Source organism: Emys orbicularis, chromosome 7 (assembly GCF_028017835.1).
Source record: "Emys orbicularis isolate rEmyOrb1 chromosome 7, rEmyOrb1.hap1, whole genome shotgun sequence".
Taxonomy (NCBI): Eukaryota; Metazoa; Chordata; order Testudines; family Emydidae; genus Emys; species Emys orbicularis.
The window spans coordinates 1,404,339-1,469,603 of NC_088689.1; the positions used below are offsets into that span (position 1 = coordinate 1,404,339).

The following is a 65,265-nucleotide window of genomic DNA, read 5'->3' on the forward strand; positions in this document are numbered from 1 at the left end:
CCCTTATTACATGTTAACGGCCACGGACTAGCTCCTCCCGAGGAGCGGGTGGGTCCCTCTGGCGCAGGGTTTGGCTGGGCCGAGCTGGTTGAATTGTTAGTGTGATTAGCCTGTGGGCTCCGTGACATTAGGCTGTGCAGGGTGTGAGGTGACAGCGGATAAATCCTGTCGTGTGTGTGTGGTGGGGGGATAGCGTGGGGGCACCCCGCTCTGCTGCAGATCACCTTCCGGTGTACCTTGCTTTTCTCTCCCTGTGTCCCCAGAGCATGTGCGAGGTGCTGGCCCCAGGCCTGGCCGTGTCCGTGCTCAAAGCCATCTTCCAGGAGGTGCATGTTCAGGTGAGCGGCCAGAGCCTGTCTATCACACCCCTTTGCGGGCCCTTCCCAGCTGCTGTCCGCGCCCCCAGGGGCCAGGGTAACGTGTCACGTGCATGGTCTGGTGAGCCAGGCTGCCTCTTGGCTAGGGGCACAGCTCCTGCTCCTCTGGCCCCCCCGCGTGGTGGTGTGGCTCGAGCCATGCCCGGAGGAGGGCAGCGCTGGTCCCTGGGGACTCCCTGCTGGCGGGCGGCTCGGGAGCCGGCTCCCTTCTGAGGAGTGGTTGGAAAAGTCTCAGAGAGCAGAGCCTTGGGTCCCATGTGGTCTGCGCCCCCGCCCCCTCTGGCCAGGGCGGGATAGGGCCCGTCAGGCTGTTCTGCAGGCCAGGGTCAGACCTCCAAGCAATGGGCATTCCACCTTTTCTGGGAGACGGTCGCCCAGCCTGACCTCCTCACACTCCTCCTGCTCACACCCCCGTCCCTCCCCCGGGGGCGCAGGTCCTTCGTGTCAGCGTCCCTTCACCCGGCAGCACCATGTGGCACGGTCCCTCCAGCCCCCAGCCAGCGCTGCTGGGGTCCCTCTGCCCTGGATGACAGTGGGCGCGATCTGTGAGTCCGTGAGGCCTGCTCTCCTGACTCCTCCGCTCTTCCCCTCCAGTCCCTGCCGCAGCTGGATCGCCACACGGTCTACAGCATCATCACCAACTTCATGCGCACCAGAGAGGAAGGTGAGGCGGGGCGGCGGCCCGCTGGAAGTGGGGAGGGTGGGCGCTGTGGCCTGGCTGGGGGCATGGGGGAGCCTGCTGGCAGTGCCCCGTGGCTTGGCCCAGCGGCTGGGCTGTGGGGACCCTGGGCCATCGCTGTGCGTGCTTCTTCCCTCTGCAGAGCTGAAGGGCCTGGGCGCCGACTTCACTTTCGGCTTCATCCAGGTGATGGATGGGGAGAAGGACCCTCGCAATCTGCTGGTTGCCTTCCAGATCGTCCGCGACCTCATCCTCGAGGGCTATGTGCTGGGTAAGCGCCTGGCAGCCCTGCCGCCCTTGGGGGGGGCCTGTCTCCTGGGCATCCACCACCCTTGGAGGCCCCTGCGATCCTGAGCTGCCTTGGGCTGGCTCCTGGCCTGGGTGACACGCCCATCGGGCGCCTGGCCTGGTCTCCTGTGGGGCTGGCCCTGCAGCTGAGCCATCTCTGTTCTGTCCCCGCAGGTCCCTTCGTGGAGGAGCTCTTTGAAGTGACATCCTGCTACTTCCCCATTGATTTTACTCCTGTGAGTGAGTCTCTCCTCCCCATACCGTCAGCATGTTCCCAGGGGGCCCTGTCCTGTGCAGGGCAGGGGGTAAGAGGGGCAAGGTGAGAACCGAGGCTGGTGAGCATCCCGTTGTGGGTCTCGGTGTCGTAGGCAGAGGACCTTTCTGGGGGCAGGACGGTGTGCGTGAGGCCAGGTTCGTTTGACTGGTATTGCTGGTCTTTGGTCCCTTTGTTTCCAATCTTTTAAACAGTTACCAATCCCTGAGAGGATCATGGATTTTTATCCCATGACAGCTTACTTTACTTAAGGGCCTTTGGTGAGGGACCTTGTCAAAGGCTTTCTGAACGTCCAAGTACACCTTATCCACTGGATCCCCCTTGGCCACATGTTTGTTGACCCCCTCAAAGAATTCTAGTAGATTGGTGAGGCATGATTTCCCTTTACAAAAACCATGTTGACTCTTCCCCAACATATTGTGCTCGTCTGTGTGTGGTAATTCTGTTCTTTACTATAGTTTCAACCAGTTTGCCCGGTACTGAAGTTAGGCTCACTGGCTTGTAATTGCCGGAATCGCCTCTGGAGCCTTTTTAAAAAATTGGTGTCCCATTAGCTATCCACCAGTCAGCTAGTACAGAGGGTGATTTAAGCGATAGGTTACATACCACCATTAATAATTCTGCAGTTTCACATTTGAGTTCCTTCAGAACTCTTGGGGGAATCCCATCTGGTCCTTATTGCTGGTGACTTATTGCTGTTTATCAGTTTGTTCCAAAGCCTCCTCTAATGACACCTCAGTCTGGGACAGGTCCTCAGATTTGTCACCTAAAAAGACTGGCTCAGGTATGGGAATCTCCCTCATCCTCAGCCGTGAAGACCGATGGAAAGAAACTTGCCAGAGTCTACGCCCCTTTCTGTTTTCCTCGGTAGGGTTTGATTTGCAGGGTTTAAAAGACGTCTTTTTCTCTCTCACTGCCTCTTTTACATGGTGGCATGTTTTGCTGCTCGTTCTGTTCTTTGGGGAATCTGTCTGACGGGCTGCCTGCTCTTTGTGCTTCTGTTCCAGCCCCCCAACGACCCTCATTGCATTCAGAGAGAGGACCTGATTGTGAGCCTCCGGGCCGTGCTGGCCTCCACGCCCCAGTTTGCCGAGGTACGACGCCCCTCGGGTGGGCAGCAGCAGCTACAGCGAGGAGCATCGCCCTTCTGAGGTGGAGGGAGGGCGGGCGGGCGGGCTGGTGTTTCCGTGCCCTGGGCTCTGGGTTGTAGTGTGGGAGAGGGATAGCTCAGTGGTTTGAGCATTGGCCTGCTAAACCCAGGGTTGTGAGTTCAATCCTTGAGGGAGCCGCTTGGGAATCTGGGGCAAAATCGGTACTTGGTCCTGCTAGTGAAGGCAGGGGGCTGGACTCGATGACCTTTCAAGGTCCCTTCCAGTTCTAGGAGATGGATATCTCCATTAATTATTATTTTATATAGAGGACCGGACGTGCTGGCCTGGGCACCGGCCCCTCTCCAGAGCAGCGGGTGGCACCTCTGAGCAGAGCCAGCTCCCTGCATGGCACACCGTGGTGGGAGAAGGGAATTCACAGCTCCCAGGGCCATTGTGATTGTCCGGTCTGACCCCCTGTGTGACAGCCTGGAGACCTGCCCTGAAATAATCCTTAGAAAAACATCCCAGCTTGCTTTAAAAATGGCACGTGCTGGGGAATCCACCCGCCCCTTGGGGTATGGTTCCCTTGGTTGGTGACCCTCCCTGTCACAAACATACGCCACTGTTCTGGTGTGAATGGCTGGGCCCCAGAGCTGGGACTGGCCAGGCTGGCTCTGGTCACTGACGCCAAGCACTCTGGGGAAGCAGTGCTAGGTCTCAGCTCTCTGGGGGAAGATGGCAGCTGACGGGCTGGGCCTCCCCTGGAAAGGGCTGCAAGCCCATGTCCCCTGCCCTGCGAGCTCAGGGTGGCTGCTGGCAGCCATGCATTGGGGAAGGCTCTGCACCCACAGTCCTGCCTCTGTCCAGGGACGGGGGAGTTCCAGGTCCTAGGCGGGGAGCTGGCGGTGTGGGCGTGGGTGCGGGACTGGGACCAGGAAGCCAAACCGCCCCTCTCTCTCTCTGCAGTTCCTGCTGCCGCTGCTAATCGAGAAGATGGACTCGGAGATGCAGAGCGCCAAGCTGGACTCCCTGCAGACCCTGGTACGGGGAACGGGTGGAGCAGTAGGGTTTATTGTTTGTGTTTTGTAGAACTTAGGATAATAATGTATGTATTGATTTGATTGTATTCCGCTGGTCACCCTGACTGGCTAGCAGCAGGAAGCAACGACCCTGGGTTGTTGGGAAAATGCATCGCAGCAGAGTACAATCAAATCATATCCTACATCAGTACATTTCATACATGCCACGTTACGATCCTTTCTCCTTCCTTCTAAATCCTACTGCTCCACAGGCTCCCCTCGCTGCTGGCTTGAAGGGAGTGGGAGCCGGCCTCCCCGCAGCAGTGCCCCTGGGGCTGGGCTGGAGCCCGGGTCTCTCCTCCCTGGCCCTAGCGCGGTTGTCCCTGCAGCCCTGCCCACAGCCAGCCTGAGCCCTCAGGGGGGTGTCCCTGCTCTCTGACCCCCTCCCTTGCTGGCTCTTCCCTAACGTCTGTCCTGGCTCCCTCCTGCAGGGCGCTTGCTGCACCATCTACGGGCAGAAGGAGCTGCAGGAATTCCTCCCCAGCCTCTGGTCGTCCCTGCGCAGGGAGGTGAGTGCAGCTGGGCCCCATGGGCGCATCTGGGGGCAGGAGTCTTCCCCCGTCCCCGCAGCAGAGCCCCACAGCACTGCGGTCAGCCCTGGCAGCCCTGCCCAGAACACGAGGGTTGGGGGGAACCTGGGCAAAGCCCAGACCCCATCGGGGCTTTTGGGGAGTGCGTTTGGGGTGGGGCCCTGTGCTCCGTTTCCAGAGCTAGTGGGAGTGGGACCCGACTCCCTCTGGCTGGCGTCTGGGCATGTCTGCCTCCCTCCCGCAGGTGTTCCAGACGGCCAGCGAGAAGGTCGAGGCGGAGGCTCTGGCTGCCCTGCATGGCCTGGCTGCCTGTCTGTCCCGCTCCGTGCTCAGCTCGGACACTGAGGACCTGCTAGACTCCTTCCTGAGCGGCATCCTGCAAGGTACCTCCTGGAGGGGCCCTGCACGGGGCCCACGCCCGGCTCCGGGGACTGTGTGCACGGAGTGTCCCCTCCCGGCTCTCCCCACCGCCACTCCGAATCCTGTTCCCCCCTCGCAGCAGGACATGCCGGGGAGCATGGCCTGGGGAACTGCCAGGCCAACACCTTCCCAGCAGAGGGTTGGCATGGCAGGGCTGGGTGAGCGGAGAGCAGCAGCGTGGCCTGGGGCTCTCGGGGGCGTAGCTGACACCTGCTCTCTCAGACTGCAGGCACCATCTGTGCGAGCCTGATATGAAGCTGGTGTGGCCGAGCGCCAAGCTCCTGCAGGCAGCGGCGGGCGCCTCCTTCCGAGCCGGCCACCGGATCACCAGCAGCGTCGTGCCCCTGCTGCTGGAGCAGTACAACCAACACCCGCAGGTGAGGGGTGCCTGCCAGAGCAGTCTGCACCGGGGGGGGGGGCCCTGGGGCTGGGACACGGCCCGGGACCCCCCCAGCTCCGAGCAGGGGCTCTGACCGGGGCTCTGCCTTTGCTCCCTTGTAGAGCAGCCAGCGGAGGACGATCCTGGAGATGCTTCTGGGCTTCTTGGAGCTGCAGCAGAAGTGGGGGCACGAGGATGAAGGTGAGGCTCTTAACCCCACCCAGCATGGGGGGGGGCCACTACCTGCTTCTGCGGTGCCCCCGACGGTCCGGACTGGTCCTAGGCGCTGCCCGCTGCCCTGAACTCGGCAGGGATGGGCTGGCAGCACATTCAGCATTAGTGACGTGCAGATGAACCAGCTGCTGCGTCCCACCTCAGAGGTGGCTGCACGTCTGTGGTGGGTGAGGTGTGCTGTGTGTGAAATCTGCGCAGCCCTCAGGCCGGACGGTGCCTGCGGGGCGGCCGTGCTGGGACTTGTGCCCACAGGGCCCTGAGGCTGTGTCTGTGTCCCCCAGAGGAGAGCGCCCTGCTGTGTTCCCAAGCCCCGCTGTGCTCCGTGCTGTTCTCGGCACTGACGGACCCCAGCGTGCAGCTGCAGTTGGTGGGGATCCGAGCCCTGACCGTCCTGGGCACACTGCCAGGTTGGTGTCTTCCCGGGGGGAGGGGGGAGGCTGGTGCTGGCAGCTCGGGGGGGCTGTCTGGTTATGGGCCGGTGTCAGTCCCTTGCAGGGTGCTGACCGTAGGGGGCGCTCTGGGGCCCTGTTCCCCCCTGCTGGGCTGTCCTGTGGCCCTGCCAGTGCTGGGCTGTGGCAGCACCTGGGGGCACTAGATGGCGCTGCAGGCTGTGGGGGTGGGGCAGTGCCCTGGGCGCTGGGCCTGACATCGAGCTGCGGGAGCTCAGCCGTGTCTCATTTCAGGGCTCCTGGCTCCCCACAATGTGCAGCTGGTCGTGGATCACCTGACCCGGCTCGTCTTGCATGCGGACGATTCCCAGAGCTGGTGAGTGGCTGCGGGGGTCCTCGGCCTAGAACAAACCCAGTGGGCCAGGGTCCCACGGTGCCCTGCACCCCCAAGAACTACACCGGGGCCTGCCGTGGGAATGGAGGAGTGACCAGGGTTGGGGCGAAGCCACCAGCTCCCCTGTTGAGGGGCTGTGAACCCAGCCTGTCTCCCCGCAGCGCTGTGCTCCAAGCCCTTTGCCCGCTGCGTGTGGCTGGCCCCACCCGGCGGCTCTCACCTCTTCTCTTCCTCCCCCGCAGCATGGCCGCAATGGAGGCCGCAGGATCTCTGGCCCCCATCTACCCAGGGGCCTTCACGGGGCGCATGGTGCAGAGGCTAGCGGAGGAGTTGCAGTCAGGTACGGGGCCTGGCTGGTGTGGGCGGGGGACAACTCTCCACTTGGGGGAAGGTCCCATCACCTCCACCCTGGGAGAGGCTGGGATCTCGCTTCTCCCTCCTCCCACTGCAGTGCCTGTTCCATGCTGTACGAAGCCACGCACCCCTCACTGGCGCCCCGCTTCTCCCTCCCCCGTCACTGCAGTGCCTGTTCCATGCTGTACGGAGCCACGCACCCCTCACTGGCACCCTGCTTCTCCCTCCCCCCACTGCAGTGCCCATGCCACGCTGTACGGAGCCACGCCCCCCTCACTGGCGCCCCGCTTCTCCCTCCCCCCACTGCAGTGCTCCTGCCACGCTGTACGGAGCCGTGCCCCCCTCACTGGCACCCCGCTTCTCCCTCCCCCGTCACTGCAGTGCCTGTTCCATGCTGTACGGAGCCATGCCCCCCTCACTGGCGCCCCGCTTCTCCCTCCCCCCACTGCAGTGCCCGTACCACGCTGTACGGAGCCACGCCCCCCTTACTGGCGCCCCGCTTCTCCCTCCTCCCACTGCAGTGCCCATGCCACGCTGTACGGAGCCGTGCCCCCCTCACTGGCACCCCGCTTCTCCCTCCCCCGTCATTGCAGTGCCTGTTCCATGCTGTACGGAGCCATGCCCCCCTCACTGGCGCCCCGCTTCTCCCTCCCCCCACTGCAGTGCCCGTACCACGCTGTACGGAGCCACGCCCCCCTTACTGGCGCCCCGCTTCTCCCTCCTCCCACTGCAGTGCCCATGCCACGCTGTACGGAGCCGTGCCCCCCTCACTGGCACCCCGCTTCTCCCTCCCCCGTCATTGCAGTGCCTGTTCCATGCTGTACGGAGCCATGCCCCCCTCACTGGCGCCCCGCTTCTCCCTCCCCCCACTGCAGTGCCCGTACCACGCTGTACGGAGCCACGCCCCCCTTACTGGCGCCCCGCTTCTCCCTCCTCCCACTGCAGTGCCCATGCCACGCTGTACGGAGCCACGCCCCCCTCACTGTCACCCCCCCACACACACCTGTCACTGCAGTGCCCATGCTATGCACAGCTCCTAGATGGAGCTACTATAAGGTAGGTGCATAACTGGTTGGAAAATCATTCCAGAGAGTAGTTATCAGTGGTTCGCAGTCACACTGGAAAAGGGCATAACGAGTGGGGTCCCACAGGGATCAGTTCTGGGTCCGGTTCTGTTCAATATCTTCATCAATGATTTAGAGAATGGCATGGAGAGTACACTTATAACATTTGCGGACATTACTAAGCTGGGAGGGGTTGCAAGTGCTTTGTAGGATAAGATCAAAATTCAAAATGATCTGGACAAACTGGAGAAATGGTCTCAAGTAAATAGGATGAAATTCAATAAGGACAAATGCAAAGTACTCCACTTAGGAAGGAACAATCAGTTGCACACATACGAAATGGGAAATGACTGCCTAGAAAGGAGTCCTGTGGAAAGGGATCTGGGGTCATAGTGGATCACAAGCTAAATATGAGTCAACAGGGTAATGCTGTTGCAAAAAAAGCGAACATCATTCTGGGCTGTATTAGCAGGAGTATTGTAAGCAAGACACGAGAAGTAATTCTTCCGCTCTACCCCGTGCTGATTAGGCCTCAGCTGGAGTATTGTGTCCAGTTCTGGGCGCCACATGTCAGGAAAGATGGGGACAAACTGGAGAAAGTCCAGAGAAGAGCAACAAAAATGATGAAAGGTCTAGAAAACATGAGCTATGAGGGAAGATTGAAAGAATTGGGTTTGTTTAGTCTGGAGAAGAGAAGACAGAGGGGACATGAGAACAGTTTTCAAGTACGTAAAAGGTTGTTCCAAGGAGGAGGGAGAAGAATTGTTCTCGTTAACCTCTGAGGATAGGACAAGAAGCAATGGGCTTAAATTGCAGCAAGGGAGGTTTAGGCTGAACATTAGGAAAAACTCCCTAACTCTCAGGGTGGTTAAGCACTGGGATAAATTGCCCAGGGAGGTTGTGGAATCTCCATCCTTGGGGATTTCTAAGAGCAGGTTGGACAAACCCCTGTCAGGGATGGTCTAGATAATACTTAGTCTTGCTGTGAGTGCAGGGGCTGGACTAGCCGACCTCTCGAGGTCCCTTCTAGTCCTTCAATTCTCTGATTCTAAGCTATACGGAGCTGTGCCCCCCCTCGCTGGGACTCCCCTTCTCCCTTCCCTCCTGTCACTGCCGTGTTCGCTGCGGCCTGGCCCTGGTGCTCAGAGCAGAGCTGGCTCCCTGATGGCCGTGCCATGTCAGCATCGCCCAGTTTGGGGAGGGCGTCCCAGCTCCTAGGGCCGGGCTGGGCCCTGGCGGTGCTCCAAGGGGCTGGGCTGAGGGCGGATCCCAGCTAGGGAGGTCAGGCTGTGCCCGGTCTCCATTCTCTCTGCTCCCCCACCACCGCCCTCCCCTGAGACGCCTGCCTGTGCCCTGGGTCTCATCCATGTGCTGCTTCTTTCAGAGCGGGAGGAGGAGGGCAGGCGATCCATGCACTCCCTGCGGGCGCGCTGCCTGCAGGCACTGGCAGCAGTGTCCACACACCCTGGGATAGTGCAAGAGACGGTTCCTGTCCTGCTGCAGTGTCTGCGACAGGTGCCGAAAGGTAAAGCCCCAGGGAATCCTGCTGGAGCCTTCGCGGGTTCCAGAGGGAGCCGGCAGGGGGTGCCAGATGGGGTATCAGCAGAGAGGTGTAGGCTGGAGTCCAGGGCTGGGCTAGCAGGGGGCTGCGGGTCCGGGTTGAGGGGCATCAGCAGAACCCCGGGGGAGGGGAGGTGCCCAGGGCTGGGCTAGCAGGGGGCTGCGGGTCCGGGTTGAGGGGCATTAGCAGAGCTGGTACCTTGCCAGTGCCTCATGGGCTGGAGCTTTGAGCTGGCCCAGGGGCACTTCATAAATTGTCCGTGTGCTGCTTGGCATCTGCCAGCTCCTGAGCCCCTGGGGGGGCGGGGGGGTGTTCATGGGACTCTCTGCCCTGCAGGGAACGTGCCAGCGGGGGCCTGTGATGTGGTGGCCGTGTGCCAGAGCCTGCAGCGGGTGGCGGTCCAGTGCCAGCGGGATGCCGAGAGCTGCTGGTATTACCACCAGACCGTGGTGCCCTGCCTGCTCGCTGTGGCGGTGCAGGCCGCCATGCAAGGTGAGGCCCATGCTCGGGCATGGAAGGGGCAGTCGGGGGCTTGGGGGCTCGTTGGGGTCAGACCAGGGGGTTCTGGCTGGAAAGCAGCCATAGGGCGCCCAGGACAGATGCTGTCCCTGGGCCTAGGCAGCCCACAGGGCTGGGCCCAGCTGCCCTGCCAGGCGTGGCGCCCCCGGGGAGGCGCCGTCACAGCCTGGAGCATCAAAGGGAAGGTCCCATTGGTGGCAGTGCCCGGCCCCCGCCGGTGAGAGGACCTGCAATGGCCACGCCAGCCTTGTAGCCCTTCTCCTAAGCCTGCTGGTGCCCTGGAGCACTCAGGGGGCGCCTGTGGCAGGTCCCCCGGGGTGGGCTGCAGGCAGGCTCTGACCTGGCCCTTTCCTCGCTGCTGGCTGCAGAGAACGCCCATTCGCCACTGGGGAAGCTGCTGCTGGAGGAGGAGGTCTTGACTGCCATGGTGCCCGTCGTCAGCGCGGCCAGCGCCCACCTGTGCCCTGAGTGAGTAACACCAGCACCCCAGGGCAGGGCACTGGGGCTCTGAACCCGGGCCACGTCACGGAGCCACAGGGTCGGTGCTCTGGCCCCAGCTTGGGAGGAGCCAGTCAGTGTGCCAGACCCCCTGGATAAGCCCCGCTGCTTCCCCGGCCCTGCAGCCCCCCTTCTGCCCCCCTGAGCTCCGGGCAGCTGGTCCAGCTGGGACACACCCCGTGGGAGGCTTGTGCATTAGCCCCTCGGCCAGCGGTCGCCACGACTCCCCCAGCGCTCAGACAGTCGGGTTTATTTGGTAACTGGCCACGGCCCAGGCCGGCCATCGGGTCGCCCAGAGAACTGAAGGTCACAGCATGGCCCATTCTGGGGAGCCCCGCGCCTGGCCAGGCTGTAGGGAGCCCCTGTTCCAGCTGTCGGGCTGTGACCTCCTTGGTCCGACTCCTGGTAAGAGCCCCGGCTCCTTCCAGCAGCCCCCTCTGAGCCCCCCCACCCGCCTCCCAGCCCTTCGATCTCCAGCTGGGGGGTGGCTCAGCCTCCCTGCGCAGAGACGGGGAGATCTCTGTCCCCTGGGGCGCTGGGTGTCAGTGTCCTGGGGACTGGATTTGCCATCGGCGTCTCAAATCTCCACTGATCTGGGGCCAGGCCCAGACAGCCAGGTGACACCACCCTTGTCTCTGCCTGCCCTGAGAGAAAACAGTCCTGTCCCACCCACGGGGGAACAGTGCAGGGGAAACTGAGGCACACCAGACTCATAAAATATTAAACATTTTCCACCTTGTCCCATCACATGCCCGTCGTGCTGCTCAGCCCCCAGCTCTGCCTCCTGGGGGGCCGGGGGTTGAGCGAAGAGGGGCTGTTCCCTCACAGTGGGGGGCTCTGTGACTGGGTGGAAGTGCCACTCTCCTGACCTGCCTGGCCACGGCTCTGAGGCTCCTGCTTGTCTCCCCCTCCCTTCCCGCAGGCTGGCTGCCCAGAGCGTCTCCCAGGTGGTGCCACTCTTCCTGGACGGGGAGGTCTCCTTCCTGCCCCAGGACAGCTTCCCCTGCCCCTTCCAGCCGTTCCAGGTGAGTGGGGGGTGCAGGGAGGGGCTGGGGCTGCGGCATGGGCAGTTGGTGACACTGGCGCTGCTCTTCCCTTGCAGGGCGGGCAGCACGTGGCAGCACAGAGACGCCTCGTCGCCCTGCTCATGGCCTTCGTCTGCTCCTTGCCCAGGAACGTAAGTCAGGGGATGGGCCCTCGCCCGGATTCCCGGGGCTGGAGGGGCTGGGTTGAACCAGGGGGCAGTGTGGATGTGGCGTGGGCAGCACCTCGGTGATTGGCAGCTCTGGGGTTTGAGCGCCCAGCATCCGTACTGGGTTCTGATCTATTCCAGGTGCCGATTCCCCAGCAGGACAGGCTGCTGCAGGAGCTGCTGGCTCTGAGCTGCTCCTGCGACTGCCCCTTCACTGCCACCGCGGCTGCCAAGTGCTTCGCGGGGCTGGTGAACAAGTACCCGCAAGGTAAGAGGGTGGGGCAGGCGCTGGGCCAGGCGCTGGGCCAGCCTCAGGGGCGCTCGGCCTGGGCGCTGCAGGACTCCATCAGCCTGTCCCGTCTGTCCCCCCAGGGCAGCAGCTGGACCAGCTCTTGGAGACAGCGGTGAACAGGATGGAGGCCGGCCTTGCCGAGGGCCCGCTCAGAACCCAGGCCCTCGCCCTGCTCCTCTGGGTAAGGACTGGAGCCAGCGCTGGCAGTGCCCGCACGGCTCTCCGGGCCCCCCAGGGCCAGCTGGCAGTGCCCGCACGGCTCTCCGGGCCCCCTGGGGCCAGCTGGCAGTGCCCGCACGGCTCTCCGGGCCTCCTGGGGCCAGCTGACTGTTCTCTCTGCCCCTGCAGGTGACCAAAGCCCTCGTGCTGCGCTACCATCCGCTGAGCTCCCGCCTGACAGACAAGGTGAGCAGCCAGCCACCCCTGTGGAGACAGTGTGCAGGGGAGGCCCTGGGGACCCTGCCCCTGCCCCTCTCCTTGGGCCTGGGAGAGGCCCTGCCAGCCTGGGTCACATGCCCTCACTCAGCCTCCCGGTTCCTCTCTCCCCCCTGCAGTTGCTGGGCCTCCTGGGTGATGCAGAGCTGGGCCCCGCGGTGGCCGACGGCTTCTCCCTGCTCATGGCCGACTCCCCAGATATGCTGCACAAGGGGTGTCACGCTGACGTGCGCATCATGTTCCGCCAGCGTTTCTTCACTGACAACGTGCCCAAGCTGGTCCAGGGCTTCCACGCTGCCGGCCCCGGTGAGCGTGCTGGCCCCCCGCTGCCTGCCCCTCCTGCCCCCTGGGCTGCTCCCGCCCCCTGGGCCCCTCCCAACCCCGGGCTGGCCCCCCGCTGCCTGCCCCGGCCAGCCCCCTGCGGCCTGCCCCTCCCCCCACCTGCCGCTCCCACCCCTGGGTCGCTCCCACCCCCTCAGGCTCCCAGCCCTCTGGGCGTGAATGGTGGGGATCAGCTCCCAGTGTCTACAAGGGCCACCAGCTCCGGGGGGTGCTGCCCCCTTGGTGTGTGCATGGCCCCTCCCAGGAACGGGGCTGTGACCCGCTTCTCTCTGCTCTCCCCAGGCGTGAAGGCGAATTACCTGAAGGGCCTGTCCCATGTGCTGAACCACCTGCCCAGGCCGGTGCTGGTGACGGAGCTGCCCACGGTGAGTGCTGGGCTGGGCAGGGCTGGGCCGGGGGTGCTGAGCCGACAGACCTCTCACTGCCTGTGTCCCCCCAGCTGCTGTCCCTGCTGCTGGAGGCCTTATCCTGCCCGGACCGCGTGGTGCAGCTCTCCACCCTCAGCTGCCTGCAGCCCCTGCTGCTGGAGGCGCCACATGTCATGAGCCTGCACGTCGACACCTTGGTCACCAAGTTCCTGGGCCTGACCTCCAGCCCCGCCATGGTGCGTGCCCCCACCCGCTCCCTTCCCCGCCCCCCTGCCGCCCGCACTCACCCCGGCTCTGTGTCTTTCAGGCCATCCGCATCGCTGCACTGCAGTGTGTCCACGCGCTCACCAGCCTGCCCATCCCCGCGGTAAGTCCCCGCTGCGCGCAGGCCTGGGAGACAGGCTGGGCACCATGTCTGGCCTCGCTGGGGTAAGGCGAGTGCCAGGGACCATGGGTAAGAGGATAGAGCTGGTCCCTGTACAGAGAGGGGGAACCCCAGGGGGTGTCTGCTGGGCACAGCCTGCCTGGAGTGGGCCGAGCCCCACTCCGTACTGCCCCCGGGGGCGTGGAGAGAGGGGACACTCCCCGGGGCAGTTCAGACATCCCTGTCGGGAACATGGGGCTGCCAACCCCCCTGTACAGGCGTGGGCCCCTCACTCCATGGCGTGCAGTGCCCACGCTGACGGGCAGCTCTCTCCCCTCCAGCTTCTCCCTTACAAGCCACGGGTGATCCGGGCCCTGGCCAAACCCTTGGACGACATGAAGAGGCTGGTGCGGAAGGAGGCGGTGGTGGCCCGTGGGGAATGGTGAGTGCAGGGGGGTGCGGCAGGGGGCTCCCGGGACACAGCCTAGAGCCCACCCCTGACTGTGCTGCCTGTTCTGTGTCTGCAGGTTCCTGCTGGGGAGCCCAGGCAGGTGAGGCCCTGCCCGCACTGACTGACAATCTAACCAGGAACCCACTAACCAGCCAAGCCTCCCAGAGTGGGGCGGGAAGGACGGCAGCCCCTGCCCGAGGCCGGCCGGCTCCTAGCACAACATCGGAGCTGCGGGGCGGCCCCGCTCCTGCTGCCTGCAGTGCTGGAGGGAAGGCAGGCGCTGCGCCCCCCGGCCATGCACACTTGTAGGCGGCGCGTGGAATCCATGGGCCAGCCCAATAAACACACGTTTTGCTAATGGCCTGAGTGGGGAAGATGGCTGGGGTGAGGGGCCCGAGGCTGCTGCCTAGCACCCTCTGCTGGGGAGGTGTGAGCCCTGCCCGGCCCTGCGGTCTCTCTGTCTCTCTCCTGAGGGCGAGGGTTTGGCCTGGCCCTGGGTCTCTCCCGGGCTTGGTCCAGTCTGGGGCTGAAGGCCCCAGGGACCACGTCAGCCTGCATATCCCTCCTGCATTCCTCCAGCCGGAGGGGCCTCGTTCCCTGGGGTCCTGTTAACTACCCCACTCCCTGCCCCTTCCAGGGCTTTGCTGTATCCTGCAGGCAGGGGCCCTGTTCTGGGAACAGGAGGGCCCTTCTAACGCTGGCCTTCCCTACTCATGTCTATGCTGGCTCTGTCCAGCAGCCGCACCTGCTCATCCCCTGCTGGCTGTTGGGGTGGGGGGGGGCAGTGCCCCCTCAGGCTGGGTGCCACACGGCCACTCCTTTGCCCAAGGTCAGCCCGCAGCCCAGAACTCAGGTCCCTGGGCTCTCGGCCCTGTGCCTTAAGGGCTGGCCCCCGCTGCTTCGGCCCCGCCGGCTGGTGTGTCCTCTAAGCAGAGCAGCCTGACCAACAGGGGTAGCCCCATGGCTGGCTCCTATGTGCATTCTGCCTCCGTACGGCGTGTGGGCAAAGCTTCCCCCTGCCACTCGGCCCCGACAGCAAGTAACACTTCAGCTCCATTAGTGAAAAAACGTTTTTATTTCTGGCATTTAAAATCCCCTGTGGGGGAGGGGCCCCCAGCAGCCCCCTGCCCCAAGTGCCAGCTGGGGCGTCTCTGCTGTCCTGGGCGGTGCCCCGCAGAGAGCCGCTCCCTTCCCTGCACATGCTGCCCGCCTGTCCCTGTGTCTCCGGACTGCAGCATGTCCCCCCCCAGGCATAGTGCCCCAGTCCCACGGGCTGCCTGCAGCCACGCTGGGGCTTGCTGGAGGGGTCTGGTGAACGGAGCTGGGAGGCTCCAGGCAGCCGGCTGGTGCATTCCCTCACGCTGGACACCCCTGAGGAGGTTCTGCTAGTGCCAGGCTGGAGTGGGTCCAGGATCTGCTGGCCTGTGCTGAGGAGCGGGTCCCACACCCTGCGCCTCTGCCCCCACGCCCGTTAGATGGCCAGGAGAGGTGTGTGTGGCTCTGTCACACAAGGAGGACGGTCCCAGCTCAGGCCCGTTCCATGGGGCAGGTGTGTAGACGGCAGCAGGACACGGGTGAGCCAGTGTCTGGGGGAGGGAATAGAGCCCCGTGGTGAGAAGACAAGCCCTGGCTGCCAGTCCCCACGCGGGGGCCAGGCTGGCTCCAGCCCCTCTGGCCCTGCCCTCCCCCCCAGTTAGCTTCACAGGGACTGGGCTCCAGCACTGCAGCAGGTGGTGCCAGTGTCCACCTCGCCAGGAGCTCCCGTGTTGAGGGGGTAGCCCTACGTCACATGCTGAGACTGGGCCAGGCTCCAAAATCCTCCATGGGTGAGCACGCAGGCCAGGTGCCAGCTACTGGCCCAGTGAGTCTAACGGAGGGGTGGACGGAGCGTTGCAGTGATCTGCCCCAGGCAGCACTGAGTCAGCCGGAGAACCCAGGAGTGACTCCGTCACTGCTGACTGCTGCCGCCCTGGGCACCTGCCAGGCAGAGCCCCAGCCCCCCTCTCCCCCCGCAGCAGGGAGTCTACGTGTGCATGTCCACAGGGCACCTGCCAGGCAGAGCCCCAGCCCCCCCTCCCCCCCGCAGCAGGGAGTCTACGTGTGCATGTCCACTGGGCAGCTGGCGGGCAGAGCCCCAGCCCCCCCTCCCCCCCGCAGCAGGGAGTCTACGTGTGCATGTCCACAGGGCACCTGCCAGGCAGAGCCCCAGCCCCCCCTCCCCCCCGCAGCAGGGAGTCTACGTGTGCATGTCCACTGGGCAGCTGGCGGGCAGAGCCCCAGCCCCCCCCCTCCCCCTCCCGCGGGGAGTCTACCTGCGCGTCTCCACGCCCAGGAACACCTTCCAGTTGCCCCAGGCGCCGTAGCTGTAGGGGTTCCGGAACACCTGTGACGGAGGGAGGGCTGACGTTAGTCCCCACAGCTCAGCCGCCCCCGCCATCCCAGCCGAGAGCACGGGCCCCGCACTCACTCTGCCTTTCTTCTGCAGCCTCTGCCGCTCCTTCTTGTTGATGTGTCTCTCGATGCTGGTCTCCCCTCGGGTGATGAGGGCAGCGTGCCACAGCGTGAGGGCCCCCAGGGCCAGTGCTACCGAGCTGGGGGGAGAGCAGAGGGGGGTGCTGATGGATGGTGGGGGGAGGGGCCAAGCTGAAGCATGCTGGGAACCCCAGCAGAGCCCCAGGGAACCAAGGGAAGCGATTGGGCGCCCAAAGCTTGTTGCTGCAGGGCAAGGCCCAGGCTCGCCTGCCAATTCAGGGGGCACAGGCATGCTCGCCCCGCTGTGCCCTACACCCCTGCACGGGGCTGACTGGACCCAGTAGCCCAGCCCTGGACATGCTCCCAGCCCAGTTACCTGCACAGGACCCACAGGTAGACTATGCTCTTGTGGAAGGCCCTCTGGCGGAAGGAGAAGGCGGGGGGCGGCGTCTGGTAGTACGTCTGAAAGGAAGGGCAGGCGGGCAGGTTAGGCCAGACTAATGCTGGGCCTCCATAGCTGTCGGGGGCTACTCTACCCCCCCCCCCGAGATGTAAATGGCCCCCAGGGCCCAGGCAGCCAGAGCAGATGGATGGAGAGACAGTGCATGGCCGGACAGACACCTTGCAAGAGACAGCAGCAGCGAGAGCACAAAGCATGGGGCGTGTGGCTGGTTCAGGGGAGCGATGGGACAGCCGCCAAGCAGGGCCTGCAGGCATTGCCAAAGCAAACGGCACAGGTGGCACCCGCTGCGCCCCCAGACCAGGAACCCGAGTGGCACATGGGGAAGAGCTGTTCACACACTGCCGAGGTGCTGGGGCAGTGTCCTGGCAGAGTCGCCTGGCCCATCCCAGCTCCCCTGCCCGGCTTCTTCCAGCCCCTGCTCCAGCACAGACCACAGAGTGGCTATGCAGCTGGCTGAGACTCCAGCTCCCAGCATGCAGTGCTCCAGGACAGGGTGGAGCAGTGCATGCTGGGAGCTGTAGGCTCAGGGGGCAGCACCTTTTGGGGGGCTGTGGTGGACCCCTAGACACAACTCTGCCCCATGTTGCCTTCAGCAGCTAGGGGAGCGGGAATATCCCACCTGGTTGGCAGCCACCTGCAGTCTCTCCTTCTCAAGCATTTTCATTCTCTATTGGACGGAAAACATAGGGCGCCAGTTACACGTCTCACAGCAGGGGCGCCAGCACCCTCCCCCACGTGCCCAGCGTCCTTTGGCCCCACTCACCGGGGCGGGGCTGGCCGGCCCCTCTGCCCTGTAAGAGGGGGGACCTCGTTCAGCATGCGGCCAGGCTGCCAGCCCAGGGGCAGGGGTTAAGCCCCAGCGAGAGGGTGATGGGCCCAGGACAAGGTCCTGGGCACAACAGCCACTAACGCCCTTGGCTGGCTCAGCTGAGCCCCCCCCACAGGCCTGGGGGCCCAGTCACCTCAATGGCAGCATAGGCCTCTCGGAACATGTCCCAGCTGCTGATGCCGCAGTAGATGCAGCCCATGGTCATGAAGAGGCAGAAGGAGAAGAAGTAGCGATGGTTGTAGTGTCCCACGCAGTTATTCAGCCATGCTGCGCCTGGGTTAAAGATGTGTAACGGGCCGGCGGGTACAGAACCCCTCTGAGCCAGGCTGGCAAAGCCCCCCTGCCTCCTGCTGGCTGGCCCCACACTTCCCTGCCCAGGAACACCCAGGGAGCTCCTGCAGCAGCTGCTCCTGCCAGGAAGGGGGCAGGAAAGCAGCCCCACAGCTTAAACCAGGAGCCCCAGCATGCACTGCCCCATCTGGCGCTCACGGAGCCTAGCATGCTGGGACCTGGAGTCTCGCAGGGCTGCACTTTTCAACCAGAGGTGCCCAGAGTCCGACAGGACGGGGTCACTGCCCGGCAAGTGCACCGAGACCCACAGAGTGCTCAGGAGGGTGCAAACCCTCCCCTTAATCAGCCCAGCCAGAAGCCTCCCTGTGCCCAACCTGCCAGGTGCTGCCTGTCTGTCCGCCAGCCATTCCAAGGGCAGGTTTCCGTGCATCCCCTTTCGGCAGCGCCAGGCGCTCAGTGAGCATCACGGATCCCCTGCCAGCCTGCTGCACCCCCGGCTCAGCGGCACCACTCGGGCATGAAGAGCTGGCCCCCAGAGTGCCAGGACAGCACAGACTGGCCCCCCACCCTACTGCTCCCCATGCTGGGCAGGGGCTGCAGGGGTTCGCCTTTGCGGAAGGATACGGCAGTGATGGTCCATCTTCAGCACACACCTGGGAGAAGGAGAGCGGCACATGCTGAGTGCCAGACACAGCAAGCCCGCGGCCGGGCTGCAGAGAGGGGCACCAGCTGGGGTCTCCCATCTCAGCACAGCCCACCGGGACTGAGGCAAGAAGCCAGCGGAGCAAAGGGGGAGAGGAGAGGTGCCCAGTGGTGCAGGGGGTGGAGTGCCCCTACCCATTGCAGATGCTGCAGTGGTGGGGGGGGCTAAGTGGGGGGAACCCCTACCTGTTGCAGATGCTGCAGTGGTGCGTGCGGGCAGGCTTGGGGGAGATGCATTTCCTGCAGATGGAGACGGCCACGGTGTTGCTCTTGGCCTGTGGAGGGAAGGGCGGGCAGGGCCGTCACCACTCAGAGCAGCGTCCCGTTGGGTCTCTTGGCCAGCGCACTGCCCAGCCCGCTCAGGGCTGCCCTACCAGGACCCTGCTCGCCCCTTGCCCAGAGCCCAGCGCAGGCTCCTCACCATCCGCCTTCGGCCACGCTGGAAACAGGCCCTGCCCCCAGCGCTGCCTGAGCCCCACGGCTCCGAAAGGCCCGGCCAAACAGCTCTGGAGAGTCCAAGGAAGTGGTGCCAATGGGCCCGGACCAGGGGCGGCTCCAGGCATCAGCGCAGCAAGCGCGTGCCTGGGGCGGCAAGCCGCGGGGGGCGGTCTGCCAGTCACTGTGAGGGCGGCAGTCAGGTGGCGTGCCTGCGAGAGGTCCGCTGGTCCCGCGGTTTCGGCAGCAATTTGGCAGTGGGCAATTCTGCGGGACCGGCAGATCACCAGCAGAAATGCCGCCGAATCCGCGTTACCAGCGGACCTCCCACAGGCACGCCACCGAAGGCCGCCTGACTGCCGTGCTTGGGGCAGCAAAAACCATAGAGCCGCCCCTGGCCCGGCCGTGGCCACTGCTCCCTGAGAGGCACCAAGAACCTGACTAATTGTCCACAGCGCCCCCTGCTGGGAGAGGCTGGAGTAGCCGGGAGCTCCCCCCACAGCCAACTCCTGCCCCGCTCCCCACAGCGCCCCCTGCTGGGGGAGTCTGGGGCTGGAGCAGCCGGGAGCCCCCCCACACACAGCCAGCGCCCCGGGGTGAAGAGGGACAGCCGCAGCTGGTGGCCCAGGCCTGCCCTACCTGCGGGGGGTTCCCTGGCGGGGTGGTGATGGCCATGTAGTAGTGGAAGAGGATCATGAGCAGGTTCCAGTGGCCGTAGGCGAGGTGCCAGCAGATCCAGCCGGGCGGGTAGGTCTGCAGGATGAGGGGCAGCAGGCAGATGTAGACAATGGCCACGATGGAGCTTGTCAGCACGATCACCAGCGCCACAAACACCTGCAGGGAGGAGCAGGAGAGGGCCTGAGCCCACCCCCCTTCTCCGCTCTGAACCCCCAGCCCTCAGTGCACCCCCCAGCCCCAGCACACACCCTTTCCTCAGCCCCAGTGCTCAGCGCGCACCCCCTTCTCCGCTCTGAGCCCCCAGCCCCAGCGCACCCCCTACCCACTCCATCCTAAGCCCCTAGGGATGTGGGGCACACAACTCTTTACACAGCTGATCCAGATTTTGTTGGTTTTCCCTCTCTGGCATGGTGCCCGGAGCTCAGGCAGCAGCACCGCTAAACAGGGTCTAGGAACGGGCAAAGCATGCTGGGAATCCATCCATGCCAGTGAGCACCCTCCTGCCAGCTCCAACTTGGGGGACAGAAGGCTCTGGGGCTGGCACAGAGCTGGATTCCAGAGGGGAGGGGATGAGACCCCATTCCCTCTCCTGGCTCCCCAGCCCTGAGTAGAGGGGCACTCACCACACCTGGCACCCCCCACCCCTGCAGGGCACTCACCACACCTGGTGCCCCCCCCACCCCGCGGGGCACTCACCGCACCTGGCCCCCCCACCCCCGGCCCTCCCGCCCCCGCGGGGCACTCACCACACCTGGCGCCCCCCCGCCCTGCGGGGCACTCACCACACCTGGCCACCCACCCCCGCGGGGCACTCACCACACCTGGCGCCCCCCACCCCCGCAGGGCACTCACCACACCTGGCGCCCCCCACCCCGCGGGGGACTCACTGCACCTGGCCCCCGCAGGGGACTCACTACACCTGGCGCTACCCCGCCCTGCGGGGCACTCACCACACCGAACCAGCGAGTGACGTGATCCACCAGCCAGTAGATGGGCTCGAAGAGGGAGTCCAGCAGCACGTCGCTGTTGGTGAAGGAGTTGTAGAGCAGGGAGCGCAGGCAGAGGTGCCCGTAGCGCCACAGCTGCTGCGCCCGCCAGGCCAGCCTGAACCTGCACCGCCGGCCCACGCGCAGGCACTTCACACAGAGCCGCATCACCGCTGCGAACGCCCGCTGGCGGCTCCTCATCCCTGCCGTACACAGCCTGCGGGAGCAGAGCCCGGCTCAGAGCCCTCGCAGGGAGCACCAGGGACGTTCCTGCCTTTGCCCTGCTGGCAGCGCTCGCTGGCATGCCCAGCCCAGCCCAGCCCCCGGGTAGGGGAAGCAGAGCCCGGGCAAGGGGAGTGAGCCCAGCTCCTGGGTAACTCCTGCAGCTCCCCGCCCCCCATCCCGGCTCAGGTGTTCACTGGCCCCAGCTCGCCTTTCCCACTCCAGACGCAGAAGAAACCAGAGACGGCGCTGAGGGCAGCACTGCTGGGCTGGCTCCAGGCTGCGAGCTCAGACCCTGCCAGCTCCTCCAGAGAGCCCCGCCTGGAACCGGGGAGCCCCCAGAGGGGTTAAAAACCCACACCGCCATCTCCCACCCCAGCAGAGACAGCAGCCTCCCTCCTGGGCCTGAACCTAGCACTGGGGGCTATCTCCCTCTCGCCCAAGTGCTCACAGCCCCCGTCTGGGCGAGCCCCACAAGTTATCCACCCCCCTCAGTCCAATTCATCTCGGGCGAGCCTGAGAAACAAGGCTGGATTGATTTCCCATTGCACAGACCCTGGGCAGAGGCCCCCGGACAAGCTGGCCAGTGGGTGCAGCTGGCATTGGGCGTGGGGTGAATGGGGCCCTGCCAGGCTGGGGTGCTCTGGCCTGGAGAGTCAGCTGGGAATGAGGAGGAACCTGAGCCAGTCCCACACCAGAGCAAACAGATTCACCTCCTTGGGGCATGCCACAGCACATCCAGCATTGACTAGGAGAGGCTGCCCCAGGACCCCCCGCCCCGGGGCTCAGGCACAGAGCAGGGTGCAGCACACTGGGGCTGCCAGGACGGGGCAGCACGAGCCGGGGCCCTGGAGCCTGTCTCCCAGCCTAGCTAGCACCCGTCTCTGGGGAGGAATCATGCCGAGCAGCGCCTCGGGCCAGCCTCTCTCAGACCCGTCTCCTGTCTCTGCCAGCACTTAGCCTCCCCCCGGATTTGTCCCTTCGCCCACTCTGTGCCCATTTCATCCTCGATTCCTCCAGTCCCCACATCATTCTTGTTGCCCTTCTCTGGGCTCCCCCCATTCATCCCCCGTGCTCTGATATGGGGCTGGGGGTTCTCCCTCCGCGTTCTCTTGGCTGTGATGTTCAAGAGACAGGCTGGTCCTCGCCTCTGCCCTGGGCTGGGCCCCATCCCCTACGTGCCCAACCACCAGGGCAGCAGGCCCAGGGAAAGTGCAGGGTGGGGGGGAGGGGAGGGGGGAGGGGCATCTACACCAGGCTGTTCCGACGCGCCCATCACCATGGAACCTGGGCTCCGTGGCTCCCGCCTGGCAGGCGGTTCTGACGGGTGCGGCACCCCAGGGTGCCCACTGCGGTGCTCGACTGAACTGTGTGCTCGGGGCCTCGCCACCCCCGACGGGGCGTGTGTGACACTGACACACAGACTGGGGGAGATCCCCTCCCAGCACCGGTCCTGCGGGGGGGGCGGAGTCGGGGGCCCAACACCCAGGATGGTGACGGGGGGGTACACAGGAGGCGCCACCACGCAGGGGGGCAGGAGAGAGAGACACCCTCAGACACCCTGCCCCTCCCCCTCTGAGACACCCCCAGACATCCCGCCCCTCCCCCTCTGACACCCCACCCCTCCCCCCAGACACCCCCTGCCCAGAGCCCCCGCTGAGACCCCCCCAGCCCCCCGCCCCTCCCCAACTCCCCAGACCCCCGCCCCTCCCCCTCTGACACCCCCCCAGACCCCCCGCCCCACCCCTCTGACACCCCACCCCTCCCCCCAGACACCCCCTGCCCAGAGCCCCCGCCCCTCCCCCGCTGAGACCCCCAACTCCCCAGACACCCCGCCCCTCCCCCTCTGGTACCCCCCCAGACCCCCCGCTGAGACCCCCCAGACCCCCGCCCCTCCCCCTCTGACCCCCCCCAGACCCCCCGCCCCTCACCCTCTGACACCCCCTGCCCAGACCCCCGCCCCTCCCCAACTCCCCAGACACCCCGCCCCTCCCCCTCTGACACCCCCCCAGACCCCCCGCCCCTCACCCTCTGACACCCCCTGCCCAGACCCCCGCCCCTCCCCAACTCCCCAGACACCCCGCCCCTCCCCCTCTGACACCCCCCCAGACCCCCCGCCCCTCACCCTCTGACACCCCCTGCCCAGACCCCCGCCCCTCCCCAACTCCCCAGACACCCCGCCCCTCCCCCTCTGGTACCCCCCCAGACCCCCCGCTGAGACCCCCCCCAGACACCCCGCCCCTCCCCTTCTGACACCCCCCGGCCCACCCTTACCTGCCGCCCGGACCGGCCCGCGCCCCGCCTCCATTTGTCCCGGCCCCAGCCGTCACCGCCACCGCCGGCCAGGCATCTCCCCGGTATCTTGGCCCCACTACGCCTGCGCGGGCCCTACCGCGGTGTACGCTGGGAGCCGTAGTCTCTCCCCTTCAGACTACAACTCCCAGAGGGCGCCGCGCAGGCCGGCGTCCCTCCCCTCACGTGGGTAGAGATCACGTGGGAGAGCCGGCCAATGGCACCGTCGGTTACAAACGCCCCTTCAAGCCGGGGCCAATGGGAAAACGGCTTTTTCAGGGAGAGTCGCCGAGCAGCAGGCATGGCCCCGCCGGTGCGGTACTGCGTCCCAGGTGAGTGGGGGGTCGGCTCCCCCCTCCCCACCCCCTCCGGGGCTGGCTGGGTCCCCCCAGCCCCCCTCCTCTCCCCTCCCCCACTCCCTGACCCCCGGGGCCGGCTGGGTTCCCCCCTCCTGCTCCCCCCCGGGGCCGGCTAGGTCCCCCCTCCTGCCCCCCCCGGGGCCGGCTGGGTTCCCCCCTCCTGCCCCTCCCCGGGGCTGGCTAGGTCCCCCCTTCCCCCTCCCCGGGGCTGGCTGGGGTCCCCCCTCCTGCTCCCCCCCGGGGCCGGCTAGGTCCCCCCTCCTGCCCCTCCCCGGGGCCGGCTGGGGTCCCCCCTCCTGCCCCCCCCGGGGCCGGCTGGGTTCCCCCCTCCTGCCCCTCCCCGGGGCTGGCTAGGTCCCCCCTTCCCCCTCCCCGGGGCTGGCTGGGTTCCCCCCTCCTGCTCCCCCCCGGGGCTGGCTAGGTCCCCCCTCCCGGGGGCCGGCTGGGGTCCCCTCTCCCCCTCCCGGGGCCGGCTGGGTCCCCCCCCCGGCCGGGCCTAACTCGGGCTGTCCCTAGGCGAGCGGCTCTGCAGCCTGGAGGAGGGCGCGGCGGGCAGCGGGACCTACACCCGGCACGGCTACGTGTGCGCGGCGCTGGCCGGCTGCCTGGCGAAGACGAGTGAGGACGAAGCGGTGAGGGGGGCCCGGGGGAGGAATACGCCTCCGGCCCGGGGAGATTCCCCGCTGCTGTCTGGCCCCGCGGGGTCCATCGCGGCTGCACTTGGAGGCTGCCGGTGCCTGGGTTCGGGGCAGGGTGGGGTGTGCCCAGCCCCCCCGACCCCATTCCCCACCCTGGCCCAGGGAACCACAGGGAGTGAAACCCCCAGGAGGCCCCAGCAGGAGTCCCCGCCCCGCCTGGTGGGGCTAGAGCTGCCCTTGGGGGGTGATAGGCATGGCTGGGATATTGGGATAGAAGGGTACAGCTCGCTCAGGAAGGACAGCCAGGGAAAAAAGGGAGGAGGTGTTGCCTTAGATATTAAAAATGTATCCACTTGGACTGAGGTTGGGATAAAAATAGGAGACAGATTTGTTGAAACTCTCTGGGTAAGGATAAAAGGGGTAAAAAACAAGGGTGATGTCATGGTAGGGGTCTACTACAGACCACCTAACCAGAAAGAAGAGGTGGATGAGGCTTTTTTTAAAACAACTAACAAAATCATCCAAAGCGCAAGACTTGGTGGTGATGGGGGACTTCAACTCCCCAGACATCTGTTGGGAAAATAACACAGCAGAGCACAGATTCTCCAACAAATTCTTGGAATGTATTGGAGACAATTTTTTATTTTAGAAGGTGGAGAAAGCTACTGGGGGAGGCTGTTCTAGATCTGATTTTAACAAATAGGGAGGAACTGGTTGAGAATTTGAAAGTGGAAGGTAGGTTGGGTGAAAGTGATCATGAAATGGTCGAGTTCATGATTCTAAGGAATGGTAGGAGGGAGAACTGCGCAATGGATTTCAAGGCGGCAGACGTTAGCAAACTCAGGGAGTTGGTAGGTCATAGAATCATAGAATCATAGAATATCAGGGTTGGAAGGGACCTCAAGAGGTCATCTAGTCCAACCCCCTGCTCAAAGCAGGACCAATTCCCAACTAAATCATCCCAGCCAGGGCTTTGTCAAGCCGGGCCTTAAAAACCTCCAAGGAAGGAGACTCCACCACCTCCCTAGGTAACGCATTCCAGTGCTTCACCACCCTCCTAGTGAAATAGTGTTTCCTAATATCCAACCTGGACCTCCCCCACTGCAACTTGAGACCATTGCTCCTTGTTCTGTCATCTGCCACCACTGAGAACAGCCGAGCTCCATCCTCTTTGGAACCTCCCTTCAGGTAGTTGAAGGCTGCTATCAAATCCCCCCTCATTCTTCTCTTCTGGAGACTAAACAATCCCAGTTCCCTCAGCCTCTCCTCATAAGTCATGTGCTCCAGACCCCTAATCATTTTTGTTGCCCTCCGCTGGACTCTTTCCAATTTTTCCACATCCTTCTTGTAGTGTGGGGCCCAAAATTGGACACAGTATTCCAGATGAGGCCTCACCAATGTCGAATAAAGGGGAACGATCACGTTCCTCGATCTGCTGGCAATGCCCCTACTTATACAGCCCAAAATGCCGTTAGCCTTCTTGGCAACAAGAGCACACTGTTGACTCATATCCAGCTTCTCGTCCACTGTGACCCCTAGGTCCTTTTCTGCAGAACTGCTACCTAGCCATTCGGTCCCTAGTCTGTAGCAGTGCATGGGATTCTTCCGTCCTAAGTGCAGGACTCTGCACTTATCCTTGTTGAACCTCATCAGGTTTTTTTTGGCCCAATCCTCTAATTTGTCTAGGTCCCTCTGTATCCGATCCCTACCCTCTAGTGTATCTACCACGCCTCCTAGTTTAGTGTCATCTGCAAACTTGCTGAGAGTGCAGTCCACACCATCCTCCAGATCATTAATAAAGATATTAAACAAAACCGGCCCCAGGACCGACCCTTGGGGCACTCCGCTTGAAACCGGCTGCCAACTAGACATGGAGCCATTGATCACTACCCGTTGAGCCCGACGATCTAGCCAGCTTTCTATCCACCTTACAGTCCATTCATCCAGCCCATATTTCTTTAACTTGGCGGCAAGAATACTGTGGGAGACTGTATCAAAAGCTTTGCTAAAGTCAAGGAATAACACATCCACTGCTTTCCCCTCATCCACAGAGCCAGTTATCTCATCATAGAAGGCAATTAGGTTAGTCAGGCACGACTTCCCTTTGGTGAATCCATGCTGACTGTTCCTGATCACTTTCCTCTCCTCTAAGTGTTTCATAATTGATTCCTTGAGGACCTGTTCCATGATTTTTCCAGGGACTGAGGTGAGGCTGACTGGCCTGTAGTTCCCCGGATCCTCCTTCTTCCCTTTTTTAAAGATGGGCACTACATTAGCCTTTTTCCAGTCATCCGGGACCTCCCCCGTTCGCCATGAGTTTTCAAAAATAATGGCTAATGGCTCTGCAATCTCATCCGCCAACTCCTTTAGCACCCTCGGATGCAGCGCATCCGGCCCCATGGACTTGTGCACATCCAGTTTTTCTAAATAGTCCCGAACCACTTCTTTCTCCACATAGGGCTGGTCACCTTCTCCCCATATTGTGCTGCCCAGTGCAGCAGTCTGGGAGCTGACCTTGTTTGTGAAGACAGAGGCAAAAAAATCATTGAGTACATTAGCTTTTTCCACATCCTCGGTCACTAGGTTGCCTCCCACATTCAGTAAGGGGCCCACACTTTCCTTGACTTTCTTCTTGTTGCTAACATACCTGAAGAAACCTTTCTTGTTACTCTTAACATCTCTTGCTAGCTGCAACTCCAAGTGTGATTTGGCCTTCCTGATTTCATTCCTGCATGCCTGAGCAATAGTTTTATACTCCTCCCTGGTCATTTGTCCAATCTTCCACTTCTTGTAAGCTTCTTTTTTGCGTTTAAGTTCAGCAAGGATTTCACTGTTTAGCCAAGCTGGTCGCCTGCCATATTTACTATTCTTTCTACACATCGGGATGTTTTTTTCCTGCAACCGCAATAAGGATTCTTTAAAATACAGCCAGCTCTCCTGGACCCCTTTGCCCTTCATGTTATTCTCCCAGGGGATCCTGCCCATCTGTTCCCTGAGGGAGTCAAAGTCTGCTTTTCTGAAGTCCAGGGTCCGTATTCTGCTGCTCTCCTTTCTTCCTTGTGTCAGGATCCTGAACTCGACCATCTCATGGTCACTGCCTCCCAGGTTCCCATCCACTTTTGCTTCCCCTACTAATTCTTCCCTGTTTGTGAGCAGCAGGTCAAGAAAAGCTCTGCCCCTAGTTGGTTCCTCCAGCACTTGCACCAGGAAATTGTCCCCTACACTTTCCAAAAACTTCGTCAGATCCCATGGGAAGCAAGTCTAAGGGAAAAACAATAGAAGACAGTTGGCAGCTTTTCAGAGAGACATTATTAAGGGCACAAGAGCAAACTATCCCACTGCGTAGGAAAGATAGGAAGTATGGCAAGAGACCACCCTGGCTTAACCAGGAGATCTTCAATGATCTAAAACTCAAAAAAGAGTCCTACAAAAAGTGGAATCTAGGTCAAATTACAAAGGATGAATATAAACAAACAACACAAGTACACAGGGACAAAATTAAAAAAGCCCAGGCACAAAATGAGATCAAACTAGCTAGAGACATAGAAGGAAACAAGAAAACATTCTACAAGTACATTAGAAGCAAGAGGAAGACCAAGGACAGAGTAGGCCCGTTACTCAATGAGGGGCAGTTGAGTGGAGACTAGATCAGATTACAAAGGATGAATATAAACATGGGCTAGCCCCCAGCTCCGCTGACCCCCTCCCCAGGGCTGGAGCCACGAGCCCAGACCCCGCAACGGCAGCGCCAGAGGAGGCAGAGCCTCCCCTGGCCTATTATACCCACCGCCCATGAATAGAAAGAAATAACTCCAGTATGTGGGGACAAAACTAGTGTTCAGCGCTGCGTGGGGCTGTGGGGGCTGACGGTCTGGACTGACTAAGTCCCTTGGCCGAGCTGGCCTGGTGGACGTGGCACGTGCCAGTTGCTGTCTCTGTAGGAGGTGGGAGATACTTGTGCCAGGCGCTGGGCTAACCAGAGGCTCTTCTCTCTGCGCCTGTGCAGCTGCCAGTGGTGTCTGTGGTGAGAGACGCCGAGTCCCAGCTCCTGCCCGATGTAGGGGCCATTGTGACGTGCAAGGTAAAAGCAGCCGAACCCGCCAGGCCTGCAGGGTCTGTCTCACCACAGGGGCACCGCGTCTGGGGTGACATGGAGAGTGCTTTGGGGGAGAGGGGGAAGGGCAGGAGTCCTCTGCAATAGATGCCCGAGTAACGACCGGAAAGTTTTACAAACCTTCCCCTCTGCTGCACAGCCTGTGGACGATGCCCTCTCTGCCCTTGTGCCAGCTTCTCCCGAGGGGCTGGCAGGCTGGCCTGGGGCTGGGAGAGGAAGGGAGCCTCTTGGCTCTACGGCACCAGTGCCAACCAGGCCACACTCTGCTCTGGGCCCGGGTGCCACAAGCTGCTGAGTCTCGTCTCCTTGTCTGGTGGGGCAGGTGTCAGCATGGTGGACCCCCCATCTCTCAGCCTAGAGGCCACGGAGGGTGTGGGCCATGGAGGCTGAATTCCTGCTTTCCACCAGGCTGGCCCTGCTCTGGGGAAGAGGTGGAGGCCTTTGTCCCCGGGGCTGTGGGGCAGGCATTAAATCCTGGCGTGCTTGGCTCCTGTGTCAGGCTGGAGGGGAATGGGGTGCTCTTTAGGGGGAGCGGGGTCTGTCTGGCGTGGAGCACCCCACCCTGCTGTGCCAGTGACCCTGGGAGCAGGAAGGAGTGGCGTTAGGTCCCCTAGAGGAGAGCCAGGAGGTGCCAGTCCCTGCTGGTCTCGCTGCCCAGTACATGGGCACCTCTGGGGCAGCGCTCAGCCCAGGGTTCATGCCAGACTCTCTCCCCACAGGTGTGCAGCATTAACTCCCGCTTTGCCAAGGTGCACATCCTGTACATCGGCTCCACGCCGCTGAAATCCGCCTTCCGAGGCACCATACGGTAGGGCCTGGCCTCGTCTGCCCTTCCCTGGGGGAGGGCTGAGTTCCCGCTGGTGTCTTAGTACTGGCCTGCCCCCCTCCCCCCCAACGTAAGGGGAACGGGGCCAGCTCAGTAATCCCAGTGCTGCCTTATCTAATGCCTTCCGCCCAGCGTCAGCAGTGTCCTGGGCCCCCCGCTGGCCTGGGAAACAGCCTGTCCCGGAACGAGGGACAGTTACTGCTGGGTCTCAAAAGAAGGTGGGAGTAGCCCTGGGCCTTGCTGCCCAGTGGGAGTGGGCCGGTCTGCCTGCCCCGGTACTAGGATCCCTCTGTCTCTTCTTACAGGAGAGAAGACATTCGAGCCACAGAGAAAGACAAGGTTAGTCAGGTGCTGCCTGCTTCTGTTACTGCCTAGTGCGGCAGCTGACATCCCTCCTCCCCGCGCGTGCAGCCATAACCCCCACCTCCCTCCCCCTCCCCCCCCCGCATGGGTCGCCCCAGTCACCTCTCCATGTCTGCAGCTGTAACCTCACCCCCCTGGCATGGCTTGTCCCATTCATCCCCCGGCCTGCTCAGGACGTGGCTCCCTCTGGGAGGGGGGTTTGCCAAGCTCGGTGTCTTCCCCCCGGCTCTCTGAAGGGAGCCCCCCTCTGGGACAGGCTGAGCAGGATGCAGTGTTTGGGGCTCGCTGCTGTCCCTTGGGGGGAGGGGGGTTTGTACCAAGCTGCTCCAAAGGGGCTGTTGTCAAGGTAATGGGACTTGCTGGACCTGGCTCTGTGGCTCCTCTCTGCACAGGGGACTGGCCTTGGTCCAGGCCAAAGCTGCTCTCCTGCCCCCCTCCCCCACTAACCTGGGCCTTGTGTTCTCTCTGGCAGGTGGAAGTTTACAAGAGTTTCCGTCCTGGGGACATAGTCCTGGCCAAAGTGGTATCCTTTCCTGCAGTGGTGGGGTGGGGCGGGGAGCGGCCAGCCAGGCTTTTCCAGCCCAGCCCTGGAGCCTTTTCCCTTAATCTGCCTGTGCCTAGATATCCCTGGGGGATATGCAGTCCAACTACCTGCTGAGCACGGCAGAGAACGAGCTGGGCGTGGTGGTGGCTCACAGCGAAGCAGGTAAAAGTCGCTGGCCGGCAGCCTCGCCTCCAACTCCCTGCTACCTCTGGGCCTCCCCTGTGGGGAGAGGATTTGAGCTGCTGCGGGGTGGGAGGAATGAGCATCAGGACCCTGTCCTGGGTGTTAACGGCTCACAGCCTGGGAGTTGGCAGCACAGTGGGTAATGGCTTTCTCTAGTGGTCAGCGAGGGACTGGGAGCCAGGATCCCTGGGTTCTGTTGCTAGGCCTGCCTTTGCCTCGGCAGGCCCCTCTGTTCTCCTCCAGCCGGCGGGGAGGGGAGCCTGGCTGATGCTCCACACAGCACTGTGGGCCCTTGGGAGGAGGCACTGGCAGGACTCTCCCCAGAGGGAGTTGCAGTCCCGTGGGTGCTTGGAACGTTCCTTAGTCCGAGCCCCTCTCCGCTGGACAGGCTGGCCCGAGCAGGCAGCTGCAGCAGGCAGATCCCAGCCCCCGGGAAGCTGGACAGTGACCTGTTGTTCTTGGTTCTAGGGGCACAGATGGTGCCGATCAGCTGGTGTGAGATGCAGTGCCCCAGGACACACTCCAAGGAGCTCCGCAAGGTGGCACGAGTGCAGCCGGAGTTCCTGCAGACCTAGCTGGCCACCCTGCTTCCAGACTGGGCCCCGTCCCTGCTGCAGGCCAGCCTGAGCCACGGCACAGGAGCTGCAGGCAGCCAGCGCGTGCCTCCGGTGTCATCCCTTAACCAGAGCAACCCCTGCAGGCCAGTGCGTGCAGCCTGCACCTCCTGGAGCATCCACTGGATTTTGGATTGTGTTAAGGCTAGCGTAGGGGGAGCAGGGTCCCCTATGTCCTTCTGCAAGTGGTAGCCCCGCTCTCCAGTTAGGTTTTTAAACTGCTGTGCCATGAACAATAAATGTATTCTTGAAGGGCTCTGGGCTCCTGTCATGCTGGTGAGGGTGCTGCGTGGTTGTGCCCACAAGCTGGCATCCCCTTCCATTCCTTCTGTGAGCTGGAATCCAGGCCCTGGTAGCTGCTGCCTGGGCACTGCACAGCCAGCATGACTGACCATTGGTATGGGCCCCTGTGCCGCTTGGTGCCCAGGCTTAAATGGAACCACCCTAGGGGGCTGCCCCTACGGCCCAGCCTTGGCTTTCCCCTGGGCACTTCTGCAGGAAGGTGTGCACTGTCCAGGAGCAAGAGGCCAGACTCAATAACTGGCCTCAGGGGTGTGGGCAAACAGCCAGGGCTAAGACAAGGGAGGATTGCCCCCTGTAATGCTGCAGTCCTCGCACTGCTCCTGAGAAGGGGGTGTCTGACAATCCCTCTTACATCTTCTAAAGTCAGTTTTCATGACCTCTTACATTTCCACTAAGCTACCCAGCCCCTGGGTCCCACTAACCCCGTGTAATGGAGTGCGGAGGGGAAGCAGCAGCAGATGGGAGAGCCTACCAGAGTGGGTTCTGTTCAGAGTGTTAAGAACATAAGAAAGGCCGTACTGGGTCAGACCAAAGGTCCATCTAGCCCAGTATCTGTCTACCGACAGTGGCCAATGCCAGGTGCCCCAGAGGGAGTGAACCTAACAGGCAATGATCAAGTGATCTCTCTCCTGCCATCCATCTCCATCCTCTGACGAACAGAGGCTAGGGACACCATTCTTACCCATCCTGGCTAATAGCCATTTATGGACTTAGCCACCATGAATTTATCCAGTCCCCTTTTAAACATTGTTATAGTCCTAGCCTTCACACCCTCCTCAGGTAAGGAGTTCCACAAGTTGACTGTGCGCTGCGTGAAGAAGAACTTCCTTTTATTTGTTTTAAACCTGCTGCCTATTAATTTCATTTGGTGACCCCTAGTTCTTGTATTATGGGAATAAGTAAATAACTTTTCCTTATCCACTTTCTCAACATCACTCATGATTTTATATACCTCTATCATGTCCCCCCTTAGTCTTCTCTTTTCCAAACTGAAGAGTCCTAGCCTCTTTAATCTTTCCTCATATGGGACCCTCTCTAAACCCTTAATCATTTTAGTTGCTCTTTTCTGAACCTTTTCTAGTGCTAGAATATCTTTTTTGAGGTGAGGAGACCACATCTGTACACAGTATTCGAGATGTGGGCGAACCATGGATTTATATAAGGGCAATAATATATTCTCAGTCTTATTCTCTATCCCCTTTTTAATGATTCCTAACATCCTGTTTGCTTTTTTGACCGCCTCTGCACACTGCGTGGACATCTTTAGAGAACTATCCACAATGACGCCAAGATCTTTTTCCTGACTCGTTGTAGCTAAATTAGCCCCCATCATGTTGTATGTGTAGTTGGGGTTATTTTTTCCAATGTGCATTACTTTACATTTATCCACATTAAATTTCATTTGCCATTTTGTTGCCCAATCACTTAGTTTTGTGAGATCTTTTTGAAGTTCTTCACAATCTGCTTTGGTCTTAACTATCTTGAGTAGTTTAGTATCATCTGCAAACTTTGCCACCTCACTGTTTACCCCTTTCTCCAGATCATTTATGAATAAATTGAATAGGATTGGTCCTAGGACTGACCCTTGGGGAACACCACTAGTTACCCCTCTCCATTCTGAGAATTTACCATTAATTCCTACCCTTTGTTCCCTGTCCTTTAACCAGTTCTCAATCCATGAAAGGACCTTCCCTTTTATCCCATGACAGCTTAATTTATGTAAGAGCCTTTGGTGAGGGACCTTGTCAAAGGCTTTCTGGAAATCTAAGTACACTATGTCCACCGGATCCCCCTTGTCCACATGTTTGTTGACCCCTTCAAAGAACTCTAATAGATTAGTAAGACACGATTTCCCTTTACAGAAACCATGTTGACTATTGCTCAAGAGTTTATGTTTTTCTATGTGTCTGACAATTTTGTTCTTTACTATTGTTTCAACTAATTTGCCCGGTACCGACGTGTTCCCTTGAGGAGTTCAGGTGGCACAAGGCCTGGGCCCCCTGCACAGCCACAGTGCCACCCCAGGGAAAGCCTAGGCATTGTGGGAGCCCCCTTGGGAGCTTGCCTCCTATCCATCCAGCTCCAGCAGGGCAGCAATGCCGGGCAGGCTGCAGGAGTCACTGCTCCAAGGCCCGCTAGCTACAGCTGCTGTGAGAACACTGCAGCACTGGCAGGGGCTGGGTGGAGCAGGGCAGGCGAAGCTGTTTTGTAATCAGTAGTGTAGCAGGGCCTGCTCCTTTCCAGCAGGTGTTCCAGGGGTCTGGGCTCCAGGAGCAGCTGGAGGGATTGTGCCATGGCTGGACGTGGAGGAAAGGGAACCAGGGACCATGTATGGTCCCAAGGCCCAGCTGGGATAGACAAAGGGTCTAGTGTGTGTACCTGGTGTCACAGGTTGCCCCAGGAGCCTGCATGCCCCTACTTGCCCCAGTTCCGGCACTGGAGGGCCCTGCCAAGGGACGCAACAGACACAGCAGCTATTGCACATCACTCCTTTATTGTACTTAACGAGACAACCGCTCTTGTTGGACAGTGACACTAGACCCAGTGCAGATCCAGGCTCACGGCGAGGCCAGTGCCAGGGACACAAGCGCGTGGGCTAACATACAGGAACTGTGTTTCACTAGCACTACACAGCAGGCAAGGGGGCAGGGCCGACGCTAGCTCCACACCATACTCCTCCATATGCCCCCCTCCCCAGTCCATGGTTGAAGGCAATAAATTAAAGAGCTGGCCCTGGAGAGCTAGGTACAGTCGCTGGCGCGTGCACTCCCACACACCAAGAACGCAGCACCCCAAACAGGGCCCTTTTCAAGAAGTAAACCAGGACAAACCCCCCAGGGGCATGTGAGAGCAAGACTGGTCCCTGACTCACAGCAGCATTCACACCTCGCTCCGCTGGTCCATGCTCTCACGTCTGGAATGACGACATCAAGCAACAGTAAAACTCATGACAATGACAGCTCCCCGTGAGCTCAAGCCCAGCTAGGAAGGCCCAGGGTGACTGTCTAGGGAATGCTTGGGTTGGCCAATACCTTACACAGTCACTGGTCTAGCCCAGGGTTCGCTGGAGCCTTGCAGAGGCGGTTACCACCTGGCTATGGCCATTGGGCTTCCCCCATCTTTGAGGAGAGGCTCCCAGATGCCTCTGCAGCCTAGCTGGCCTGTGGGTTTGCAGGGTTGTCTACGGAGGGATGCAGGTCCCAGGGAGCTGGCTCTGTACTCGGTTCTTATAGGCTGTGGGCAGTGTGTGCAGGGGAAGGGTGGGAAGGGGGCTCATCTACTGCTCACAAGCCTCCACTACCTGCCTTCACTTCTTGGCTTTGCCCTGAGCCGCCACAGCCTCCATGGCCTTGCGGACAGTCTCCTCGTCCCCCAGGAACTGCATGGGCTTGATGGGCTTCAGGTTCTTGTCCAGCTCGTAGACGATGGGGATGCCGGTGGGCAGGTTGAGCTCCATGATGGCCTCTTCGGACATGCCTGCAAACACAAGGCACAGTCACCCACTGAGCCCCACAGCAAGGCGCTGCCCACCCCAGGGGCTGCGAGAGCAGCAGGGAGCGGAGTCCCAGCAATGCTCCGGGAGAGGGTCGCTGGGCGGGGGACGGAGTTCAGTTAGACACACGCGCTGGCAGGTGCCGACACCTTGCTGAGCCTGGGGCCAAGCCAGCCCGCAGCCCCACCGATTCGCAGGCAGCTGAGGGCATGAGGCTGCCGTACCTTCCAGGTGCTTAACAATCCCTCGCAGGCTGTTGCCATGGGCGGCAACGAGAACGCGCTTGCCCTCCTTGATCTGGGGGACGATCTCTTCGTTCCAGAAGGGCAGGGCCCGGGCAATGGTGTCCTTCAGGCTCTCGCAGGTCGGCAGTTGGTCCTCGGTCAGGTCGGCGTAACGACGGTCCTGGGGAACAACCAACAGCCCTCAGTCACCGTGGACATGGGCAGCAATGCCTAGCTAGCGAAGTGCTTTGGGCTCATGGTGAGCTACCCCCGATGTGGTCACTGGGAGCTCCTGCAGGGAGCCCAACTGTGACGTTAGGAGTGTGATATAATATTTCATTGGAAGGTGACAGGGCCAGAAAGAGTTAATTAACTCACGGACTGACCTGACCCATGGGTGAACCTTAAGGACTGGTTAGGAAGATCTGTAAATGGATAGAGCTTTGAAATGCAAGTCTGCATTGTTAGAGATCTCAAGGGTAGATGTTTGCTCAGGTCTTGTGATGTAAGCAAACACAGCTTGTCTATTGCTATAACTTTAATTCAAAGATCAAAAAAGGAATATGAACATTTCTGATGATACTTGAGGGAAATAGTATTATTGTCTCTATGTCTCTTTGAAGGTTGTGGTAACCTGTATCTGAACTGTTTAATGGATAAATTACCCTGTGCTAATTGCCAGGATATTTGGGAGAAGGAGAGTTAGGCCTATTGTTTTCTCAGGCAGAAAGGCTGCTGGAAATGTATAAGAACCTTGGGACACGACCCTGCTTCATCTCAGATCTGCTTTGGGTTTCAAGAGGGGGAAACCTTAAGCCATAAGGATTGAGTTCCCCAATCACTGTCTGGAACCACCCTGAATATGGACATTGGACTATAACCTATGGACTATTTCTAAAAGGACTTTTGGCAACTACAAGATCACCTCTGCAATGCATCTGAACTTCAAGAATTGAATTCAAGTCTGTATGTAGGTTGATCTTTTAACCAACGCACTCTCTCTTTTCTTTTTTTTTATAAATTTTAGTTTAGTTAATAAGAATTGACTATAGCGTGCATTTTGGGTGAGATCTAAGTTATAACTGAACCTGGGTATGTGGCTGATCCTTTGGGGGTGGAAGAACCTATTCTTTTATATGATGAGAGAAGATTTTCAGTAATCATCATCGTATCTGACAGGTGTGTCTGGACGGAGGCCTGAGGCTGGGCACTCTAAGGGAACTGCATTGTTTGGACTTCTGAGTAACCGGTGAGGTAATACAGAAGCTGTGTTGTGGGGCTTGGTAAATCTAAGTATTGGAATAACCACCAGCGTTTGGGGTTTATCTGCCCCATTTTGTTTGCAGTTCACCCTAATTGAGTGACCTAGCTGGCTCCCACGGGCAGCACCATCACACCCACCCACCACTCTGCTGTCCTGGTCTGGGTCCCCACAGGGTTATTGGGGGGAGGGGGGACGACAACCCAGCTCTGCACAGCAAACAAGTCGGTTACAGAGTGACCCAGACCCAGGGTACGCTTAGGCCAGGAAGCCTTTTCTCGTTCCTAAGCCTCCCCTGGATTGCTGTGCGTTTCCCATGGCTAGTGGACATTCGGTCACCTGTCAGCTGGGTTCTGGGGGCTGCAGGCCCCTATCTAGGAGCAGGGTTTCACTGCAGAGCAGACACCCCAGGGAGCTACACGGGACTGTAATGATTAACAGCGTAACAGGGCTCCCAGCCCCTGCCTGTGTAGTGCCTAGTGGAGTCAGTATCTTCTCATGGCACAGGACAGCGAGCAGAGATTGAGACCAGCCAGCAGTGCTAACTGCTGGCTTCTGAGATCATTACAGTCACTGGTGACATGGAGTCAGGGTGGAGCTGCGTGCCAGAGACCACAATGGGGGAAGAGGTGCCCGGGCCGTGCCAAGTGCCCCTCCACCCCAGCCCTAGGCTGCGAGACCAGGAGCCGTGGGAAGAGGACTGGCGCTGGGCCAAGGACTGTCTGGTTTGACCATTGAACAAAAACACCTGGGAAAAGATTTCATTTTGGGTTGCCCTAAAACAACAATTATTGGGGTTTTTTTTTGCCAAAACGACAAACTTGAAAATTGTTTTGGGTCGAACGAAGCATTTTGTCCCCATGTTTCCCCTCTGGAAGAAGCCGAACTATCTACGTTTCAACTAGCATATAGTTCTTTTGGCCAACCCGATTTGCCAAATCTCTGCACAGTTTTGGTCGACCCAAAGCTGCATTTTTCGGCAAATAAAGTATTCATCCCCAAAATGTTAACCAGCTCCAGTTAGGACTATGCAGTAGCACCCCTTGCCCCCCATTCACACAGGGTCCCACAGAACAGCAACCCTCGTGCCAGCCAGCCTTCTCCCCAGCCCAGAGGCCCCACATTCGGCTGTTGTGGGGAGAGGGGAGAAGGCAGAGCTGCGAGGGCCCCACCTTACCTTGCTGATGGTGCTGTAGAAAGGGTGGTCCGGTTCCATGGGAGGTGGTGGGATGTCATAGGAACGCCTCCAGATCTTCACCTGGGCCTCCCCATGCTTAGCAGCTGTCTCAGCCTTGTTGAGGCCTGTCAGGCCACCATAGTGCCTTTCATTGAGGCGCCAGGTCCTCACCACAGGCAGCCACATCTGGTCGATGGCATCCAGCACTATCCAGAGAGTGCGGATTGCCCGCTTCTGGACAGAGGTGAAACAGATGTCGAACTCGTAGCCAGCATCTGGAAGGGATCAGAACCCCGAGACCATCAGCGCACAGCACCCACGAGAGGCAAACGAGGCGGGGGGCAGATGCCAGGAGTCTCATGTTGGGAGCACTTCCCTCTCTTAGTCCAACAAGCCAGGCTCTGACGGTCTCCCCACCACCAGAAACTGCACCAGTCCCCAGAACTCCCTGGCCCTAGCCCTTCCGGGGCGCCACTGCCTACAGCCCTGCTTTATGCCCAGCCCCAGCAGGCCTCCAGGGCACTCAGAATTCGACCAGAGGCTTCACCCACCAGCAGTGAATCGGCTCCACCCACAGCATCAGGTTTGGGAGGTCACAGTAGCTCCCATCATCTGGTCTCAGGGGCCTGCATTGATTTGTCCTCAGGCTGAGCAGCTGGTGTAACCCAATGGACCAGCCTGCGAGTCACAGGGAATCTTTTGCCTCAGAAGGGCTTTAAACTGCTGAGTCCCCGACGCTTCGCCGCAGATCCTCTGCTCTCCCCAGTGCCTGATGAGGGCGAACGTGCCCCCTCCACAAGCTGGCCCCCCTTCCACAGCCTGGCCAAGCTGTGCCTACCAATCACAAGGCAGCTCAGCTCGCTGAAGTGGAAAGACAGGATGCTTATGTAACCTCAGTGCGGTGGAGACCCAGGCAGCCACTGCTTCCTCTCCAGAGCTCTGGGGAGCATGCGGGGAGAGCTGCAGGTTCATAGGGCAGGGCTGGAGGAGAGAGAGCCCCCTCCCCGACCAGAGGAGCTCTATCACTGTCCTGAATCCATCCCAGTAACACGAGAGCGTCTAGAAGCTCTGGCCAGACACAGCACTGAGTGGGTGGCTAAGGACCCCCAGGCCTGAGCCGTACCCCCACATGGGCCAGAATGGTGGGGAGCATGATGCAGCGCTGGCAGTTGCGCCAGGCCAGGCCGCCCCTGCAGAGGCATGTGAGCTGTCAGCCAGCAGTGGCGCACCGGTACAGAGGACAGCTCCACACACTGAGTTCTAAGGAACACTGGCTGCTGCAGCCAGAGTCAGCCAGGAACTGGGGGCTCCACCCCCACCACTGCCTCAGAAATCCCCTCATCCTGGTAGGCAACACAGCTCCTCCGAAAGCCAGGCCAACTTCTCCCCTGCAGTGCGCCTGCCCCACAACACGCCCCACGCTGAAGATGACCGGGGCTCTGAGGAGAAGGGGCAATAGGGTTACGCAAGGCTGCTGACTGGGTTCCAGGGTGCGGTGGAAGGGCAGTGCAGCTTGCTGGCGCCCACCTGGCACCCAACTCATCTCACCCAGGATCATACTGCACACATTCTCCTCCCGTCCCCCCGGTGCCCAGGAGAGAGTGGCCAACCTTGCGTGAGAACCAGCACAGGCTATGACTTGCCAGAGCGGCTTCAGCACAGATTTGCTTAGACGCCATCTATTATGGGACATTTTTGCTTCACATACTCCGGCAATGTGATTAGATAAACTAAGCTCTATCCCATCCCAGGACCCTCTGGGCCAGCGCCTATCGCATTCTGCTGCACCCAGGTAGCATCTGCAGGAGGAATGAATCAGGCACTCTGCTGCCTATATTGTCTCATTTTGAGTCTAGCAAGCAAGAGGGATGAAATAGGTCCTGCAATTTCCTGTCAATGACTCTGCTTCCCTCACAGGGCTGTGGGGAGGGAAACACGCCAGCACTTGTAACCCACAGCCAGAGCACGCCCTTTCTCCCTGCTCCCCAGAGAGAAGAGGGCTGTGTGTCCAGTCATGGCTGAGACGTGCCCGCACCACTTCCGAATGACTCAGCGCCAGGGAGAGAGACAGAGGAGTCCTGGCAAAGGCAGCCTGTCAGAGCAGAGCATCTCGCACAGCACAGCGCTGCAGCCCCACGTGAGGGATGGGAGAAAACGTGCTGGGGGGGGAAGCACTGTGCAGGGGGATAATGCACAGCCCTTCCGCACCATATTTCAGAGGGGCTCAAAACGCTTTATCCTAATGAAGCTGGGCTCTCCCAGCGTCCAGGCTGCCCGTCCATCCAGGATTAACTCCGCCTCAGGGCCAGAACGGGCACGCGGAGGCCCTCCGTGGGGATGGGCAAGTACTACTCCATTTTGCAGACGGTCAGAGGCAGAGACATGAGAGACTTGCCCAAGGTCACAACATGTGTCAATGGCAGAGCTGGGAATGGGGTCCAGGACTCCGGGCTGATCAGCTCCTTTATGGGCGAGATTCTTTACAGCCTGGGGGCCAAAGCTCAGCCCCATGATCACTCCCAGCTCCTACCCCCTCGAACAGGGGCCAGGCTGTGCCCTGGCAGAGACCAGGGCCAACGGATCGGCTCCCTTTTACTCACGCTGAACGCAGCCTGCGCTGGGCACCCCAGAGCCCGGTCCTCCTGGCCCGCAGCGCCCCCCCCAGAAGCACCCTCCTGCCCGAGCCCTTGGCAGCGGCACATCCCTGCACAGCTCCCGCGGGACAGCACCAAGCCCAGCACCCCCAGGCAGGGGGTGGCCCCTCGCCCCCCAGGCAGGGGGTGGCCCCTCGCCAAGCCAGGCACGTGCCTGGGGAGCTCCTCAGGGGCACCCTGAGTACGGACCGGGGCAGGGGGCACTGACGGGCTCCACGCTTCCCACTACCCCTCAGGCTTTGGCTGGGCCTTGGCTGCTGCTGCCCCCCGTCCCCCACGCAGCATCCGCAGGCCGGTCCCCCGGCCTCGCTGCCCCAGTAACTCCACCCCCAAACCCAGTACCGCTCCCGTCCCCCGGGACCCCCCCGGCCCAGTACCGACCCCCCCCCCCAGCCCCAGCCCCCGGAACCCCCCCAGCCCCAGCCCCCGGAACCCCCCCAGCCCCACCCAGTACCGCTCCCGTCCCCCGGGACTCTCCCGGCCCAGTACCGACCCCCCCCCAGCCCAGTACTGCTCCCCTCCCCCGGAACCCCCCCCCGGCCCGGTACCGCTCCCCCCCCGGCCCGGTACTGCTCCCCTCCCCCGGAACCCCCCCCGGCCCGGTACCGACCCCCCCCAGCCCCAGCCCCGCTCCCGTCCCCCGGGACCCCCCCAGCCCAGTACCGACCCCCCCCCCAGCCCAGTACTGCTCCCCTCCCCCGGAACCCCCCCCCGGCCCGGTACCGCTCCCCCCCCGGCCCGGTACCGACCCCCCCCAGCCCCAGCCCCGCTCCCGTCCCCCGGTACCCCCCCCAGCCCAGTACCGACCCCCCCCGGAACCCGCCCGCGGCCCGGTACCGCTCCCCCCCCCAGCCCCAGTACTGTTCCCCCCGGGACCGGGACCGCCCCCGGCCCGTACCTCTCAGCGCCTCCCCGCCGCGCTGCGCCTCCTGGCTGCCGGCCGGGCTGAGGTCGGCGTCGTACCAGCCGCTGAAGCGGTTCTCGAGGTTCCAGGCGCTCTCGCCGTGCCGCAGCAGCACGAGCCGGTAGGCGGCCATGGCGGAACTGCAGCGCTCGAGCCGGACTGCACCAAAGCCGCGCGGGCCCGCCCACACGCACTGCGCATGCGCCAGTCAGACTGGCTCCTCCCCTGCATCCCTCTGTCGGCCTGCCAGAGAGCTCGTCCCCCGGGCCTTTCACGCATGCGCATATGGCTCCAGGGCGACTCTTGCGCGGGCTGCGCTCGTGCGTCCTCGAGCCTTTCCCGCGAGCAGGACCAGACGCATGCGCACCCTCTTCCTGGTACCCACAGCATTTCCCCGTAGCAACACCGCCAATTGGAGCATGCGCAATGTGGACAAGAAGCTGTGGCGCATGCGTCCTGGAGGGCCGTCGGGGGAGCACGAAGAGCACGGAGCGCACGTGAAGGGCAACGTGACCTTCAGCTACCGTGACGTCACTACAGCCGTGACGCTGTTACCGTAAAGTGTGGATCAGAGTAGGGTTACCATACGTCCGGATTTTCGGGCTCCAAATCCCCGTCCGGGTGGAAATCCCAAAAAGCCGGACATGTCCGGGAAAATCGGGACATGCGGGGCCGGCGGTGCTGGGCCGGGGGCCGAGCTGGGGGCCGGGAGCTGGGCCGGGGACCGGGCCGGCGGTGCGGTGCCGAGCCGGGGGCCGGGCCAGCGGCTGGGGGGTGCTGGGCCGGGGACCGGCAGTGCTGGGCGGGCCGGGGGTGCTCGGCCGGGGGTTGGCCCGGGGCCGGCACCCCAGAGCCCGAGCCGACCCAGGCTGGAGACGCCGGGGGGGGCAGACTGGGCCGCACCTCCTCCCCCCACACCCCCCTTACCTGCTTCAGGCTTCCCGCGAATCAAATGTTCGCGGGAAGCAGGGGAGGGGGCGGGGACTTTGGGGAAGGGGCGGGGCTGGGGCCGGGGCCCTGTGGATTGTCCTCCTTTTGGAGGCTCAAAATATGGTAACCCTAGATCAGAGGTGCCGCCTAAATCTCCCTGGGGCCCAATCCCCACGCGCCCGCACGGGCAGTCAAGCGCCCCCTTTCGAATTTGAGCCATCTGATTGGCTGTCCACTGCACTGCCTCCTCCTGGGGCAGAACAACCAATCAGAGCACTCGCCCTTCCCTCCCCTACCCGCACCCTCCTCACGTGGCTGGGGGGGGGCACGAGCCCCCTGGGGCAGGGGGGGCTGAGAGGTGCGGGAGGAGGCGGGGCTGGGCCCAGGAGGTGCAGGGGGAGGAGGCCAGGCTGGGTCAGACCCATAGTGCAGGTAGCCCCGTGTCCCGCCAGTGCCAGGCACCCCCGGGGTGAACTGAGCAGGGCGGTTATCCCGGGACCCAGACCCAGCCTCTGGCACACAGGCCGGGGACACCACCCCTGCCCAGCCTGGCCCTGTCCGCCCGGAACTGACCTAGTGCTTCTCGGAGCCCTGCTACAGCCTCCACCTTCACAACATCCCCTGGCGAGGAGTTCCGCAGATTGACTGTACCGCTTTTCTTTGTTTTAAACCTGCTGCCCATTAATGTCATTGGGTGATGCCTGGTTCTTGTGTTATGAGAAGGAGTAAATAACACTTCACTATTCACTTTCTCCACAATCATCATGATTTTATAGACCTTGATCATATCCCCCCTTAGTCGTCTCTTTTCCAAGCTGAAAAGTCCCAGTCTTATTAATCTCACCTCATATGGTGAGATGCCCTTTTCTGAACCTTTTCCAATATAATTTTTTTGAAATGGGGCAACCACATCTGCACACTGTATTCAAGTTGTGGGTGTCCCATGGATTTATATAGAGGCAACATGATATTTTCTATCTTATCTCTCCCTTTCTTAATGGCTCCCAACATTCTGTTCACTTTTTTGGCTGCCGCTGCACATTGAGTGGATGATTTCAGAGAACTATCCACAATGACTCCAAGATCTCTCTCGAGAGGTAACAGCTAATTTAGATCCCATCATTTTATATGTATAGTTGGAATTATGTTTTCCAATGTGCATTACTTTGCATTTATCAACACTGAATTTCATCTGCCATTTTGTTGCCCAATCACCCAGTTTTGTGAGATCCTTTTGTAGCTCTTCGCAGTCTGCCTGGGACTTAACTACCTTGAGTAGTTTTGTATCATCTGCAAATTTTGCCACCTCGCTGGTTACCCCTTTTTCCAGATCATTTATGAAAGTTAAATAGGACTGGGCCCAGTACAGACCTCTGGGGGACACCACTATTTACCTCTCTCCATTCTGAAAACTGACCATTTATTCCTACCCTCTGTTTCCTGTCTTTTAACAGTTACCAATCGGTGAGAGAACCTTCCCTCTTATCCCATGACAGCTTACTTTGTTTAAGAGCCTTTGGTGAGGGACTTTGTCAAAGGCTTTCTAAAATCTAAGTACACTATATCCACTGGATCCCCCTTGTCCACATGCTTGTTGACCTCCTCAAAGAATTCTAGTAGATTGGCGAGGCATGATTTCCCAGGAGTGGCTCAGCAGGAGAGGGGAGGGAGCATGTGCGGAGGGGAAGGAGGGAGGCGAGAGTAAAAGGAAATGTCAGGAGAACAGGAGGAGGGAACAAGAGGAGACCAAGGTGGCCACAAAGAGCCAGGCCTTAAACCTGCTGCTGCGTCAGTCCAGGTTTGACTTACTCATGCCGCTGCACTTTTATTGTATTTGCCTGGCAAGAAGGGGAGCGAGAGGAGGGTAGGGGGCTGAGGGCAGCCCTGGGGGGAAAGCTCCTGTCAATCACTGCCCTGGGACAGGGGCAGAGGTCAGTTGGAGGGGGAAGGAGTAAAGTGCACCCAAGCTCCACCCACAGACCAAACTCCACCCTTTCGAGGCACTAAAATGTGACACCAATAAAGGCAAATTGCGCAGGTCTCCATGAAATGATGGCTCCTCCTCTGTCCTGTGTGTCTGGGTCCGAAATGAAAAGTGAACAATGCTGCCATCAAGTCAACATCCAACGAGCTGAATGGAGCTGTTCAACCTCGCAGAGCTATCATTTCAGGCTGCCTGCAGACTCAGGAAGACGTCACTGCATCAGGTTCATTCACAGAGCCCTATTTTGAAGGTTTTCTTTGCAACCATAAAGGCTAGAGTCTTAACTTACAGCTGGGATGCTGGAGCTCCAGAGGCAGCCAGGAGGGGAAGGTCTGACTTGCCAAACGGGAAAGGGGCAGCTCCATTTCAGAGGCAAGGGGTGGGGCTAGTGGGTACCTCGCTGTGAGTCAGGGACGGGCTCTGGGTTGCTATGGGAAGGGAGACCCTGGGAACAGGGGCTTGAAAAGCTCTTTGCGGATCCTGCGCAGGCTCCAAGGCTGTTTCCTCCGCTGGTAGTTCCTAAGCTCGGCTCGGAAGTCCTTGTGTCGCATGTGGACATAGCCCTGGGGCTCGCAGAGATCCTAGAGAGAGAGAGAGAGCATGTGACACTTCCCCTGGGGAGGGAAATGGAGTCTAGTGGTTAGAGCAGGGGGGCTGGGAACCAGGACTCCTGGGTTCTCTCCACGACTCTGGGAGGGGAGTGGGGTCTAGTGGTTAGAGCAGGGGGCTGGGAGTCAGGACTCCTGGGTTCTCTCCCTGGCTCTGGGAGGGGAGTGGGGTCTAGTGGTTAGAGCAGGGGGCTGGGAGCCAGGACTCCTGGGTTCTGTTCTAGGCTATGCCACCCCCTCCCCTGCAACAGCCCCCTAGGTACCTGGAAGTGCTGGTAAAACTCCTTGTAGCCGCCACGTAGCACATACAGCTCTGGGTACCAGAGCTCCGGGTACTGATTGGCATCACGGTCCATTCTCCTCAGGCTGCGGCACCTGCCCAATGATAGAGGGATTTCACCACTGAGCCCCTCCCCATTGTCACTCTAGGGACCCCCCTGCACCCACAGGGGCCACAGGACGGGGCAGGAGTGGGTGAGTCTGATTGGCCGAAGTGAGCTTGTGAGGGCAGGAAGGGTCATGGGCACAGGAAGTGTGGCAGGGGGCAGCTGTGGGAGGCACTGTGGGGTTAATGGAGCCTGGAGCCAGCAAGACTGGCCAGCCCCAGCAACCAGAGCCAGGCATTGGCCTCACCCCAATAGCACATAGAGCCTTGGGGGGCACCTGCAACCACAGGCTGCCCCTGCTGCACCCCAGCCATGGCTGCCACTGCTGCCCTGGGAGTGGAGCAGCGAGGTGCCCCCGGCTGGGCAGCACTGCTGGGATGGGAGCCAGGCGTGCCCTGTTGGTCCACTCCCTCTGGGTCATTGGCCACTGTCGGTAGACAGGATACTGGGCTAGATGGACCTTTGGTCTGACCCAGTACGGCCGTTCTTATGTTCTTATGTTGATCTCAGCCGGGTAGGCATTCCAGTGTCCCCAAGGCTGCGGCTCCTCCCTATCACAGAGACCTCGGCAGGGGGATGAGCAGGGAGAGAGTGGGGGGAGCTGGGTGGGCCCCCAAGGCACCTACAATCGGGGGCCTCTCTCAGAGGAGAACTCGCAGTGGAAGATCAGGACACTGCTGCGGGGGCATGGGGTCGTGCCCAAGGGATCCGGCAGGAACCACCTCGCCAGCTGCTCTTCTCGGTACAGATTCAGGGCGCCCTGCGCGAGAGCAAGGAGGTCAGAGGGGTGCAGCGGGTGGGGGGGGCAGCACAGGCAGGACCAGGGCTCAGTGCTCCTTCCCCGCCTTCAGGGCTGGGGGAGCATCCCATAGATGGGGTCAACTGGGAGCTGGCAAAGTGCCATGGCCCCCGCCCCCTTCTCCCCAGGCAAAACCACTGGGCAGCCCAGGATCCTGCATGATGCTTATAGGATTTTAATAATTTCATGATCCCCACAGCCAGCGCCCCGCCCTGCTCCCCACAGCGCCCCCTGCTGGGAGAGGCCATGACTGGAGTAGCCGGGAGCTCCCCCCCAGCCAGTCCTAGCCCCCCCACAGCGCCCCCTGCTGGGAGAGGCCATGACTGGAGTAGCCGGGAGCTCCCCCCCAGCCAGTCCTGCCCTGCTCTCTGTGACACCTGGCGGGAGCTGTCTCTGCATAGTAGGCAGCCTGTTGCCTGCGGGAAGTTGCTGGGGGCAGGACCGGTTGAGCCAGGCTCTTACCTTTATGTGTCCCCCCGCGTATTCATAGGGATAGCGACAGTCCACCACCACGTACTCCTCCACCACCCCAGCCAACTGGCCGCACAGCAGGGAAGCCACCTGGGGGGGGGTTTGAAATGGGGAGGGGGATGAGCTCCCGAGAGGCTGCGTCATGGCAGCTCTGGGCTCGTCCTCCCCCCACGTGCCAGGGCCCCTTGCGTCAGGCGTTGGGCCCAACGTGCTGAGGGTGCAGCGTTGCATGGCCAGGGTGTGAGGGGTGTACTCCATCCTGGCTCTGAAAGAGTTAACTGGAGCAGGAGAGGCCAGTTAACCCCTGGTCCCCTGAAGCCTGGTGTGTGGGGTACCTCCCGGCGGGGGGTCAGCAGACGGGGGCTGCAGGGAGCGAGGGACGAACTCCGCGTCCCTTGCGGGGCGAGGCTGGAGAGAGGAGGAGGGTCAGGGAGGAAGCCCTGGGGCAGAGCTGCCCTGGGACCCTCGCCTGAGGAAAGCAGTGTCTGGCAAGAGGCCAGGAGAGACCCCGAGCAGCCCCTGGGGTGGGGAGCCCTGGTGAAAGGGCAGGCTCTGGGCTTGCAGAGCGAGACCCTGGGAGGGGTTCAGTGGAGGAACAGGCAAGGGGGACAGAAGAGGGCAGAGAAGAGTGAACCTAGAGAGGGCTGCTGACCGGCTGGGTAGGCAGAAGACCACAGAGGCAACAGCCGGGAGTCTGGTGGAGTGACCCTGGACTGCCTGTCCTAGGGTCCCTGGGCTGGAACCCAGGACAGAGGCCAGGCCTGGGCTCCCCTACCTGCTCTGGGGAAGGCGGCGAGAAGCCCGGGAGAAGGGGCTGTGGCCTGGTGGGAGCCCGGGGGTGTGGGCCCCGACGGGGGGCGGCCGACCGGACGGTTGTTGGACGTAGTTCCCCGGAAAGGGGGGACTAAGCATGATCTGGCTGGAGGGCTGAGTCAGAGAAGAGGCAGAACTGCTGGGCTGGAGCAGCCGTCAGCAGGGGCGCGAGATGAGGAGAGCTCCTGTGCCATGCCCAGCCACGCGGGGGCGCTCCCGCAGCGAGTCCATGTTTCCACCGGGGCATAGGGTCCCCACACGTAGCTGGTCCGATGCCCCCAATCCTGACCCGCACCCCCCCACAGTGCTCAGTCCCAGCTCCACCAACGCACCACAGTCCCTGCCGATCCGTGTGGCTTTGGGCTGCGTCTTTCTGTGGGTGGCAGGGAGGCAGGCAGCAGAGGGCCTGGGCAGGAGCAGGGGCATGGACACAGAGCAGCTTTAGGGCTAGTGCTGTTTCCCTCACCCTGTGAAGTTCCTGACTGGGGTCAGAGATGGGGGAAGCACCAGGCAGTCAGTCTGTGGGCATGTGGCTGGAATGCTGGCTGCCGGGGCAGCTCCTCTGCAAATAATGGAGCCTGGGCCGCTTTAGTTTTAGTCCTTTCCTGTCACTCCCCAGCACACGGAGTGGCAGCGTCAGTCTAGTGAGACACACAGCACGGAACCGGGGACGATTAACAGGCCCACGATGCAGCAGCTAGAAGCAGAGCAAACAGGCAGCTCGGAAGGACGCAGAGCACGGAGAGAGCTGGATTGCCAGCAAAACCCTCTGCCCAGGCATGGCAGCAGTAGGTGTCAGAAATGAGTCTGTATGGAGAACTGGCCAGAGGGGATAGAGATGATGCAGCAAAGGGGAAGATTTTGTAGTATCCTACTGGGGGGAAAGGAGGCGAGGCGCGGGAGACCCTGTTGCCAGGAACAACGCATGAAACACTGGAATGGCAGATCGAGGCGTTTGGGTCCTGAGGCCCCGAACAGAATGAGCTGGGAGAGGGAGCCGGAGCCGTGCTCTTGCAGCATGGAGCTGAGAGCTCAGGCATGCGCATGGAGCTGTGAAGACGTAACAGGTTCCCTAATCAGTGAGAGGACACGTGATTCCAGTGTACAGGGCAACGGCTCTAGCCCTAGAGAAATGCCTCCAAAGAGCAAGGCCAACTGAACAGTCCAGGGAAAGGATCAAAACAAGGACAGGCACGAGGGCAGAACACAGACATGGGCTCAGGAGGCCGGACCGAGGGACACAGACGCATTGACAGTGCCGGCATCCTGGTCCAGGGAAAGGCAGAAGGAAAAGTGCCCAGCTATGGGCAGCAGTGCAGGAGGCGTGGAAACAGATTTCAGGTGAGCCGAAGGGAACTGAGGTGCCCTACACCGGAGACCTGCTCATCTCTGAGGGACTCCAGCCAGCCCCTGCAAAACTGAGCCAGCAAGAAAATGCCTGGGGCAAAGGCTGTGGAAGGAGTCCAGCGATGTGGAGGAATGGGCAGCTGCCTGGGCAGATTCTGCTCCTGCCCATCAGACGCCCGTGGGCCCTGCAGACAGCTAGCACAGCGATGCGGCGCGGGCATGGGCACTGGAAAGAGCAATGAAAATCACAGCCCCTCGTGCGCTGCCCTGCCGAGCCACTGGAGCTGCAGGGGGGACTCAGGAGGAGGGCTAGGGGCAGCACTGGTGCCAAGCCCTGCCGGGCACAGGAAGGGGATGTGCTCAGTGTGACGAAGTGGGACTGTTCTTAATGTTTTCCCTGAATACTGTGTGGGTGCCTCAGTTTCCCCTATGCATTTCTTAGGTATCTAGGTGGGGGGGATCAGGGTGTGTGATTGTTGCAGAGCCCAAGAGGGCCCCTGTGATACTGTCTGCACAGAGAATGGCCGACACTCTGTCGCCTGGCAACTCATGACTTGGGCCCTTCCTCTACAAAGGTGCCAACTGAAGGTGTCGGAGAACAAAGAGATCAGGTGACCTCCTGGCCAGGGAAAGAGACAAAGCCAGAGGAGGGGGGGCTGGAGAGTTTCAGTTTGGAGCTGGCTGGGAAAATGGAGGGGAGCCCCCCCCTCCCCCAAGAGGGACCTAACTAAGGGGGTCCTGTTGTCTGTATCTGCAAGACCTGTCTTGGACTGTGTTCCTGTCGTCTAAATAAACCTTCTGTTCTACTGACTGGCTGAGAGTCATGGTGAATCGCAGGAAGCCGGGGGTGCAGGGCCTTGTCTCCCCCACACTCTGTGACAGGGCGCCTGGTTCCAGCAGTTCCCTTTGATCACCAGCTGCACGTGTAGACTGAGCACACGCTGCGGCTGGGTGCTCCCATGCGCCTGCAACGCGTGTTATCGAGGCACCAGTGCTAGGTGAGGGCAAGGAACGGCGCTGCTGGCGTCCGGTCTGCAGAGCAGGCAGAGCTAACACAGATGCTGTGTGGGGCAGTCTCTCCACAGCATCACCTTCCCCTCTCCCCCTTACTTGCTGCAGGCGGCCCTCCCCACGCCCCCCCTGCCCCAGCTCCCTCTGCCTAAATGCCGACGACGAAGAAAATGCCGCCCCCCAAATGCTAGTGCCCTAGGCGACCGCCTAGGTCGCCTAATAGGTTGCACCAGCCCTGCGTCCGGGCTGCAGCTCACTGCAGCAGAATCCAAAGGGGAATTGGAGCACAAGACGTCTTCCCCAGGTACCCACCCAGCAATGGGAAGGAACCCTGGCAGTGCCTGCAGCCAGGGGAGCGATGGCAAAGGCCGAGCAGACAGGAAGGGCAATGCTGGATCACAGCAGTGTCACTCCCAGGGACCCCAGCAAAGCGAAGGAGTCAGAGAGCTGGACTTGCTTCCCCGGAAGGGCCGGCTGCTGTAGCCAAGGGAGGGACAGTGCGCAGGAGGGAAGCAGTTCAGAGAACGCCACTCAGGCAGGCAGCGCTGTGACAGAGGAGAGAAGGAGCCGAGTCCACTACGTACAGGGGAGCAGAGTGGGGTCCAGCCGTCAGTAGCCACACACAGCAGTGGCAAAGGGCAATGCTACAAGCTGCTCCGGGACACTGGGCACGTGAGTAGCTGCAGACGGAGGACAGTGGTGGAGAGCAAACCGAGACAGCAGCGGAGCAGAGCTGGACAGCCGGCACACCCAGACAGCCATCAGTCTGTGTGCACATGGCTGGAATGCCAGCTGCGGCTGCTGCATCGCGCTGCGGTTTTTAATAAGAGTTGTTTTACAAGCATGGGGTCCGAGCGCGCTGTTACCCAGCAGTGGGCGCATTTCACACTTACTGTGGCGGGGCTGACGTAACGCAGATCCCGGTGCTGGCCATCCTCCAGCGGCAGAGAGCAGGGCTGGGGGCACCAACAGAGACAGGCATTGGCACAAAAACAGAGCTGAAGGGATATCCCTGCTCTCCCTGGGGAGGGACATATGTATCCCCTGTCTGCCACCACACACACGCCCTGTGCTCCCTGGAGTGGGACGCCCCCCCTCCCCCACATGCTCTGCCCTCCTTGGAGCAGGATGTCCCCTTCCCCCACACGCATACACGTCCTACCTTCCCTGGAGCCGAGAGGTGAGGCGTTCACCTTAGTCACAGACTGGCCCCTGGGGCAGGCATGTTCACTGTATGGTGCTGGAGGGGCAGCCGGCACCCTCCTGGGACGGGGAGGACGGGCGGATGCTCTGCGCCCCCGCGGGGCCTGTGGCAGGAAGGGCTGGGGGTGCTAGCAGACGAGGCCAGCCCGCCTAAGGAGAGCAGCACAGCCTCGCTGGCCCCAGGAGAGAGGCCGGGGCCTGGGGCCTGGGCTCTGGGCAGGGAAGCGAGGATTTCGGTCACTGCCCAGGGTGATGGGCCCTTGCGGAGCGATTGGGCTGGGGGGCGGCGAGCTCACGGGACAGGTACGATCCACTCACCCTGGAAAAATCCCCAGTCAGGATCTCGCCATCCGTCCCAGGGGCTGGAGCAGGAGAGAGGCCAGAGCTGCCCTGGGAGAGGGGACGAGGGGAAGCCGGAGTGTCAGAGACACAGGGACGGGGGAGAGAGGCAAATACAGCACCAGCAGCGTCACCCCGTCTGGCTTCCCTCTGGCCATGCCTCCCCCTGCCCCTGGCCAGCCTGGCGCGGGACTTGCCCTGAGCCCACGCGCAAGCCGGGCAAAGCGACCGGCTCCGTCTCTCGGCGCCTGAGCCCTGCCTGACCCAGGTGGGGCCCTGTCTGCAAGCGCCGGACGTCCCTGCTCCCCAGGCAGGCTGCAGCTCCAGCCCCTGGTAAGGCTCCCACAGGGGGGCACGGGTGGGTGCTCATGTTTGTGCGCCGCCTCGGCTGCCTTGGCGGCACTCAGACCTCCGAGCGTTTGACCTTTACGAATCCCCAGCCCAGCGCTGTGCCCGGAAGAGTCAAACCCCGGGGAAATCGACCAGCTGCAGCAAACCCCACAGGCTGTGAGCGGCCCAGGGGAGGGCAGATGGTTTGGGGGCGATTCGGGACTGTGGGGGACACCCTGTGAACAGTAACTGGTGTGCTGGTGCCGGGCTGTGAGCCCCCGCGGCGTGGCACTGCAGGCAGCCAGAGCTACAGGGCAGGTGGTGACCCCAAACGCCCCAGCCTCCCAGCTCAGTCTGTCCCCAGCACACGGCCGTGCTCCCCAAATATCCCCGTGGGCGGATCAGACAGCACTGCCCCCACTCACCTTGGCCCTTCCTTCCCCTGGTCCCTGGCTGGCTCCTCGCAGGCGCTTGCTCTGGGGGGAGGGCAGAAGGGAGGGAGCCATGACAAGGCTGCCCAGGACAGGGGGTGAGTGGGGAAGGAAAACGTGCTAGTGTCAGAGCAGGAGGCGGGTGGAGCGGGTGCAGAACAAGGCCAGGCACGGAGGGGGGCCGGGCGGGGTCGGGCGGGTGCAGGGCAGGGCACAGAGCGGGGGCAGGGCAGGGCAGGGCGGGTGCAGGGCAGGGCTGGGCGCGGGGCCGGGTGCAGGGCGGGGCCGGGCACAGAGCAGGTGCAGGGCGGGGCCAGGCAGAGCGGGTGCAGGGCGGGGCAGGGCACAGAGCGGGGGCAGGGCAGGGCACGGAGCGGGTGCAGGGCGGGGCCGGGCAGAGTGGGTGCAGGGCGGGGCCGGGCACGGAGCGGGTGCAGGGCGGGGCCGGGCAGAGCGGGTGCAGGGCAGGGACGGGCACGGAGCGGGTGCAGGATGAGGCCGGGCACAGACCGGGTGCAGGGCAGGGCCAGGCAGAGCCGGTGCAGGGCGGGGCCGGGCACGGAGCGGGGGCAGGGCCAGGCAGAGCGGGTGCAGGGCGGGGCCGGGCACGGAGCGGGGGCAGGGCCAGGCAGAGCGGGTGCAGGGCGGGGCCGGGCACGGAGCGGGGGGCAGGGCCAGGCAGAGCGGGTGCAGGGCGGGGCCGGGCACGGAGCGGGGGCAGGGCCAGTCAGAGCGGGTGCAGGGCGGGGCTGGGCACGGAGCGGGGGCAGGGCGGGGCCGGGCACAGAGCGGGTGCAGGGCGGGGCCGGGCACGGAGTGGGGGCGGGGCCAGGCAGAGCGGGGGCAGGGCGGGGCCGGGCACGGAGCGGGGGCAGGGCCAGGCAGAGCGGGGGCAGGGCGGGGCCGGGCACGGAGCGGGGGCAGGGCCAGGCAGAGCGGGTGCAGGGCGGGGCCGGGCACGGAGCGGGGGCAGGGCGGGGTGCGTGTGGCGGGGTACCAGGCAGGGAGCAGTCATGGGGCAGAGGGGCCAGGCCTGCAGAGATAGCCCCGTCCATCCTGCCCCTGTTCTTAGCCCGATGCCGCAGCCCTGTGGCTTTGTGCATGCCGCTGTCTCGCTATAACTCGAGTGCGCTGGGACCGGTGCCAGGCAGGGCTGTATAAATCCATGCCAGCGATGCCAGCCTCACCTGTGCTTCAGTACTGCCCATCACGCTGCCCCCACCTCACACAGAGCCCTGGGCTAGAAGAGCCAGCTGGGGGGGGGAAAGGCTGGTTCCTACCCCACCAGGCAGGCTCTGAAGGGGCCCAGTGCCCGCCCCTCGGGGCTGGGAACAAGCAAGCACCGGCCAGCCCACAGGGGCACGTCTGGGGACGTGGAAGGGCCCGACCCAGTGGGGTGCAGAGTGTGCCCGGCAATGCCAGGGCAGGGTACTGGGGCTGCAGAATGGCCGTGTTCGTGCCCTCGAGCCCAGGGAGGGGGATAGGACAGCGACCCACAGGCCCTGCCCATGCCCTGCACGGTCCCTTCCCCGCCCCTCAGACACAGCCCGGGTACTCACGGAGCGGGGCAGGCTGCAACGCGAGGGCATCTGACTGCAGCTGAGAAGAGAACCAGAGCCAGGGGGTGAGTGCGGCCCCAGTGGGCAGCAGCCTCCCGGCCAGGCACACAGGCAGTGTGTGTGGGGGGGCTATGGGGTGCACTGCATGTGCCAGTGGAGCTAGGGGGAGCACTGCATGTGCTGGGGGGCTATGGGGCACACTGTGGGGGGCTATGGGGCACACTGTGGGGACTATGGGGAGCACTATGGGGGCTAGGAGGAACACGGTGGGGGGGCTCTGGGGAGCAGTGGGGGGCTATGGGGCACACTGTGGGGGGCTATGGGGAGCACTGTGGGGACTATGGGGAGCACTATGGGGGGCTAGGAGGAACACGGTGGGGGGCTCTGGGGAGCAGTGGGGGGCTATGGGGCACACTGTGGGGGGCTATGGGGAGCACTGTGGGGACTATGGGGAGCACTATGGGGGGCTAGGAGGAACACGGTGGGGGGGCTCTGGGGCACACTGTGGGGGGGGCTATCACCCCAGCTCGGGGGGGGCGGGCTGGTGCAGAGGAGCCGTGGGCGTGGGGGGCGCGTGGACGGGTGCGGCAGCAGAGGCTGGTCGGTGCGGCAGGCTGGCAGCAGAGCTCCTCGTGGGGCAGGGAAGAGCCAGCCTGGCGCAGGCTGAGCTGCCTGGGGGGAGCGGTGGCACCACGAGGCAGCGGAGCAGCCCCCCAGGGCTGGCAGAGGCCGGGCAGCCCCTGAGCAGCGGGTGCTGGGAGTGCGAGCGGCCTGGCACGTACTGCAGGGGGACCCATGGGCAGCAGAGACTGGGGCCCCCGTGGGGACACCCCCCCCCCCGGCCACTGCTCCAACGGGGTCTCAGCCCCAGGTACTGGCTTGCTGCAGGTGACCCATAATAACCCTCCCCTGGGACAGACACAGCGGGGCCTCTGCTCTGCCCCCCAGCCTGCCTGGGACGCCCCCAGACAGCGACGCTGCCTGTTCCCCGCTCCCACCCCTCCAGGTACCTGCCCTCGCTGCTGCTGCTGCTGCAGGCCTGGGGGCTGAGCGAGGGCTCCAGCGCGCCACCTGGGACAGAGAGAGCGGGTCAGTGGGGCGCTGGCCGGGGGGCGGGGGCTGCGCAGAGGGGCTGGTGCTGACCTGTGGGTGTGGGTGTTACCGCAGGAGCCAACAGCTGCGAGCCAGCGGGGCTCGGAGTCAGGGCATCTGGGGACAGCCTCAGCCTTCTCCTTGGGGTGATGCTGCGGGAGAGAGCAGCCCGTGACCACCCTGCCACCCACCATCCTCCTCCTCATCTGCCGTCACCCTCCTCGCCCGCCGTCACCCTGCCACCCGCCGTCACCCTCCTCGCCCGCCGTCACCCTGCCACCCACTGTCACCTTGCCACCCGCCGTCACCCTCCTCGCCCGCCGTCACCCTGCCACCCGCTGTCACCCTCCTCGCCTGCTGTCACCCGCCATCCTCCTCCTCGCCCGCCGTCACCCTCCTCGCCCGCCATCCTCCTCCTCACCCGCCGTCACCCTGCCACCCACTGTCACCCTGCCACCCGCCATCACCCTCCTCGCCCACCGTCACCCTGCCACCCACTGTCACCCTGCCACCCGCTGTCACCCTGCCACCCGCTGTCACCCTCCTCGCCTGCTGTCACCCGCCATCCTCCTCCTCGCCCGCCATCACCCTCCTCGCCCGCCATCCTCCTCCTCGCCCGCCGTCACCCTGCCACCCGCTGTCACCCTCCTCGCCCGCTGTCACCCTGCCACCCGCTGTCACCCTCCTCGCCTGCTGTCACCCGCCATCCTCCTCCTCGCCCGCCGTTACTCTCTCGCCCGCTGTCACCCTCCTCACCCACCATCACCCTGCCACCCACTGTCACCGCCACCCGCTGTCACACTCCTCGCCTGCTGTCACCCGCCATCCTCCTCCTCGCCCGCCGTCACTCTCCTCACCCGCCATCACCCTCCTCACCTGCTGACACCCGCCATCCTCCTCCTCGCCCACCGTCACCCTCCTCGCCCGCCGTCACCCTGACACCCATCGTCACCATGGGGGGCAGGTACCTCTCCACACAGCTGAGATGTCCCATGTTCGTGCACAAGTCGCCGACGGGTGATGGCCCCAGCTCAGGGGTGAAGATGAGCCAGGCAGGCGGGTGGATGGCCCGGTTCCCTGGGTGGGGGCTGGCACCCTCGGGGCTGGCCATCGCGGACGGGCCTTGTCGTGGGGTCTGCTGCCAGGGCCGGGAACCACCCCGCTGCCCAGGAGCTCCTCCCCAGTGAGCTAAAGACGCCCACAAGCAGCTGGTCCCCTGCCCTGGCCAGCCGGGGGCTGCTGTCCTGCCTAGAGCTCGGATGGCCTGGGGCCGCTCTGCCCCCTCGGTGTGCCTCTGCCCGTCCCCACCTCGCTCCTCCCTCAGCTCAGCTCCTGTCGCCAGCCCTGCGTTTAAATGTCCCGCTGCCAATGGGGAGAGACCAAACCCTCCCTGGTCACCGTTGCTACAGCAAGCTCTCTCCCCTGGGGACAACACTTCAGTTGCAAGGGCTGGGGGGCAACCTGCTTCCTGCTGCCCAAGCTCTGCCAGCTGCCCCGGGCTGCCCCCCGCGTGGGAGAGCTCCAGAGCCAAGGCATCTCTGCACGGACCCCCCACAGCTGCCCCTTCCCCCTCTGCCTCCCTGGCTGCGACTGGCCGTTGCTCTATTGTCCTGGCAGCACAAAGCCTTTCTCTGTCGGACGCCCCGCGCTCCAGGCCCGGCAGAATCCCCCGCGCCAGGCAGCCAGCCGCCCTCCCCTGCCCCCGGGGGCACAGCTGACACGGCTCAGACGGCTCGTGTTCCCCACGTCTGGCTCGGCCGCAGACTTGTCCCCGGAGCTCTGGCCTTGCCGGCCCCACGGCACAGCTCCCCCGTGCCCCTGGCAGGGCACAATGCCAGCGGGGGCTCTCTGGCTGCGACGCAGCCCCCCCGATGGCAGCTTAGGAGCCCCTGTGGCAGGAGCTGCCTGTCCTTGTCTCTGAGGGACCCTTGAGTCCTTGGCTTTGGCGGGCTCTAGTGCCCGTATCTGCTGCGGTGCAGGGAGCCGATTTCAGGGCCTGGCAGAGCAGGGGCTGGGCGTGTTCGGAGAGCAGTTTGTTTGTATACACACACCCTGGTTCCCTGAGAACACACTGCATTCGGGTCAGGCACCGGCGCCCTGTCCCCTGCTCCCTTGCCTGCCCCTCTCCGGGGTCCCACACGCATCTCAGCCAAACCCGCTGCTTAGCACCCAGCCGCCTTGCTCCAGCCTTACGCTGGGTGTCCCCTCTGGCAGCTGCCCCGAGGAGGAGGCCCGGCGGCCGGCCGCTGGCAGGGGGCACGCAGGGATCCCCAGGAACGAGTTCAGCTCAGCCTGTTCCCTACAAGTCAGCGAAAGCCCCACGCCGGCAGCCTGGCTACCGGACCATAAGGCGCGATCCTGCTCCGGGGCCGTGTTGAGATCATGCCTGGTAGAAAAGAGGCGCATGGAATTGGAAATGAATGGACCAAAATCGGGGTGTCAGAAATTAGGCCTAATTAGTGAACAGAATAATGAGGGGATGGGCTAGTCCCCACCCCTCCCCTGTGGGACCCTTAACAACCCCAGAAGGGGAGAGCAAGTGGGCAAAGATGGGGACTGAAAGGAGCAAAATTTGCCACCCGCGCCTTCATCATCCAGAGCCAGAAAGAGACCCAGTGACACCTCCGGCTGGGATGTGAGCTCTGCTCTCCGGCTGTCACACCTCCCCGCACCCCAGGTGTCCTCTTCCTTCGCTGTATGTCTTCCCTTTCCTCGCTCCCTCGCCCGCTCCTGCTCACCCAGAGTCTGGCTCGGCTGGCCAGGGCTGCGCCTTTCCCAGCGTCGCTGGGAGACGGGACCAGAGAGGCAGGACAAGGATAAATTGCCTGACGCTGGTATAAGTTTTCCAGGGCTCAGCGGGGCTGCTCAGAGCATGGGCTGGGCCCGGGTTGCTCCAGCTGGGAGGAAGCAAGAGGGAGTCAGACCGAGAGCTGGAAGCTGCACGGGCAATGAGCACTGTCCCTGCAGGCTTCCCAGCTCCTGGGGCTTAGAAACAGGAGCCCCCTCTCCCAAGCCTGCCAGGGGAGGGGCCAGGTAAGTGTGTCCAGCCCTGACGCGTCTTCACTGGCAACGTGGCTTGTGAGGTCGCGGCAGAGCGCGGGGAGAGCGCTCTCACAGCTCTCTAAAAAACCCACCTCCATGAGGGGCGGAGCTCCCAGCACTGGGGCACTGTCTACACGGGCGCTTTACAGCGCTGAAACTTGCTGCGCTCAGGGGGGTGGTTTTTCACCCCCCTGAGCGATAAAGTTGCAGCGCTGTAACGTGCCAGTGTAGACAGGCCCAATGCTGCAGTGACATAGCCAGTGACGGGTGACATGTCAGGCAACATCCCAATCTCAGCTCTGGGGACACCACACACCCAGCACCTCGTTCCGGCCCCACTTCCCAAGGGCTAACGTCAAACAAAATGTACCTGTGCAGGAGCCTGGGAGGATCCCCCCCACTTTTGCAAGTAGGTGTCGTGGCGTCTAGAGCCAAAGAGGCTATTTCCCAGAGTGGAGTTCAAACCTGACCGTCCGGCCCGGCCCGAGCAAAGCTAGGGGTGTGACGCGAGGGAAAGCTGCTGTGGGTTGGGGTATTGCTGGTAAGTGTCCTGCCACCGGCTTGGGGCTCTGGTGAAGAGGCACCAACACCGGTTCCATGCACAACTCGATGTAGAACGTGAGCCCTGATGGCTAGAGCATAAAGCGCAGGGGGCTGCCCGGTGGATGCGGGCGCAGGATCAGCTGGAATATTTACAGCACTCTAAGTAGTCTCACTTCAGTGTGCCAGGCTTGGATTCTGGTCTATTCAGGTGCTTCTACTGTGGCGTTTGGCAACCCTGGTAGCCGCCAATCTCTGCAGTCTCCTCCGTTTATCCACAGCACAGGGGCACTGGCTAGTTCTGAGATGTCTGTGCAGGAAAAATCTGTAATAGGTAAAATATGGGAGCTTTTATTTTTTGCATAATTTTCTATTGGGTGAGGCCACAGATTTCATTCTAAATCTCCCAACTTCCCCTGGGGGAGCCCCCAGCGAGCAGCCGGCCTCTGGCCTGGCTGAAGAAATGGGCTGGATTTCTTTATATTTTCAAAGGCGGCTGCAACGATGGCAGGCCAGATGCCACTCTTGCCCTGGCTGCAGGCATAAGCTAAGAACTGACAAACTTGTAGCTGGAGACCAGAGCAGGTCACCTGTTTGTTAGTTTTGCTCAAAATAGGTATTAGACTTATACAAATGTATTTACTGTTTAGACTCCATGAAATGCTTGTAAGTTGCTGCTGGCATTAATCTTATTTGCAGTGCGTGGATTCCAGGGAATAGAAAATATGTAAGTTTTTGCTTTATAACTTTGAAAATGTTTGCCCTGCACTTGTGAACCCAGGCATGGGCATCATCCCCCCACCCCCTCCAGAAGGACTATCAGAATCAGATGGGCCATTAAGGAACTTGCAATACAAAGGATTGGTTGATGGCCCTATGGGGCTTGGAAGCTGAAGGAAGGTAATAAAACAAAGCCACAGGAAAATTTTCCATCTTTTTGTTTGAACTCTGAAGGGTCCGAGACTCTAAACTGAAGCCAGAGATCCCCATGGGCTGCCTCCTGGGTCCGCCTTGAAAGACACTTTGAATTGACAGATCCCTGCAACTCTGTTGCTTTTAGGATTTAGATGGTAACTTATTGGTGTGTATGTGAGCCAGGAGTTCCCATTTGAAACTGGTTTGGTGAAATCTAATGATAGAACCCACCACCAGGTTGGGGTGTCTGCCCTGTTCTTGGCTGTCTGCCCTGAGGTAGGTGCTTATGGGCACAGCCGCTCCAGAAAGTGTCAGGTTTCAGAGGGGTCACTGTGTTAGTCTATATTAGCAAACATGAGGCATCCTTGTGGCACCTTAGAGACTAACAAATGTATTTGGGCATAAGCTTTCATGGGCTCGTGGGTTCTAGTCTAGCCCACGAAAGCTTATGCCCAAATAAATGCCTTAGTCTCTAAGGTGCCACACGGACTCCTCGTTGTTTTTCCAGAAAGTGTGACAACGGTCACAGATTTTGAGTGCCCAGTGTGAGACCCATGAACCCTGATTTTCAAAGGTGCTGGTTGCCCACAAGACTGTTGCCAACTCATGAAATTTGGTGTTTGTTCCCCCTCTAGGCCTAGTGGTTAGCAAAAGTTCAGGGCCCTGCAGGTTGTTTCTGTTAGGAGGAGAAATTGGTGATGGAGCCTGGTATCTCGGGTGCAACCCTGTGCATGTACAAAGATTGAATAAAGTCCACATAAAAACAGCCAGACTGGGCCAGGCCAAGGGTTCATCTAGCCCAGTGTCCTGTCTTCTGACAGCGGCCAGTGCCAGGTGCCCCAGAGGGAATTAACAGAACAGGGAATCAAGTGATCCATCCCTGTGGCCCATTCCCAGCTTCTGGCATTCAGAGATTTAGGGACACCCAGAGCATGGGGTTGCATACCTCACCATCCTGGCTAATAGCCATTGATGGACCTAGCCTCCAGGAACTTATCTAGTTCTTTTTTGAACGCAGTTATAGTTTTGGCCTTCACAACATCCCCTGGCAAGGAGTTCCCCAGGCTGACTGTGTGTGGTGTGAAGAAGTACCTCCTTGTGTTTGTTTTAAACCTGCTGCCTATTAAGTCCTGTTAATAAGTCCTGTTCCCCTGAACACAGCAGGAATGGAACTGTAGGAGACATTTTATTTGCTCACAGCTCCGAGCCCCTTTCAGACAGCACTCTGCCCAAAAGCCCTCCACTCTCTCTAGGCTTTCATGGGGCCACAGTGCCGGTGCTTGTGTTGCTGTGTGTGGTGCTTCCTTTTCTCTCATCTTCTCTGATCTTTCTGCCTCTTTCACAGACACCCAAACCTTCATAAAACAATAGCCAGTGAAAACCCTTCCGCCCTTGTGTGGCTTTGTTTTGGGTGGTGACATGCCTGAGTTTGAGGTGAAGGCTGCTGTTGTTTCAGCCACCTGGGTCCATAAAAGAGCTGAGTGGCTTCCTACCTGAAGGGACGTGGTTATGCACAACGTGCTCTTCTGAAAGCCCCAGGTCCCAGAGTCATGGGATTAGGTCAGACTCTCAGTTTTCTTTAAGGGTTCCAGCTCTAGTGGTGGTGGGTAAAGCCTGAAAATGTGACCCCTAAAGGCACCAGCATCAGAAGGCCAATAAAAGGACCCACATTGATTCTTAAACTCATCTCATGTTTCTGGGGGCCCTGGCTCATGACTTTTAATGGTTGTGGTGACAAACCGGACACTGCCACAACTCTCTCTGGAGCCCCTCGGGCTGTTGGGGCTCAGTCCCTCGGGACGTCCGGCTCTGGCTGCTCCCGACACCCCCAAGGCTCCCAAAGTGAGTGGCCGGTTCAGATAACTCAGCTGTGACCTCTCTGGGGCGCTCTCTGCCGGGGGCTGTGTGGGCGCAGGGCGGAGACGCTGGGGCCGGGGCTGTGTCTCCCCCGGGGGAGCCCCTCGGTGCCACCTGGTGCTGGGCCAGAGGCCCGTGGCACGCAGGGCACAGGGGCCAATGCAGCTGCCCCACTTGTGCCCCCCACAGGGCAGCCCCTGACCGTGCCCCGCCTCCCCGTGCCCCCAGGCTCTCGAGGGGGGCGGGACCAGGTTGGCAGTGAGGGCGGAAGTGCTGGCAGTGTCCGGCGAGGGGAAACAAAAAAAACCCTCCCCCTCTGCCCGCAGTAAAGATGGCGTCTTGCCCATCCCGGAAGTGCCCTCACGCTCCGGCCGGAAGTGGCGGCAGAGAGGGCGGAAGTGGGCCACACGTGGTTTCCGCGTGGCCGGCGGAGCAGCTGTTGTGCCTCGGGATGGGCAAGGCCGGCAGGCTCCGCTCCGGGGCCGCCCGCAAGCTCCAGCGCTGGCGGAAGGGGCACAGCAGCGACAGCAACCCCGAGAGCCGCCGCCACCGCCTGGCCGCCCGCAGCCGCTTCTTCAGCCGGCCCGCGGGTGAGCGGGGGGCCGGGCCGGGCCGGGGTCGGGGGCACAAGCCGCCCCGTCCATCTTCACACCCTGCTCCCCCTGGAGCTGGGCCCCCAGGCTGCCCCCTTCCCCGGGCCTCCTGTGGAGCTGGGTGGTGCAGGCTGGTCCCCCGGGGCGCTTGTGGGGAGACGCTGGGGCCTGCGGGGGGTGGGGCGGTCCCTGGGCTCTGGCCCCAGGGCAGCGCTGGGGGTGGGGCGCAGCATGGGGCTGGTGCCGGTCTCGGGGCAGAGGCAGGATGGGGGAGAACCGACCTGCACGGTGCCGTGGGGCCTGCTGCTGGGCGGTTGGCTGGCAGCTGTCCCCGATGGAGGTTGTGTGGGAGGATCGGGGCTCTGGGTCAGGGCCCGCCAGCCTGTATGTCTGTGCGGAGCGCAGCGGTCCCGATCCTGGCTCTGCGGCCAGTAGAACCTCGGAGAAGGTGATGCAAAGCCTGTCGTGGGGGGCCGCGGTCCCTGGGCTTTACGAACGCCAGGAAAAGGGGCTTGGGTTACAAACCCCTGGGGGTCGTGAGCGCCTGGGGGAGTGCTGGGAGCTGGACCTGGCACCAACTCCTGTGCTGAGCTGCGGGAGGCCGACGCACGGACCGAAACCCCAGGTGCTGCGGGTAACGCTGGCTGGCATCCCCGCTCAGCTCGGCTAGGGAAATGCTGCTCTGGCAACGCACAGTTACCTGCCGCAGCCCAGGCCGCAGGTGGCGAGAGCCGCACGCTGCCTTGGCCGGAATCCGAAGCAGAGCGGGCACTGCAGGCATCTCCGCATTGCACTGGCTAGGAGATGGTGACAGGGTTCTTGAGTTCCAGGAGCCCCCCTGACACCGCACAGGGGGAGGAGGCTGGGCTGGATGGACTGGCCTGGGGTGTCTGTACCCCGGTGAGCCCCCTTATAGACCCTCTGGTGCCTCGGTCGCTGCTCTGCCTCCTTGGGGGTTCTCGTTCCACACGCTGGAGATCTCTGACCCAGCCAGGCCATCAGAGGGACACGCTCTGCAGGCCTGGCCCGGCCCGGAGGCCCTCTGTGAGGGCGGGGGTTTGGAGGATCAGGGCGCTAGCCTCGGGGAGGGGGGGAATTCAGGTGTTTGTCTGGCCGGCCCTGAGCATGTGTCCCCCACAGAGAAGAGTGACCTGACTGTGGATGCGCTGAAGTTGCACAATGAGCTGCAGTCGGGGTCCGTGCACTCGGAGCAGGCAGGCCAGGGCGCCCAGCTCTGCATGGAGGAGGACGACGGAGCCGCTGTCACCGAGAAGTCCTCGCGCACCTTCCTGAGCGGCTTGAGCGACTGCACCAACCTCACCTTCAGCAAAGTGCAGCGGTTCTGGGAGTCCAGCTCCGCCGCGCACAGAGAGGTGGGCGGGGCGCTCCACTTGGGAGCGAGGGAGACTCTGGCCTTTGCCTCGGGGGAGCGGGGTGCTCTGGGGCCTTCCTGAGCACGTTGCCCCTGCCCTGGCCCGGACGCCGCGGAGGGGAAGAGGGGCGGGGCGGGGCGGCGTGTTCTGGGGCCAGGTTCTTGCCCCTGCCCTGGCCCGGATGCCGCAGAGGGGGTCGGATGGCGTGTTCTGGGGCCAGGCTGTTGCCCCTGCCCTGGCCCGGACGCCACGGAGAGGGAGGGGCAGCGTGTTCTGGGGCCAGGCCCACGTCCTGTGGTGCTCACCCGTCCCCTCCTGCGCGCTCTCCGCAGATCTGCGCGGTGCTGGCTGCGGTGACGGAGGTGATCCGCTCGCAGGGCGGCACGGAGAGCGAGACAGAGTACTTCGCTGCGTTGGTGAGTGGCCGTGTGTGTGGGGGTAGGTCTCGGCTAGAGGTGGGGAGCAGCCTGTGGCTGGCCCCGAGTGTGCCCTGTGCTGGGGGGCTCTGGAAGGGACCGTGACCTTCCCTCTGCACTGGGCTGTCGCAGGGTAGCTGGACGGGCTGCGTACGGCCAGGGGCTGCGGGGGTGTCGGTGAAGGGCCCAGGGGACTGTGGCAGCAGAGCTCTGGCTAGGAGTGCCAGGAGCTGACCCCCGCGCAGCACCCCTGGCTCCCGGGGCAGGGGGGTGGGTCGTTCAGCGAGCCGGAGGTGAAGCCGTCAGGCAGTGTGAGTTCCAGGGACATGCTGGACTCTGCCATGCTGTGCTGGGGGGGGTCCGGCCGGGGGTCTCGGCCAGGCGGCTGCAGTCCATGGGGGCTGGGGATCCGTGAGTGGGCTTGGTGCACCCCAGAGCTGGGCTGGCTGCGCTGCCATCCCTGCCATGGAGCGCAGCTGGGTCGTGGATGCTCCGTCACCCGGCCCGGGGAGCTCCCGGCTGAGCCTGGCAGCGGGGCCCCCCCGTGCTCACCCCGGCTGTGTTGCCAGATGACGACGCTGGAGGCCGTGGAGTCGCCGGAGTCGCTGGCTGCTGTCGCCTACCTGCTCAACCTGGTGCTGAAGCGGTGAGTCGCCCCTGCCCACGGGTTACTCTCGCTGCCCCGGGGGGGGCTGGCCGGGGCCCAGGCAGAGCAAGGCAGAGGCCGGGGATGGAAACAAGGTGTAGGGGACAATGCAGGGTGCTGCTTGCAGGCCGGCAAGGCTGGGGGAAGGTGTGGCGGGGGGGGGGGGTGCATGGCTCGGGGGGCAGGGCTGCAGGAAGCATTGTAACAGGTGCGGCTTTGAGCCATGGGGCCGTGTGGCTGCTGATGTGCTGGTGTCTCCGAGTCGAGCTGGGGCAGGGTCACCCCCTCAGGGGACCCCTCAGCCCATGTCGGAGGGTCCCACTCACAGGGGGGGTCTCACCTTCCAGCGCCGGGGTGGGGAAGGGCTGGGAATCACGGCTGTGTCTCGGGGGGGGGGGGGGGCAGTGCAGCTCATCTCCCATTGTCCCCCCTCCCCGTTGCCGGGCCCTCAGCCGGGCTGACACCCTCCCTTCTCTGCCCGCAGGGTGCCAGGGCCCGTGCTGATAAAGAAGTTCTCAGACACCTCCAAAGTGTTGATGGGCATCATGGCCTCGCAGGCCGGCAGCGGCCCCTCCTCTGCCCTGCGGTGGGTGAGTGCCACCAGCAGGAGGCGGGCAGAGGGTCACTGGGATGCGGCTGGCTCAGACTCCCTGCCCTCAGCGAGGGTGTGAGCAGTACGGGGCCCATCCCCTTGTGCTGAGCCTGGGGGGGAGGGGAGGGGTGTGTGTCTCCCCCCAGCATCCTGGGTTCCTGCCGTCCCTGGATGGGTCAGGCTGGCGGGGGTGCTTGGTGTGGAGGAGGGGCAGTCTGACTTTCGGGGCTGGGGGCGGGGGTCAGGCGTGCGGGGGAAGGGCAGCCTGACCTGCGGGGGGAGGGGGCTGGCAGTTGCCCCGGCTCCGGAGGGCAGCACCGATACCCGTGTGTCTCTGTTGGTCTCTCCCTACAGGTGCTCTCCTGCCTGGCCACGCTGCTGCGGAAGCAGGACCTGGCAGCCTGGAGCTACCCCGTCACGCTGCAGGTTTACCATGGCTTGCTCAGCTTCACGGTCCACGCCAAGCCCAAGGTGAGCCCAGCGGGACCCTGTGGGGTGCCCCCTCCTGCCCCCCAGCTGGGGCCCTCTGGCGCTCTGCCCCAGTCTGCAGGGTCTCGCTGGTGCCTCAGCCCTGGTCTGTGCAGTGCCCTGGGCGTGGGGGTCCCAGCCCTGCCTCCCCGATCCTTGGCAGGAGGCTGCCCGGGGCACCGCCACTCACCCCGCTCCCATGCTCGGCAGGTGCGGAAGGAAGCCCAGCACGGCGTCTGCTCCATCCTGAAAGGCAGCGAGTTCCTGTTCGGGGACACGGCTCCCACGCACCACCCAGCTGCGCAGTCCACAGCCCGGTTCTGTGTGCAGGAGATCGAGAAGTCCGGAGGTACGGGGGGGACGGGACGGATGGACGTGGGGTGCACAGCTGTGGGGGGTGCATGGGGGCCTGGCTGGGATGTGGGGCGCACTGCTGTGGGGGGTGTATGGGGACCGGAGGGGTCGTGGGGTGCACTGCTGTGGGCGGTGCAGGGGGACCGGAGGGGGCGCGGGGTGCACAGCTGTGGGGGGTGCATGGGGACTGGAGGGGTTGTGGGGTGTACAGCTGTGGGGGGTGCATGGGGGCCTAGCTGGGATGTGGGGAGCACTGCTGTGGGAGGTGCAGGGGGACCGGAGGGGCTGTGGGAGGTGCAGGGGGACCGGAGGGGCTGTGGGGGGTGCAGGGGGACTGGAGGGGTTGTGGGGTGTACAGCTGTGGGGGGTGCATGGGGGCCTAGCTGGGATGTGGGGAGCACTGCTGTGGGGGATGCAGGGGGACCGGAGGGGCTGTGGGAGGTGCAGGGGGACCGGAGGGGGCACGGGGTGCACAGCTGTGGGGGGTGCAGGGGGACCGGAGGGGCTGTGGGGGGTGCATGGGGACTGGAGGGGTTGTGGGGTGCACAGCTGTGGGGGATGCAGG

At 62.3% G+C, this 65,265-nt stretch overlaps 6 protein-coding genes across 8 annotated transcripts in view; 3 read left to right on the forward strand and 3 right to left on the reverse strand.

The window, feature by feature from the left end:
* The first annotated feature begins 263 nt into the window (after window positions 1-263).
* On the forward strand, window positions 264-13,923 carry MMS19 (MMS19 homolog, cytosolic iron-sulfur assembly component). Its single transcript, XM_065407232.1, is given in 28 exon segments — window positions 264-338; window positions 972-1,041; window positions 1,199-1,327; window positions 1,519-1,580; window positions 2,626-2,712; window positions 3,676-3,750; window positions 4,220-4,297; window positions 4,563-4,701; window positions 4,961-5,115; window positions 5,240-5,318; window positions 5,633-5,758; window positions 6,035-6,116; window positions 6,377-6,490; window positions 8,951-8,979; window positions 8,982-9,077; window positions 9,450-9,605; window positions 10,001-10,100; window positions 11,053-11,155; window positions 11,233-11,307; window positions 11,464-11,590; window positions 11,695-11,795; window positions 11,963-12,019; window positions 12,169-12,355; window positions 12,674-12,756; window positions 12,831-12,995; window positions 13,067-13,126; window positions 13,465-13,565; window positions 13,651-13,923. Coding segments are annotated over 28 exon segments (2,736 nt in total). The 5' UTR covers window positions 264-266; the 3' UTR covers window positions 13,679-13,923.
* Window positions 13,924-15,045: 1,122 nt separating this feature from the next.
* Window positions 15,046-22,970, reverse strand: ZDHHC16 (zinc finger DHHC-type palmitoyltransferase 16). Its single transcript, XM_065408116.1, has 11 exons — window positions 22,927-22,970; window positions 20,395-20,647; window positions 19,406-19,600; window positions 18,518-18,606; window positions 18,254-18,282; window positions 17,472-17,605; window positions 17,129-17,176; window positions 16,423-16,508; window positions 16,042-16,165; window positions 15,887-15,957; window positions 15,046-15,160 (listed from the first exon to the last, which is right to left on the reverse strand). Exons 2-11 carry the CDS (start codon window positions 20,629-20,631, stop codon window positions 15,046-15,048), a joined length of 1,128 nt encoding a protein of 375 aa, XP_065264188.1. The 5' UTR covers window positions 20,632-20,647; window positions 22,927-22,970.
* Window positions 22,971-23,221: 251 nt separating this feature from the next.
* Window positions 23,222-30,841, forward strand: EXOSC1 (exosome component 1). Its single transcript, XM_065407791.1, has 8 exons — window positions 23,222-23,276; window positions 23,820-23,935; window positions 27,948-28,022; window positions 28,775-28,863; window positions 29,187-29,220; window positions 29,717-29,767; window positions 29,866-29,950; window positions 30,440-30,841. Exons 1-8 carry the CDS (start codon window positions 23,246-23,248, stop codon window positions 30,544-30,546), a joined length of 588 nt encoding a protein of 195 aa, XP_065263863.1. The 5' UTR covers window positions 23,222-23,245; the 3' UTR covers window positions 30,547-30,841.
* A 2,522-nt stretch (window positions 30,842-33,363) lies between these two features.
* On the reverse strand, window positions 33,364-40,734 carry PGAM1 (phosphoglycerate mutase 1). The gene is made up of 4 exons (XM_065407488.1): window positions 40,596-40,734; window positions 37,044-37,318; window positions 34,606-34,786; window positions 33,364-34,365 (listed from the first exon to the last, which is right to left on the reverse strand). Exons 1-4 carry the CDS (start codon window positions 40,732-40,734, stop codon window positions 34,196-34,198), a joined length of 765 nt encoding a protein of 254 aa, XP_065263560.1. The 3' UTR covers window positions 33,364-34,195.
* Window positions 40,735-43,943: 3,209 nt separating this feature from the next.
* LOC135881050 (M-phase inducer phosphatase 3-like) lies at window positions 43,944-55,015 on the reverse strand. Its single transcript, XM_065407540.1, has 10 exons — window positions 54,781-55,015; window positions 53,823-53,883; window positions 52,813-52,852; window positions 51,248-51,298; window positions 50,472-50,543; window positions 49,844-49,906; window positions 45,771-45,869; window positions 45,136-45,269; window positions 44,387-44,498; window positions 43,944-44,096 (listed from the first exon to the last, which is right to left on the reverse strand). Exons 1-10 carry the CDS (start codon window positions 55,013-55,015, stop codon window positions 43,944-43,946), a joined length of 1,020 nt encoding a protein of 339 aa, XP_065263612.1.
* A 5,694-nt stretch (window positions 55,016-60,709) lies between these two features.
* The window catches only part of RRP12 (ribosomal RNA processing 12 homolog), a 21,036-nt gene continuing 16,480 nt past the window's right edge, over window positions 60,710-65,265 (forward strand). The window contains exons 1-7 of one of the 3 annotated variants that reach the window (XM_065407730.1): window positions 60,710-60,848; window positions 61,992-62,224; window positions 62,557-62,640; window positions 63,210-63,286; window positions 63,771-63,876; window positions 64,233-64,349; window positions 64,557-64,695. In XM_065407730.1, coding sequence (XP_065263802.1) covers window positions 60,710-60,848; window positions 61,992-62,224; window positions 62,557-62,640; window positions 63,210-63,286; window positions 63,771-63,876; window positions 64,233-64,349; window positions 64,557-64,695 — 895 coding nt within the window. The remainder of the gene's footprint in view (window positions 60,849-61,991; window positions 62,225-62,556; window positions 62,641-63,209; window positions 63,287-63,770; window positions 63,877-64,232; window positions 64,350-64,556; window positions 64,696-65,265) is intronic. The other 2 variants (XM_065407731.1, XM_065407732.1) reach the window with 2 other exon arrangements.

Excerpts from the sequence above, each read along its gene's own strand:
- PGAM1 (XM_065407488.1), bottom strand. The coding sequence starts at position 40,734 with ATGGCCGCCTACCGGCTCGTGCTGCTGCGGCACGGCGAGAGCGCCTGG. Across the intron at positions 37,319-40,595 it reads CGGCGGGGAGGCGCTGAGAG|ATGCTGGCTACGAGTTCGAC; the intron begins GTACGGGCCGGG and ends GATCCCTTCCAG. Across the intron at positions 34,366-34,605 it reads GATTGTTAAGCACCTGGAAG|GCATGTCCGAAGAGGCCATC; the intron begins GTACGGCAGCCT and ends TTGTGTTTGCAG.
- EXOSC1 (XM_065407791.1), top strand. The coding sequence starts at position 23,246 with ATGGCCCCGCCGGTGCGGTACTGCGTCCCAG. Across the intron at positions 23,277-23,819 it reads GGTGCGGTACTGCGTCCCAG|GCGAGCGGCTCTGCAGCCTG; the intron begins GTGAGTGGGGGG and ends GGCTGTCCCTAG. Across the intron at positions 29,951-30,439 it reads GGTGGCTCACAGCGAAGCAG|GGGCACAGATGGTGCCGATC; the intron begins GTAAAAGTCGCT and ends TCTTGGTTCTAG.
- ZDHHC16 (XM_065408116.1), bottom strand. The coding sequence starts at position 20,631 with ATGAGGAGCCGCCAGCGGGCGTTCGCAGCGGTGATGCGGCTCTGTGTG. Across the intron at positions 19,601-20,394 it reads TCACTCGCTGGTTCGGTGTG|GTGTTTGTGGCGCTGGTGAT; the intron begins GTGAGTGCCCCG and ends TCCTCCCTGCAG. Across the intron at positions 16,509-17,128 it reads TGCAGGTGGCTGCCAACCAG|ACGTACTACCAGACGCCGCC; the intron begins GTGGGATATTCC and ends CCTTCCTTTCAG.
- LOC135881050 (XM_065407540.1), bottom strand. The coding sequence starts at position 55,015 with ATGGCCAGCCCCGAGGGTGCCAGCCCCCACCCAGGGAACCGGGCCATC. Across the intron at positions 52,853-53,822 it reads AGCAGCAGCAGCGAGGGCAG|CTGCAGTCAGATGCCCTCGC; the intron begins GTACCTGGAGGG and ends TTCTCTTCTCAG. Across the intron at positions 44,499-45,135 it reads TCTGAGAGAGGCCCCCGATT|GTGCCGCAGCCTGAGGAGAA; the intron begins GTAGGTGCCTTG and ends ATCATTGGGCAG.